This window comes from Lepidothrix coronata, unplaced genomic scaffold (genome assembly GCF_001604755.1).
Source record: "Lepidothrix coronata isolate B3197 unplaced genomic scaffold, Lepidothrix_coronata-1.0 Scaffold45, whole genome shotgun sequence".
In the NCBI taxonomy this organism is placed as follows: Eukaryota; Metazoa; Chordata; class Aves; order Passeriformes; family Pipridae; genus Lepidothrix; species Lepidothrix coronata.
Window position 1 is genome coordinate 4,919,190 of NW_016690225.1, and position 72,089 is coordinate 4,991,278.

Here is a 72,089-nt window from a genome sequence, read left to right on the forward strand (position 1 = left end):
TAATGACGCTGCCCTTGTTGCCCACACAGAAGCAGCTCTGCAGCGTTTAACATCCTGCTTTGCAGACGCTGCTGAGCTCTTTGGGCTGGAAGTCAGCTTAAAGAAGACAGAAGTTCTCCATCAACCAGCACCTCAAGAAGTCTTCCTTCATCCCCAAATCACCATTGGCCAATCAGATCTCAAATCAGTCCAGCAGTTTAATTACCTACGTAGCCTCATCTCCTCGGATGGTAAGATTGACGGGGAGATAGACAACAGGTTAGCAAAGGCATATAGTGCCTTCTGAAAGCTTCATAAAAGAGTTTGGCGAAATAAACACTTGAAGAAAAGTACAAAGATCAGTGTTTACAGAGCCATTGTGCTGCCTACTCTCTTATACGGATCTGAATCATGGGTCATCTACCGCCACCACCTGCGTCTCCTAGAACGTTTCCATCAACGCTGTCTCTGCACAATCCTAAACATCCACTGGTCAGATTATATGACTAATACATCTGTTCTAGAACAAGCAGCAGTCACAAGCATTGAGGTCGTGTTGCTGAGAACACAGTTGCGTTGGGCAGGACATGTCTCAAGGATGGAGGACCACCACCTCCCCAAGATCTTCCTTTATGGTGAACTTGCCACCAGCTGCCGCAAGAGAGGAGCCCCGAAGAGAAGATACAAGGACTCCCTGAAACAACATCTCAGCCTTGGCCATATTGATCAACATAACTGGTCTACTCTGGCCTGGAGACACACCATCTATAACGCTGCTGATGCTTTTGAGAAAAGACAACGCAGAAAGAATCGTGTCTTGCAGAATAAACGATCTAAGGAGTCTTTCTGCTGTGCCTTTTGCAACCGGACGTGCCTGTCTCGTATCGGCCTTTTTAGCCACCAACGCGCTTGTAACAAATGTGGGTAGAGCCCTTCCCAAATCTTCGTTCGGAAAGCCTAGCCATGATGACTATACTAAGACATTAATGCTTAATTCTGAAGACAGTTTGATAAATGTAAATTATGTTTGTTTCAGTAATTTTACTTGTAAATTAACAACTTCACACTGATTATAAAGCAACAAATTAATGAGAAAGCATTTGCTGAGCTCATGTGTGAATTCCAGCATTTGCTTTGTATCATTCAGCCAATAAACATTCCCGAATGATAGGGCATTTGTGTTTTCTGGACAGGTATGTGAACATTTAAGAAAACCTTGTATTTGAGGGTGAAATATTTCTGACACTTGTTTACTACTTATACCACTGATAATAAGTTTCCTTGGCTGTAACTTCATTGGCATTTTGTGAATCCACCCAGGAAAGAATAAACCTATGATTTCTAGTAGCTGGATTCTTAAGATGCTGATACTTTGGAACATTAACATAACTTCCTTTGTTGTTCAGACCTCAATGTGATTTTATTATTTGATATAGGCTGCTATTGCCTGGTTTACTTTTCCCTTCTACTAGAATTACTATTGAGGGTCAGAGACATCCCAAAGGCGCTGTGAAACCTTGAATCCTCCTCAAATTTTAGCATTAGAGGAAGGTTACAAGAAAGATGAGCTTGGGTTTATAAAGTTCATGAGGACCATGAGCACACAAGCAAACACTAGGATAACATTAAAGGCTCCAAGTTACCAGCACTAGGAAGAAAACTAGCTTCTGGGATTGGAAGGAGACAAAGACCTTTCATCCTTTTGATAAGCTCACCTTGAAGAAGAAAGGTGAATACTAAGGCAAAAGCAGGTCCTTGTAAGTGCCAACATAGGCCTGTCAAAGTGGTTACAGCTTTGAAAATAAATCACGTGCAAATCGAGCAAGAATTTGTTCCCCATAACCCTATTTTATTTTCATCTTTCTATAAATTTATTTACAGGACTAACCTTTTTTCTCAGTCAGAAGCAACCTAGGAGCTGTGAATTCTTTTGATTAGAAGATCCTTATGGCTGTGTAGCAAGAGTCTACATGAAACTAGAATACTGGTTTTGGTGATGGCCTAATGGAGGAGTTCAATCTGCAGTTCATTAAAACATTCAGATCAAATGACAGCAGGCAGCTTGCCATTGGAATTATTCTCCCTTCCTATGTAAAGCCGAACATTCATGGAATCTATACTAAAGAGAAACAGCTTGAACAAGAAAAGGTATTTTCTAATGTGTCAACAGCAAACTAGATTTTAATGTACTTAAAATCTTGGACCAACTGGTGTAAGGCTAGGTTTAATAATTTGATTCTTATACACAATGTGAATTTGTATATAACAGTTTCTATACTATTAAAAATGTATAGTTTAAAATTATTTCTGTAGGTTTACCTTTTACTAAATTAGTATAAATTTTTCATAATTGATCTCTGCATTACCCCAAAGTATGTCTGGCTTAAAGACACAAGTATATTCATCCCTAATCTCTAAACCTTTAAGCTCTGACTCTGGATCACAAAATACATGGTTAAGATTTTGTCATTCAAACTCCAGCAGTACACCAGCCCTTGAGAAAATGTAATGAGGAGAACAGGCTAAGCCCAGTAAGGAAGACACCCCAGAAAGTTTAGTTTCTTGGAGAACAAGAAATAAGAGAATGTTCCAACCAACTGAAAAAATAGATGCATTTAATTTTTGTGCAATTTTTGTGGTCAATTTTGTATTATTGCCTCCTTGTAGTAGTAGTACAATGAGTGCTATTTCCAAAGTCAAAGGTGGATGTTAAAGTAAGGGTAAGTGAGCAAAATAAAAATAATTACAAGAGTCACCCTCTATGTGTCTTGGAAGTTACAACAACAAAATGCATACCACCTGTGAAGAAAAATTTCTAGGAGTCTGAATCACAAGGACATAACATTTCAGAAGAACTCTGAGGGTTTTGGGTAAGCTTGAAGAAGATACCTAATTGTGTAACTATAAAACTTGACAAGCCATGAAGAAAACAGTGAAACCTTTTAGTAGTTGTGCAGGCATCCTTCCCAAAGGCAGGGGTGGAAACGTTTAAGGGCACACACAGACAAACACACACACTTCTACAGTTGCCTGTAAGAAGACCAAGAGGAGCTACCTCTCTGATTCACAGAGAGGAAGTAAGAAAACCATGCTCCTACTTTTTTATACATTGGCCTTAGCATGCTCTGAAGGAATACAAGAACAGCTGTGTGAAGTCAGAACAAAGGTCTGTGTAGCCCTGTATCTGCCCTTCAATGATTAGCAGCACACACAGACATGTGGCAAAGAGGAAAGGGAGAGGAACGGAGCATAGGGATGGAGAATACTTTATCAACCTCCATCAGTTTGGAACTTCTTGTCTCAGAACGTCCTGAGAGAGAGGTATTACTCAAGGGTTGGACTTGATGATCTCAGAAGGCTTTTCCAACCTGGCTGATTCTATGATTCTATATTAAAGTGGACCCCAGAGGATTTTCCTTCTCTGTCTTCAGCCTTGTTGTACATCGGAGTTACACATCATGTGATGAACCACACCAGGAAGCCTCAGTCACCAACTCCATGCCACTCTGGAGGGTCTAAGCCTGCATGATTCTTCCTCAGATGGTAACTGTTCACCATTGATTATCCCTCTAACCCTGCTGTTTTACCCTATCTCTCAGCAATTTATATTGAGGGCAGAAAATAAAGATTAGGGGATTTTTATTAACTTGTGTCTCAAAAATAAGATGCTTTGCATAATTTCATTCATTTCTTACTATAAGTTCCTTACAGGAAACACTCAGATTCTCTCCACAATTGAACTTCCTGAAGTAATTTCAGTAGGCTTCCACAAGCTTTTCACACAAGACCTGACCCAGGACAAAATTCTACCACAAATATATATATATATATATACATATACACACACACACCCCACATACCTGGGTATATAGCCCAGGCCGACATATTTGGGTTAGGAACACCCTCTTCAAGTAAAAGATCTTAACTTTAATCCTTTGTATTTCAACTGCTGACCATTTCTTGATAGAAGCTGTGAAGGTAATTGGTAAACTAAGTGGTGTTTGGACATTACCAAGTATTTCCTTTATATCACTAGGACCAAATTAATTGATTTAATGATGATACCAAAAAAGTAGGTTGTGATTATTTAATTTGGAAAAGCAAGTACTCAGAGTAGGACATCTGTTTTTCCATACTAATTTGCACTTTTCTGTCTCATTTTTCTCTCTGCTATGTTTTGAAAGGTGTTGGGTTTGTATCAGTACTCATCAAGCTTTGTGTAAATCACAGAATCACAGAATCTGCTGAGTTGGAAGGGATCCACAAGGATCATTGAGTCCAACCCCTGGCCCTGCACAGGACCACCCCCAAGAGTCACACCATGTGCCTGAGAGTATACTCCAAACACTTCTTGAACTCTGTCAGCCTTGGTGCTGTGACCACTTTGCCAGGGAGCCTGTTCAGTGCCCAACCACTCTCTGGGTGAAGAACCTTTTTCTAATATCCAACCTAAACCTCCCCTGACACAACCTCAGGCCATTCCCTCAGGTCCTGTTGTTGGTCACCACAGAGAAGAGATCAGTGCCTGCAATCAGATCTGATCAGACTGCAATGAGGTCTCCCCTCAGTCTCCTCTTCTCCAGGCTGAACAGACCAAGTGACCTCAGCTGCTCCTCATACAACTTCCCCTCAAGGCCCTTCACCATCTTTGTTGCTCTCCTTTGGACACTCTCAAACAGCTTAATATCTTTCTTATATTGTGGTGCACACAATATTCAAGGTGAGGCTGCTCCAGAGCAGAGCAGAGCTGGACAATCCCCTTCCTCGATCAGCTGGCGATGCGTTGCCTGATGCTCCCCGGGACATGGTCTGGCCCTCCTGGTTACCAGGGCACTGCTGACTCATATTCAACCTGCCATCGACCAGGTCCCTTTTCACATCACTGCTTTCCAGCATCTTATTCCCCAGTCTGTACAAACACTGAGGATTGCCCTGTCCCAGGTACAGAATCCAGCACTTGCCTTTGTTAAACTTCATATGCAGTGCAGCTCCTTCTATATTCATATCTGTAACAGCACATTTCCTCTAATTTTAAGATTAGTGTGTAAAGTCTCTGTGCTTATGCTTTAGATTAGATGGCCACTGATTTGTAAATAGTATGAGTCTTCAGAACTGTACTCTTTCTTCTGTTTAAAATCTAATAAAAGTTCAATTCATAGATGTCACGAATTGTATAAATATCCACTGCTTCCAAATCAATGTTCCTTTAGTAAATCTAAATGAAATCTTAGTAAGCATGCAGTAGGAATATAAATAGTAATTCACATAAATATTTATCCTTAATAATAAGTCATATCATAAACTTTCAGACTGGTGTCATTGTATATGTGATAATAATCTTTTATCTTCTGCTTGCATTCAGCTAGACCATACACAGTAAGATGATCTGTCAATACAAAAAGAAGTCTCAGAACTGGAAACTGATGTAAGTCACAGAGACAATCATCCATCAGCACCATCATCTGAGTACCCAGGTCACTTAAGACAATCATTCTCAAGATGGTGGTATCAAACATATTGAGTTGATTCTTTTATCCCATGAACAAGCTATGTCTACAGCAAGAACTTTTTCTGTAGTTTTGACGCTTCATGAATCAGATGGATTACAGTAAAATGATTCCAACCAATAGGATGCTTGAACTGGTCCTACCCAATGTTACATTTCCAATGGCAACAGGAAAGGCTGTTTAGGCAAATGACAGCCTGGCCAGTTTCTGCAGTCTATTCCCCTCAAACTGCTGCAGTTCCACGACTCTAGGAATAAAGATGTTGAAGCACATATCCCTGCCTTATCCTTCTACAATCCAGTTTTGTACCTATTATTTAAGTATTTGTCTTACCACTTATTGAGCTTGCTCATACTAACTGCCTTGACCGACTCCTGTGGCTGCAAGACCCAGAAGTTTACTACTTGCCAGGTAAAAATGTTCTTTACTTTGACAGTTAACTGTGGATAGCTGGTTTCCAAAACACATTATCCAAGCTAGGTTTGGTCTAGTCTGGTATAGCTACTGGTGGGCTTCAGCTGATAAACTCAGGCAGCTCTCAACTGTGTAGAAAAATCTCCAACAGCATTTGTCATCCTATTTTTCTATTGTCAGTGTAAAGGTTTTCTCCGTATTTACAAAGATCTGTTTAAGTTTTCTTTTGTATCTTCTCATCACTGTGTTTATGTGTTAATTTTAAAGTTGGCATGATAAATAGCCATGTGCTGGCTATTTAAGGAGCACTTTGTTCTCTTTAGCAATAATCAGCAATAATAAAGCCCTATTATTACTGATACCAGTGTTCCTGGTTTATACTGTATTGGTCATTTGTATTAGATGTGTGTGTGCATGTTGCTTAAGATCTCAGTAACAGATTGGTTTCCACTGAGCTGGGCACTGTAAAGGAACAGAAGAAAACCCTTTTCTTGTAGGCATACTAATGTAGCAAAAATACCTAGGTCCTTTTTTTTTTATGAAGATCTCCTTATTTAGAAAGTTATTACTGTTCTTATTACAGATTTTTGGTTATGCTAAGCCAGTACTCAACCACTGACTTCTCTAGAAGAAAGACACAGTAATACTTGTATATTTTATGGAATAAAAGTCCAATCAATTCAGTCCAGGTCAAAAGTGGTTTTGTGATCATTCATCTACCTTCTTACCCTTTCAAAAACAATTTTAGAGAATAGATCTGCTCTTTTAAAAATTTACATAGCCCCACCTCTTTGGACAAGTTTCCACAGAAACAGATTCTTCTTCCTGACCACATATTTTCATGGGATAAAAAGTCCTGTGTACTAACTAACTATTAATTTCTATGTACATTTTAAAAGGGAAACCAGGGAAATTCTTTTTTGAGTACAAGAAGAGTCTAACCATTTAATCCAGATGCTCCTATGTCTATAAAGGGTAGTCCCTGAGTATACCAACACCAGCTATTTCCTCTTGTGCATTCCATTACCTGAATTAACTGCACAGAAAAAGTCTCTCCCTGATGGTCATCAGACTTATACATTTATATACATATATTGTAATGATACTGCATATTTTTACTTTTTTTTTTCTCTCTTCTAAAGGAGCATCATCCAAAAGCCACAGTAGAACCATACTTACCTTTACAAACAGGATTTATCTCACACTTACTGTTAGGCAGAAAGGTTAGGAAAATAGTTTATGCTTAAAGCCGGACTGGATTAGTTATTGCTGATAAAAGGATAACTGTCAGGGTTACACTGCATTGTCTTAAACGGCTCAAGAAAAAGCCAGCTGCAGTTATGCACCACAGAGTATGACATGGACAAAGCCTATAAAAAGTTTTTTATCTACTGCCATTAATTTAAAATGACAAAAACCCCTCAGTGTGCTTCTTACGCACATGTGATGTGCTGATCTGTTTGTGGTTTCAAGATCCTAGTAAAGAGATGATCGTGTTCTGGAAAAGCCCTCCAGAGAGGGCTGTCAAACGTTTCAAAACGTGGGACTGCCACGATGGCATGCCGAGCACGGGGTGCCGAGGAGATCGACACCGGCTGCAGGACGGCCTCAGCAGCACCGCAGCCAGGATGGGGGGCTCTACCTTCAGGTCTATTTTTCTAACCTGAGACATCAAGCGCAAAAGAAGAGCCTTTAAAGCAATTAAGCTATGGAAAAGAGGCTCGTCCACATAGCCTAATTGGAAGGTCTCAAATGGGTATTGCTCCCTTGCCATGTCTTGCTCCACCGGAGTTAACCTGGAAATCGTGACTCGAGGCTGACGGGTTTATTTTTTCTTGAAGCCAACGTTTGCTTTGGGTTCAATCTCCCACGCACACGCACACCCCGCTCCCGGGGCCCCCGCGGGGCTGCCGATGCCGCGGCTGCCGGCCGGCCCAGCGGGCAGGGCAGGGCTGGGCAGGGCAGGGCTGGGCTGGGGCGGGGGGTCCGCCAAGGCCCTGGGAAGGCGCTGCCCTTCGCTCCCGTGCGGGAGGGCCGGGCTTCCCCAGTTCAGACAAGTCCTTGCCCCGCTCCCGCGGCGGCGGGTTTGGTGCGACACCGTTCTGACATGTTGTAACTGGTTTCCACACCCACCGCGCCCGAGAGCGACGGGAAGTACCTGCGATGAGCCCTGCGCCGCCGTGACTCGCCGCCGCCGCGATCGCAGCAGCCGGGTCGAGTCGCTCCGGAGGCGAGACCCCATCGCGGGGCACCGGCGCAGTAGGTGGGTGTGTCTCCCTTCAGTCTCCCCGGGACGGGACGGGTGGTGGCAGCGGCGGCGGCAGGGCAGCCCCCGCCCCGCCAATATCCCGCTGGGCGCCGAGGGACGCTTGGAACGGGGGCGCGAGGGTCGCGAAGCGGAGGCGGCGGCGCGGCCGGAGCGCGGGGGGAGCCGGAGGCGGCGGCGGGCGGGGTGGGCGGCCCGCGGGCGCGGCTCCCGCGGCTCCCACGCCGCGCTCCCTCCCGGCGCCGCGTTGCGCAAGCGGCCCCCTGAGCGGCCGGGCTGGGGGCGGCACACGTGCGGTGTCTCCCAGCGGAGGGCCGGCTGTTTTGCCCGGAAAGTTAACTTTCTGGTTGAACAAAAAATAAAAAAAAAAAAAAAAAAAAAAAAAGAAGAGGAAAGAAGAAAGCATTAGGAACGCTTGCGGTGTTGTTTTTCACTTGGATTTGATGTCCTTTGCATCCACAGAAAATACTGTAATGTCATTCATAATGAAATAATTGACTGTCACTGCTTAATGTAGGTAATTATTATTTATTCTTGATACAATTCTTTAATAGAAAGGGTGGTGGAAGGCAGCTGTCGTAAAACGCCTGTTTGTTCTATTAAAGGCTGGTCATGCCAGGCCCTTAAGCTGTGGGGAGAGAGGCTCCTTGGCTGAGCCATGGGCCAGAGGTAGTTAGGTGGATGCCCCAGAAACCATACGTGATAGAGGGGCTTGCAGCAGGCTGTTCCCGAGCTTTAAATTTCCTTTAACAGGGGTGCCAAGGTTGAAACTTGATTCAGAACTTGTCAAAGGAATCACATTTCCATTGAAAAAGAGATACGGTCGTCCTGAGGAGAGCACTATGGCCAGGACCTTGCCAAGGACCGGCTGTAGGAGCCTGAGGTTACAGCTGCTCCACAAAGTTGTTGAATAGGATTTTTTCAAATCTTGTGAATATTAGTAAGGCAGGGAAGTTTCTTGTCTTTAGCACTAGCCTGGAGGACTGTGATCCTGGAACCCATGTAGAATGTTGTGTCATTACTGGACATTTGTAATCTGCTGCTTTTGTAAAGTCCAGGATACTCTCTATATCTTTCTACAAAAAGGCATGTTTTCTTCTTTGTCGAAGGAAAAGGGCTTTTCTTGCTGGGTTCCTCATAATGGCATTAGAAAGGTCTGAGCATATTGTTAATAGAAGGACAAGATGATTACCTCAGTGCAGGATTCAGAATTTGTGTTCTTCAGCAAAAGTTTCAGTTTTAGCAGCTGCATTGAAGTTCAAATTCAGTTTAAGCCCTTTAATGGCACTTATTAAAAAAGTGATTGATCCCTGTGTCCAAACAGAGAAGATGGCTGATATGCTGGGCTGGGATTAACAGTCAAGTCTATTTCTCAGAGGATGAACAACTTTGCTGGTAAAATTTGTAATCATGTACGTGAAATCTGATAAAGATCTGCAAGCCTCCAGAGGTGGGCCACATTCTGCACAATCTTGCTAATATAATTGTTGACCTGAGGAGGACCTTTGAAGACACAAGCTTATTATACAGAAATCATAATACAGACTAGAAGAGAACACCAAAAAATTTATTTAAGAATTTTATCTAAACCTCTGTCTCTCTATCCAAAATTATATTGTTTCATAGGTACAATTTCTACAACGTAGCTCTTACCTTATAAGGAGGAAAATACCTCTGTCAAGACATTGAGAACTTTTGTTAAATAGACTTGAAGCCATTGTTTTTATTTGGGAGTTTTCTTTTGTTTCACACAAATATATCTCATGCTGATTTCCTTAATTTCAAAAACCAGCATTAAAATTTTTTCATTTGTCTCAAGTGTTCTGCGATTTGTTTCCATGCTGACAAATTTTACATCTACTTTCTTAAATAAATCTGCACTGCTTTAAGCTTCTTTTGTAAACAGCACTTGTTAATCAAACATCAACTTCAAAGATGTTCACTTTAAAATGATTATTCTTGTTAGGAAGATGCCGCACTAGAAGTCTCACCTTTCCAAGATTACATATGTTTATACTCTGCTTTCAGCATAAGTCTGAGCATAAGTTGCTGTATTTGACGTATGCCACAATTAATTAATTAATTGATTATATTCGATGAAAAGTCAAGCAATTACAACTGGTATACTATTACGAAAACAAATCAAAGAACCAAACCAAATAAAAGAAATGTAGGTGAGCCAGAACACACATGCAATCTTTTTTGCCTTTTATTTGTTCATAGCTTTCAATATTTGGTATTGCACAATGTTATATAGTAAGTATAGTCCAGTTCCCTTATATTGTTTTCAAAGGAAAGAGTGAGAAGAAGAAACAATGTATTTAGACAAGCTTTTGAAATAAACACATAAGTCTTTCTCAAGTGTATACATTCAATCAGTAACAAAATTTCTATTTGAAAAGTATATCCATTCTAAAGTAGTAAGAGTTTTAGAAATATCTTTAATTTCCTTTTATAAAAAGCATGTCATAATAAAACTGACTGTTTTACTAAACTGGTTAGAAAGTTACTTGTCCTGGAAGGCCCTAAAAGAGAGTTGTATTGGGTTCTCAGTACAGTCACCTGTAAGTGTTCAGACTCTTCAGAATAACTCAGCTAACTGCATTTCATATCTTGGTTGTTCTTCATTCTTCATTTAAAATGTCTTGAAAACCTGTTCCAGATGATTGGCTTCCCTGGGACACTGAAGTGACTGTTTTAATTTTACAATATTCTAAGAGTTTAACTTCTGAATTGGATATCTGTCACAGGAATACATGTAGTTCTCAGTTGGAGGGAGAGCAGTCAGATCCCTTTGACTTGCTGCTTTCCAGTTCACCACAAAGAGCTACTCTGGAAGCAGCCAGGAACACTCCTTTCCCTCAGGCTCGAAAGCAATCCTATCTGGGAAGATCTACCTTGCTGCTTGGCTGAGAGACAGGATTCAAATGGAATTATTTCATATGACATGCTGATGCCAGCCTCAGATCTGGATTTTTCTTTCTTGGTCTTTTTTTAACCTCAGTCTTCCCAAGTTCCTTATAAATCTTGATTTAATTGAACATTTAATTGATTTTTGAAGTATCAGTAATTATGGAGATCTCTATTTTCATTCCTTTAGGTTAATATAGCTAATTTACGTTTCCTTTCAAAAAGATTTAAACTGTTCCCAGCAAACAGTGGAAAACAAATGCACTTTTTTGCAAAAATATCTGAAAGGTCTTGATGGGGAGAGAGAATTGTGTTAAATTTATATGACAGTAAATGAAACCAGAATGCTGTATGACTGTTTTTTGCTATTACACTGCTATACTATTTAATTAGGTTTGTAGGGAAACCCAGCATTAATTTTCAAGCTATCCTATTTCTGCAGGGTTTCGCTTAAGCTTCATGCCCTGGAAGATGAAACAGTGCTACCATGTATCATGTTTCTATTTTACATGGCCATGCTGATGCCACTGTCCTGAAATACTTCCCCCCCCTCTTACTTGCCCAATGCAGAAATCCAGTGCAGTTTAGGTTTTAGGTGAATGGTGGAGTTGCTGTTTATTCTCTCTCTGTCTTAAATCCCACATTAAATCCCACTGAAAACAAATCTGTCAGCCCTTGCTAAATGAAATTAAAAAAAAAAAAAGAATGAATTTATAAAACATCAGCAGTAAACAACTTATTATTAATGTTTTGGAAAAAAAAAAAAAAAGTTAGATTAAAGCAGCCGCTCCTTTTGGCAGAAGGAATGAACAGGGTGGAAACTAGACATCGGATTGCTGATTCAGAGTTTGATCCCAGATGTGGGAGGATAAATCTTTCTCGAGTTCCTCATAACTGACTGAAATGAGGTAGGCTGGTCCTGCTTGGGAGCAACAAGTGGGTTAGATCAGCATGGGAGAAGAGATACATAAGGAGAAGTACCTGAATGACTGTGGTTTCGAAGAAGCCAGAGAAAAGGGATGCATTGCAGAGAAAGAAATGCATCAAAAAGTAGGAAATTTAATTGGTTTCTGAAGCGTTTCTTTCAACACTACTCTGTCACTTGTTACAAAGAGGGTTTTGAAACACAACTTATGGTAGCGTATTGGAACATGCATCAGGTATGTGTTGGTGTTACTGGTACAGATGTTCAGTGTATTATGAGCTCTGATGTAGGACTTCACCAAGTCACTTAATTATGTGTTTAGTTTTGTCGTACGTAAAAGCTCTTTATCTACCTCTTTAATATTCATTTGGCAATATTAGTCTCTGAGCCTTTTCAAAACATTTTTAAATTCTTGGAAGATGCTAGAAAAACTTAGAGCAACATTACCAGAAAAGTATTTTAGTTAATATCTGTGTGCATCATAGATCTCTAGAAATATTCTGGTTGTTTTCTTACTTTTTTCTCTTTGCAGATACATTTCATCAGCTCATGAATGGGAGCTTAAGAGACTTTATACAAAATATATATGAAAATGGAAACTTCATCTTTGCTATCCTCCTTACATGATGAATGCAGATCAGACAACTATATTGAACCACATTACAAGGAATGGTACCGAATAGCTATCGATGCTCTGATTGAAGGAGGTTTAGAAGCCTACAAAGAATTTCTTTCCAAAGAGAGATGCTCAGAGTTCCTAGCGGATGAGGAAATTGATTATATTTTGAACAATGTTCACAAACTTCCCCAAAACACAATTTATTCCTCTAACCATGCCATTGATGACACCTCTTCCTCGGGAACTTACTGGCCCATTGAATCAGATGTGGAAGCTCCAAATCTTGACTTAGGTTGGCCCTACCTGATGCCTGGAATTTCTGGTGGCACAAATATTGATCTGCTTTTTCATCCACCACGAGCACAGCCTTACACTATAAAGGAAACTATTCGGAAGATGATACGAGATGCAAGAAAGGTAAACGTAAAAAATATTATTGAAAAAAAGTGGCAATAATAATCTAGTTGTTGTTTAATTACAAGCTTTTATTATTATTATTTTTTTCCTAGCAAGAAAATATTATCTGTCTGCTCTCAATTCAAACAGAAAGATTTTCCCAAACTGATATCAGTCCTTTGGTGTCACATGCACCAGTGTTACGAACCTTAGTTCAAAGGGAGCAGGGGTTAATTGGAGGGATTAATGAATATTACCATTATAATGAATAATTACTATTTTACTGTAATGCTGACCAGTGCATGAGAAATTTGTAGATAATCAGCACACTTTTTCTTTGACCTCAGTTGAATATATATATTATATATACCTCAAGTGATACAATTTTGTATAACTGCAGGATATATACTAAAGTTTCTGTCTTGCATCAGGGGAACATGCGTTGGTTTGGTATGGCAGACAGTTATTATGAGAAAACAACACTTTGATGTACATCAGACTCATGTACCTCGAGAGTCTCGGGTTTTGTGATTTGCACATGTCCTTGCAGAAGTTAAAGACAGCTCAGAAGAAAAAAAAAAAACAAACTAGGCTTAGGCAACAAGGAAATAGTTTTCCTTGGGTATCTTACCTTCATTTCTGACTAACCACTAGAAATGTGGACACTTCTCCAAATGTACTTGTCTCCACTTAGGGGCACTTGGATCTTCAATTTCCTATGGCACACCCAGCTTACAATTCAGTGACAGGGTACTGTATGTACAAACCACCTTTTGCTTTCAGTGTGTCAGTTTGCAACTTTTCAAGTTTTAAACTTTTCAGTTTAAAACAGTGTCAATTAGAAAAAAGAAACACCAAAAAATGTATTATCACGCAGATCTGTTTAACACTGTGTCACTTTACTTCTAACAGATAGGACAAGGTTTCAGAAGTATTCCTAGTAAGTACGTCACACTCTGATTTCTTCCCCATGAAATAAAATTGTATTCTGCATGACTATGAGCTTTAAAGCAGTAGGATGGGCTCTAGCTTGCATGCATCTGTAAACACGTCAGTGGCTGAAATATGTGTGCATATGTGTGCAGTAGAAACAGGCTGAAAAGGGCGGGGAAGGGAAGGACAGCATCTTTTTACACTGTCTCTCCTATATTGAAATAAAGCATATAATTTGTTGCGGTAATAGAGTTATCACTAGGCCTTTTACCCTGCAGTTTATAGTTTAGAATGACTGTATGCTCAAGGAAGAGTTAATTACTTCTCTCCTTCTTTGTCCATTTCAGAGTGAGAGTCGGTGTTTTCTGTTTTAGTATGTAGTGAGACTTGACCGTGCCTTGCCCAAAATACTCTTTTTCAACTGCAGCTCCTGACCTATCAATGGATCCACTGTAAGGGAAACCACAAAACCACAGTTGATTCTATTCCAAAGACTAGTTCAGTTTTGCTACAAGATCTTGAAATACCGTGAAGAAAGACCATTTCCCATTAGTTGCCATGCTTTTTGTGACAATCTGCATGCAATCCAGTCCCTCCCAAATGTCTCTCTGGAAAGAAAGGTGGTGCTGATTAATACCACTTTAAGGAGTATGCCTCCTTTGAATGCAGCTATAGAAAAAAAATTAGGTGTGATTCTTGCTTCACTTTGCAAAAGGGTTGGAAATGTAGTATATTGGCTCCATGGTGTGTTTGTAGTGCTTCAGCTTTATAAAGAGGATATTTTGTGTGTGTCACTGTAAATCTGACAGATGAAAGGTTTGTTTAGTTGATCAGCACAACCTCAATGTCAACAACTGTAACACTTGATACACTGATATAGGTTGGTTGCTTCAGGGAGCAACAATTAAATCTAAAGACATAATGTTGTTAAGCCTCATCTGTCAGCAGATCCATAGAAAAGTTTAAAGGATTTCTAAGTAAGGTAAAATAAGGTATTTAAAACATGCTTACAGTAGGTAAACACTTTGTAAACAGGCCAGCATACTTCTCTCAAGCCACTTATAAAAAAGCGGTTATATTAAACAGGATTCTTTGTTATGTAGTCGTGGAGATGTGTAGTCTTATGAACATATTCAAAGGCAATAGGAAAATATTACACATGAAACACAGAAACCTGGAAAGAATAAATCGGCAAATCATGTTCAGCCAACGTGGCTCTAAGCAAAATTTATGGGAATTTCAGCAAGCTTATTTGTGAAAGTAAGCAGGCTAGCATACTTCTTGGAGGTGGGCATATTCATACCACCTAAACTTTAAGCACCAAACCTAAGTGCCTGAGTTCAGGCACTGATTTCCCTGGGCTACTTGAACTCTCAGTGCAGTAGGAAACCAGTTCCTACAAGAGCAAAGCAGAGAATGTTTCTGCAGTGATTGACCCCATGAAGGAACGCATTCGATATGTATTTATATGTACAAACTATCCCAAAAATTCATGAAGGAGACTGAGCCAATATATAAGGATATATATATATAGATAGATAGATATATCCTTATATAAAGATATATAAGGATAAGATGACACTATTAGTGGACTTACCCTTGACCTCTTTAGTGCTCGATGCATCACAGTGTCACTCCTTAAAATGATTATTACATATGTTAATTTTGACCTTAAGAAGACATGTTGTAAACAACATTAAGCAACTTGCTTGCTGACAGTGATTTTTTCCTGACTAAAGAGGAAAATCATTTGTAAAGCCATGCTACACTAGATTAAAACCAGCAACTATGAAAAAGTGGTGTAAGAAAAATCTTCTCACATGATTCTTAAATACATAATCAGCATAACAATTATGCATATCACCTTCATCGTAAAGCACAAGAGATATAATCATGGAATTTTTCTTACAGAAAAGGATCAATACTGTTAAGTTCTAGAAAAATGAGCTAACCATTTTAAGGAAATTATTCCATTCTTATGATACATGTTTCTGAACTTCTGTTAGAGCAGGGAAACTGCATCGTACATAGCATGGCATTCCATTGCCATCTGTACTGCAGCACTTCTGTGGGATAGGTGTGATGTTAGCGGAGTGCCTTAGGTCAAACCAAGATGTCAACAAAATGGGTTTACAATTGGTGTAACTAGACCTCATCTCCAAATGATACAGCTTGCCAATCACCTGCCTCTGTCAACATAACCTGTGTTCATGCAAGGAGGCTGTTTGGCGTGACTGTGTCAACTGGGGAGACACTAGTCTTTTTCCCATGTTGATACAACCATGTGAGGAAAAAGGACTTCAAGGTCTGTCTGACCTTAATGATGGACAAACTTTTGTAAACAAGCCAGTTGCCTTGTTTCTCTTATGTTTTGGAGTCTTCTACCTTTAATCATTGGCAGATTTCCGGCTTCTCTGAAGCTTGAGGTGCTCCTACAGCCTGACTCATCATGGCTGGGCTGTCTGAACAGCAACTGATAATGTTTAGCAGTTTTTACTGAGAAGATTATTCATCTGGGAAATGATATCAAGATGATTACTCACCTGTGTCAGGTTGATGTGAAACTTCCTTCTCTTACTATGAAGTAACACTGAGACTTCAAAAATGAAGTGTCCTCTCCCTGTATGGCTTTTCATAAGAGTTGCCTCAAAACTGTCAGTTATGAGAGTTGTACATGTGTGCAAGAAATATCTTGCACTGTTCTTCTCAGGTGTGATTGACAGGGTGAGGCAACAGGGGAAGACAGGACAGAGCACCAAAGGGTCCTTCTGGCAGTGTGTTTTTCTCTTACTTCATTAACTGGATTCCTCTGTCGACCACAGAGTACTTCCTACACAGTTTTAGAGAGAATGCTCAGCTGAGTCTTTCAGGCTAATATCAGAATAAGGATCTGCTCTTCCGAGAGAGAAGTAAAACCTGTTTCTTAAAGAACTATGTTGTTTAGACAACCCAAGGATTGCTGGTTTGCAGCTCAAGCTAGAAAATGTTGAAAGACTTTCCTGACATACTTTTGGGATTTCTGATGGATTGTATGAAGTTACATGCTATTCAGTAAATATGCAATACTTTTCACTGATTTTATTTTATTCAGATAGACGAGCAAGCTTAAGCCTGGATTCATACAGTCAGTGATAGTTTTAAGACTTTTTAAAAAACATAATTGCTTGGAAGCTTAAATAAAAATTTAAGTGGTTGTTTTATCATTTTGGAAAATTAAAAAAAGGCAATTGTTTTTGCTGAATTACTCATGCTTGGGTTTTTTAATATGAGAAAAGGTTGCAAAACTTGGACCCTTGGGGAAGAATTAAGTTACACACTATAAACAAGTGTAACTTGTTATTAGTCGTGCTGGACACTGTAGGTAGGCACTTAGTAAGTCAAAAAGGACTTCCTTTGAATTCTTGTGAGAGAGAGTTATGAACAAAATATAATGTCTGTGTTGTTTTCTAAAGCAGTGGACTGAGTGAAATAAACAAAAACAATTGACTCACTTTACAAATATATAAGAAGGAAAATATTTTCTTTAGTTTAGGGGTTTTTTAAATTTATTTTGTTTTCTGTTGTTTCAGGCAAGAGTGAGAGGTGTGTTACAGCAAAAAATATTCCCTATTAATTAACTATTAATCACTTGATACTTTATTAATAATCACTATTATTCACTGTTAATCTCATTTGGTCATGTGTATAATACAGTAATAGTCTAGTACTGGCTGCAATCTAGTATGAAAGAAAATCAAATTCTTTACATGCTTATATGAAGAGCAATGTTTCTGTACAGAAAGAAACTTGTAGAATATGGGTGTGTTGAACAATCTTTTATTACTCTATCAGCAATACTGTTTGCCAACTATTTTAAATGTAATTTGGACACAGACTGGAACAATGATAATGAATTCTGCTTATGGCAATGCTTGTCTTAGCTCATTAATTGCATCAGTACGAGCAGAAGAGAGAGAAGGGCTGCGCTTTTTTGTTCATAGAAGCCAGAGCAGTCTGCTGAATTCAGGGAGAGGGAAGAGATAAATGCAGTAGTTTTCCCACTCACATATTTTCTATATTATCTGTAGAGTGAGAATCAGTGGATATAATTTTTTTTACGCTGAGAATAACACAGAAATACTCAGTTTCCAGCCAAAGACATATAGGCAACATTTTCCGTGACAAAATATTCCATCTCACCAGGATTTCAGCAGGTGCCTTTTGGTTCAGGTGCTCTGCTGAAGGGTCAATTCATCATTCACTTCCACTCAACTTCCATTAAATGGCTTCCTGATAGTTGAAAACCAGCATGGCAGTCGTGTATGGTTCCCAGGTGAAACATAATTTTTAGGTTTTGATAGATTTATTTGAGAAAGTGAGGTCATGTCCCAACCTTTCTAATTGCACAGAGTATGTGCCATGTGTTGGAAGAGGACACACGCCTTTCTCTTGATGCTACTGTTGTGTGACCCAGTATCAATTTTTTGTCATCACAAAGTAATGCTGCTCACAGCAAGTAATTATTTTAGGTATTTATCTTCTTGGATTTGCCTTTGGAGTCTTCACAATATTTTACTTGCTTGTCCCTTTCTCTCCCTGCTGTCCTGCTCCCTCCATGTAAGGGTAGTCCCAGAGCAGTCACAACAGTACATTCACAATGCAGGCAGAGAGGACTGCCGTCAGTGGGACACATCTGCAAACACTTTTGTAATCTGGAAAGCCTGGGACTTCTGGAAGTGCAGTTCTTATACACAGTTGCTCTAAACGTGAAATCCACAATTTTTTGTGGTAGCCCTCCTGCTAGGTGGGAAGGATCCAATTCTGAAGAGCAGTCAGAGATTAGGGCTAGCCTGTGGAGTGGGAATTTTTGATAACATAATTTTTAATCAGTTGTGGTGATTTTTTACTCAGGTTTCTGTCTTTGCAAGACTTTTGACATTTTCAATACTCCTACATTAAAAGACGTAATTAAATAATTTATAGATATTACCCTTTTTATGTCACGAGTGTGTTAATGTGTTACCAAAATATCACACCTCCATCATGAATTTAAAAATGGAACAGGGAAAATTAAAGGCCAAATATTGCAGGCAGCTGTATTTCTTTATTAATGTCTGTCTCATTCACATATATATGAGAAGTAAGCATACACATATGCTTGGTAGCAATTCTTTTCATTAAAACATTTTCTCTCATAGACATAAATCTTTGTCAGTCAAAACAAAAGTGCTATTAAGAAGTCATTTACGCTTTTTGCACATTGAGTAGATTAAAGTGTTCTTTATCAAATTCAACAATAACTTTGTACTATAGTTAGCTGGAGCAATTACAGATCAAAATATGCTATAAATACAAAACTGTTGATGTAAAATAATTTTGCCCTGGCAGAATGCTCCTTTCAGTGCCCAGACTACTGTATTTGGGCTTTGTCCCTCTCCTTTTCTTGCTTGTAAAAAAACCCATGATAATGTTTAAATGTTATTTTTGTTTGTCTGAATTCCTATCCTGAAGAGATCTCTGTTTTTCTAATTTTTTTTTTCAGCCAGGAAACAATCTTGCCTGAAGAACTGTAGGCTTAATCACTTCACATTCATATTGCCATAAGCCTTTTTTCATGTCTTGCAGTTTTAGCATAGCTTTTGATCTCGTGTTAGCTTTCCAATATAGCCAGTGATGCTCTGTGGGATGGGGGACACACTGTGGGTGATTTTAACCTTTAAATTTGTTTGTTAGATATCAGAATTTGGAAACTAAAATATTATACTGTCTTTGGTAGAATTTTAAATGAACATAGCTCGATGTGCAGATACCTGTAATACTGCAACAGTATTTGTGTATCACAGTGTGGTAGAAATTACATGGAAAGTGGAGAAGTGCTGACATGGAACAAAACAAAAAAGTTCAAAATTTCCCATTCTTCTGTTTGGAAAGAGTGGGCTTGAATGTCAATGAGTTACATGTATGAAGCTTCCTCATATATCAGATCTGAGTACAAGTATCTACTTCACTTCAGAACAATCTGCTTAATGCTGCATTATTTTCCTCGGGGAACACTGCAAGTATTTCAGTACAGATGATAAAGAGGTCAAAGTACACTTTATTATTTACATCTCTAAGAGAAGTGCAGGTCTTGCCATAGACAGCAGTGCAGTCATGCCTTTCCTTTTAGTCTGTTGATAAAGTATGTCTATAACCATTTTCTAATAAAGATACAATAAAATTACAGTAGAAGTTAAAGTCCACTTTTTCAAAAATGCTAGCAGCATGCCTGAGACCTCAGAGGGCTTTTGCTCATTAAAATCCAACTGTAATTTACCTTTGGAAGGGAGGAAGCAGTGACCATTACTACTTTACAGTAGGATCTCCAGACATCCATAAAATGACTCACCTCAATAGAGCTGTTCAAAACAAATAACTGCAAGATCTGGCTGTGGCTTGCTTGATCAACAGTTCATAATTTTTCAGCGTACAGTCCACTGGTCAGTTAGCCAGAAGTTATAGTAGTGTTATTTGCATTAAAATACAGAAGTAGAAGCAACCAAATTAGCCATCTCTGCTTTCCTTGCCTTTGTTTGGCATCTCTTCCTATATCTTGGGTGTTTGTTTTCTGAAGCTGTAAATGTCATTATGTTTCGCTGTGTGTCTGTGTATCATATAGGTTACTGGTGTCTTAATCTTCCTGATTGGTACCAGCCAGTACAGACATACCACTACTATAATATAAAGAGTAGATTCAGAATTTATATACTCTCCTTTATCCTTAGCCAGCAAAAAACATGACCAAAGTGTGTGCAGTTTCATAGATGAGAATATTGAGCCACATTGAGTATTAAATGAATATAAATCACAATTCAAAAAAAAAAAAGTACAGTTATAAACAAAAAGCGTAAGAGTATTATACATTAGTAAACAGTATGCAGAGCAAGTAGAGGCTAGCTTTTATTTTCTTGCCTCTCTGGTTTTGGTTGATAATAAAAATCACAGTCATGCATTTAGAGTTATGAAAACTAGTTTCTGAGGAACATCAGTACTTCTCCAAAAAAGTTGCAGATCGTAGATTTGTAGTGCTTACTTTTAAAAAATATTTGTAAAAGCATAAAGTCGTTTCTTATCTTCAGATAAGGAGGGTGTATCTTTAAAACAGACACAGGGTGTTCTCATACCTTATCTAGGAGCAGATTATCTTAACCAGTTCTGTCTCTTGGTCTGGAGTGTTTGTACTGACTGCCCAGAAGATATAAAATGTGAGGGAACCAGAACAGATTCCTCCAAACCAGGATCTGTGGTGATCCCTGCTTTCCCCAGCAAGGTGTGTGGGCATAAAGCTGCCTTCAGAGAACTTTTATCCAGGGATTTTTGCTAGCTGCAGCACCAGATCTCCTCAGGCCTTTTCACTTCTGCCAGTGATCCCGCTGTCAGAGATGAAGCTGGGTGATAGGATAATATGAGAAGTTATGCACCGTATCTCTTAGAGATGAAAAGAAAAGCTTTGATACCTGCTTCATCCACTAGCAGTCAGGCTCGAAGAGTAGCACAGGATTGTGTGTTCAGGTAGCCAAATAGGTGTGCCTTCAGTTCAAACAGCAGATATAACAGCCTTATTTTCATGCTGTTTCCTGGGGCTGCAGGCACTCTTTGCCAAGCAGGGTGTACTTCAGCTCAATAAACTCCCTTTATGACTTAAGTACTAGGTAAAGCACTGGACATCGCCTTCAAATTCAGGTGAATCTGAATGGCATCAGCCCACAGAAAGTATTGTAGTTAGTGTTTTACTGCTAGGCTTTTGATGCTCAGTAAGCCAGAAATAATAAAGATGAGATGAAATAACCAGCACAGAAGAAAAGTATGATTCTCGGTGGGACCTTTCTCAAGAAATGCCCTCTAAGGAACTAAGCCCTTTAAGCTGTTCAGAATTCGCTGCTAGTGAGCTGTGCCTTCTGATCAGAGACATCAGAGGCAGCAAAGAGAAGTGACAGTGTCAAGCCAGCAAATCTGATTTGCCTCAAATGCCAGCGAGATACTGCTCGTCAAAATGACAAGCTCTCCATCTAGCATGACAAAGCACATTAATATCTGAAGCTATCTTCTGTTCTGATAGTTTTTTGGCACTGACTAATGATGGATTAGCATTCAGGCAAGCAATAATTGCCTGAAAAGTTGCTGTCAAGGGTGTGGGTTTCTTTTAAATAATAGACAGGTATATGTGGCAGCACAGTATATGTTTGATGGAGATCAGTAACCTGTCTTTGCTGAGCATGGGCCTAAAAATATAACCATCTACAGATCTACCTCTTACAATAGTATGTACTCTTACAAGTCTACAGAAAGTTGCTTTAGAATGTTAGCAAAATCTGTATTATTTTGCACAAAGGATATACTTTTGAAATGAGAAAACTAAGCATAGAGATGAAACTGGAAATTATGACTAATTCTTCTATATGTTTATTATTTGCTATCACCTTTTTCATGTTTTAGCATTACAAGAGAACCAGTAATATTATTATATTTTCATAATAGATTTTATGATGCACAATATGATTGCAGTAATATCATCATCTATTCTGTTAATAAATTCTAGACTTACTGAATATCAGTAAGCCACTTGTGCCAGAAATCTAATTAGTCAGGTGATTTGATTTCTTATGTGTAATTTTAATGATGAAAGTGGAGTCCAGATCTGAAGTGCTGTGATACAAGATTGCAGTCTACCATTACATGATTTCTGTCATGAGTAAAGGCTTAGTACTTTGTGTTGAAGTAAGAGCGGCTAAGCAGTGTCTTTGCAATGAGTTCTTGAGATGTCAGAAAGCTCTTCTGTGTAAGTGTCAGAGCCTTGCAAAGCCAGGGCTCCAAGTGCTTTTCGGAGAAATAAAAAGGAGGGAAAAGGTGTGCTGTTCTTGGGTGTTGGGAAAGAGGCATGTCAGAAGAGCAGGGATCTCTGCTAGTCCTTTCAGTTGATTCCTTTTGGAAACCAGTGTGTCAACTAAACCCTGTCTAGACCTTCTGAGGGGTTGTAGCACTCTGGAGCCTGCACCCAGGGTGAAAATGCTTGCAGTTTGAGATTACCGGACTGTTGCAGCATCATGTGGAAGGGGACAACTTTAAGATATATACAGGTGGATCAGTGTTCAAATCAGCTGAACTCTACTCTCTGGTGGTGTGCATCAATCAGAAGTAACTCCATGAGAATCCGTATCAAAGGGATGGAAGTAAGGCATGAAAGTTGTCCATATGGAGGTGACCATACTTACAGTATGATAGGAAACCTGTACATTTTTGGTTGTAGTTCCTTTTTCTTTCCTTCCCTCTTTACTCCCCCACTCCAGCTCTATTCCTTGGGCAGTCCTAGCTCCTCTGTCCTTTCTCCTTTCATTGTGCACCTCAAACAGGGGAGAGAGTTTTCTGCCTACTCCAGACACTTCTGGCATCTTCCTGGAATGCAGTTCCAGATGTGACATCTGGGAATGTGATGTCCCTCATAGGTCGATAAGGAAAAGTGGCTGCCTTGGAGGATGCTAGTACACCTGAAGCCAGTGCTTGCAGTACTATTTTTGTCTTTTCCCTATCCTCTGTCGCTCCCAGCAAGAACTTGTAAAAACCACCATGATGTTAGAAACACAGCAGTGCTTTTGAATTGCTAGTCAAATTGCTTAATTTTATTGCTAGGTTTCTGATTTTTATTATAAATTGTACATCTAACAGATTAAATATTAGAGGATATATATTTTCTGAATAGGACTGTCTTACTGATGTTGTTTGGCAACAATTATGAAGTTTAGAGATCTAGCACTTGTATATCAGAAATGACAGTACACTATTTAATTACAATGACTTGTATACAGAACTGATTTTCATCTCATTTTGACAAATAATACATCTTGAAACTTGAAAAGAATTTTTGAGGGGATATTTAGTAAAGGGCAGAAAGACAAAAATACAATACCTGCTCAAAGAAGACACTTTTTTTCTTCTTCAATCAAAATTAGATCCCTAATCCTGAGAGGATTTAAACACTCTAATTTGTATACATGAGAGGTTCCATTAACTTTACATGCATATGTGTTTGAAGGATTGATACCTAGGGATGTGCCCATATATCATTAAGAATATGATTTTAAATGTTTAATTAATCTCTTTCTCTTAAGTTATGCCACAGTACACTTGTAGTACAAAATGAGCTTCATCTTCAGTTGATTGTATCCACTGTGATGGATACAACTAAAAAAAGCAACTAAAAAAAGAATAATGTGTGTCCAAGCAGACTCCCGTATTTTTTTATTCTAAATAAAAACTGTTGTATAACCAAATATCAGAAACCCAAGCAAAGCATTGAAACTAGTGGAAGGCTTTACCTTCCCCAGATGCTATTCCATCCCTCAGTCCTCCTTTACTGATCCCTGCAGCCAGGCTCAGGTCCTGCAGAAGCCTAACCTAAAGGAATGGATGCACATGTGAATGTTATAGAAGATAGGCTGGTCCCTTCAAAAGAAGTACAAGAGTGAGACTAATTTATCATGTTGATACATAAAGAGCAAGAACAGATTTTGTCAATATAGAATATCTGTCAAAGAACATTTTTTTGAGTAATTTCCTATAAATGGCCTCAATCAAAACGATTGAGTCCTCTGCTAGCAAACCTTTACAATTTATACTGGGGATAAGGACTTTGTTGTGTCCTGCTACATTACACATGCTTAGTGAGTTTATATACACTGCAAGGAAAATTCCATGAAGTTTCTTAATTTGTATTGTTAAGACTTTTGAAATTATTGCAAAATATATATTGAAAGCACACATGCACTTTTTCATGCATGCTGGCATGCAAGTAAGAAAAATCAAAGAAAAAACTCTAAGTAATGAACATTTGGAATTTAGTTACTATGATAGAACTGTCCAAAATAGTTTATGGATTTTGTTTTTTAAATGCTCCATATTCTTAAATTAAAACAAAAAAACCAATTACCTTGAGAAATAGTTTCATGGACAGTTATGACATTATGTTGATACAAAGTGGTGTGTACACAGATAGACATACATATTTTTACTTTTCTTAGTAATTACTAATCACTAAAGTAATTTAGTGATGTTTCAAACAATTCTAGGGATCAGAATTTCGTAATCTGCTAAATTCTATGGAGAGACATTGGTCATACTATTGAGGAGGTTATTCGTTACATTTAGTAATAAAGAGTAGTCCTTTGAGATTCAAAGAAGAAAGCATTTCAGTTTAATGTGTTACTGTCTAGTTCATAACCCGTATGTCTATTTTTAAGGTAATAGACTGCACATAAAAAATACAGATAATTAGGAAAGGGAAAATACCTAATTTCTAAAGTATGTAGTAGTACTTTAATGCAGACATTGAAGCTACAAAGCTGACTATTGTATCTGAAAGCAGCATTAGAAGATGATATTTGACAGACTTTTTTCCATAGTATTTACTATGAAGATACCACAAAAAACTAGGTGTTTAAAGATTTTGGGGGATTTCCAGCAAAGTACATTGACATTCTAGTAGCACACCTATATGGGAATTACCTGTTGTGGAAATATGATCCTGAATGAGAAACAAAAAACTGTGGCATTTTAATTCTAAATACAGACATTTTTCTGACTTTTTTTAAAGAACTAACAGTAACATTATTGGCTGTATTTCAGTTCATCCTGATGTTCACACAGACTCTGTAGATTTAAAAACTCAAATGGAACTTACTCAAAGCTGATTGCTGTCATACAGTTTGTATAGAGATTTGTAATATGTGTAGTACGTGTAAAAGGAAACAGACATAGGTTTAAGCATAATTTTTCCTTGCTCAATAGATCCAAATTTGGGCAAATTCTGATCAGTCTTGGTTCAATGTGTGTCAAAAATTTTAGGACAAAAAATCCCTGATATGGCACAAAAGTACACAAAGCTTCTTGTCAATACCTCTTGTGTCCTAACAGTGGAGATGTTACTGATAGTTATGCTAAATATTCTCCTGTTTGAGATTATGAAAGAGATTACCTTAACCAGAGTTTAAGCTAATTCTCTAGTGAGGAGAAATTTGGAAGTATAGAAAACACTGTGTATAGAAAGCATATCATAATATACAACCTAAAAATAATCCAGTATTTTTTTTTCTGAATTAGTGACTTCCACTGACTGAGCTACAGTAAAAATTCACTGAATTTTATTTTTTGTTTTTCAACAGCTATAAATAAAGTCTGTAGCAATTTCAATGTAAGTAACATACATTGAGCTGTTCTGGTTTTGTTTTTAAATTGCTTACCTGTGGCTCTGAGTTGGATTTGAGCTTCAAACACTAAAAATATAAAGTATCCCATTTGGTCAATTTTATGACTATAAAATATATAAACCAAATAGGGGAAATCTCTTTACCTATTAAAAAAAAGAAAAAAGTGACATTAAATATTTTTAAATAATCTGTATTAACACGTTACAAAATATTTATATAAATAAATAAGCACACACACGCTGAAATTTCATTTAAAAGCTTGCTGTCAGCAGCTGCCACAGTAAATATTGCACCACAAGGTTGAAATGCAGAACACCTATGAATATGATGTGTACCAAAAATCTTTCATGGTAATTTTGAACATACTTGACTAAATTAATGCATTATGAAAATTGAGAATGGTATTTCACTTAGGACATTTTAATTAATGTCAAAGTCGTGGTTGGCTCTTGAAGGTCAGCAGGTTGTCCAGAAAGGATTTTGATGTTAGTCAGCTATACACTCTTTTTCTTTCCGTTCTCAAATTTGCTCAAAACCACAAAACCAAGACAATCTCATATTAAATGTTTCATTTGTTTTCAAGTTGTAAAATATTCCTCAGTGTTTCAGAGAACGATTCATCTGCAGTTTTTGCTTCCTTGGTTGTTTTTGGGTGCTTTATGCCTGGGAATTTGAAGTGAATGACCCTTTGCGCTGTATCCAGTGAGAGTTCCTATGCTCCGGGTTCATTCCCCTCTAAATCCCAGTGGCAGGGCTTTAATTTTGAACTCAGTCATAAGAGACGTGATTTCTCCCCATCACTATCAGTAACTGGGATATTTTAATGAATGCTTGTTTTTTTTAGAAATCAGTCTCTTTACTTCTTGATTATATGCTGTTTCTTGTGCTATGTTTATGTGTCCTCTTCATGAGCCCTGTCATTGCTTTCCTTTTCAGATATGATTTTCTAATTGATTTTACTGAAAGTTGTTTTGAAAGAGAGCTGAGTAAACACGTGCCTGTAATCAATGTTCGTATCCTTTAGAAACTCACTTCATAGGGCTTTCCCTATTGCAGCTGTTTCCAGACTGCAAAATCAGCAGAGGTTGATAAAACTGAGAGATTCACAGGTTTTGATGTCAGAAGGGACCATTATGATAATGACATCTGACTCCCTGCACAGCACAAGCCTGACAATGTTGCATCTTCAAAGAGCTGATACTAAGAATCAATCTGACCTTAAAACACTTGAGTGCTAGTCTTACAGTCAACTGTTCTGGGTAACCAATTAATAATTGCTCAGAAGATCAGATTTTTTTTCAACAATCACTTTTCTCTAAATGATGGAATTTGCTTGAGGAAACCCATGTTACAAGCTCAGACGAAGCCTGCTTGAGCTTTCTGCTTGTGTATCTCATCACTCAACATGACAGTCAGACAAAAGAGAAGGCACAGAGAATTTTAAATGCAGGACTGGATGCTGAGGTGAGGCTTTGGCTGCTTTGTAGCCACAGGGATTGCTTTCATAGGGACTTTGGGCTGCTCAGCCTCTCTATAAATACAGGCCCTTAGCCTCTGAGGATCTGTTCACATAGCAGGATTCAGTGCAGTGAGGAGATTCACGAGGAGCAAGGCATCTTCACCTCCTCAGAGCAGCACCTTTGCGTGACTAGACTGTTTCCAGTAGCAAAGTTAATTAGTAATGGGCTGACTCAGATGCCCTGCACAGGACAGCAATGTGACACTCACATACACACCCTGTATATTTTGTGTTTCCCAGATAAAAATAGATGCAATATGTTATTCCTGCATTAATTAAATGGTTTGCGCTTTACAGATGAGAAGCTTTCTGTGTGCACTAAAGTGTTGTTGTAAGTAATTTAAAAGGAATTTTAAAAGCTGCTTATTTTTTCTGGTAATTTTTCCAGAGTCTTTTATGACAGAGAAGTAGCAGAAGCAGACTTCAGTAAGTTTCTGTTCTTTTAGTTACACCGTGGATGATTTGGGAGGCCATAAATGACATTAGTCTATTAAAAATATATTTCTATGCTAGTATCTTCTAGAACTAGGTAAAATGGGAGTGATTCACATGCTTTTCTAGTTTCATTTTTCTAGTTTCATGCATTTGTATCCATTCAAAGATCTTTTACATCTTTTATGTTATTATTTGTATGCTTTTATTTTTGCTGAATATAAAAGTTTTGCTATTAAATTGGTATAGTTAAGACTTGGAAGACAAATTCCATGTAGAACACAGACTCCTCATCTCTAAACATGAATACTAGCTCAAAGTGATCTGTGAAGACATATACATAGTTTGGGGTACTCATGTACTAGAGGTTACTGAACACAGTTCAAGAGCTTAAGTTGAAATCTGCCTTCTCAGGTGCTTTCAATGGTTTAAAACTTAATATTTTGCATCAGCTTTTTGTATATTTGTTTCGTCCATGAGATTGTTTGTTTGCTTTAGAAGATTCAAGCAAAAATATTTCAGTAATATCCAAATACAAAAGAGAGTTATTTGCTTCCCCATTATCTGCCCGTGTTCTGATGTTATGTTTTTCTCACAGTGTTCCTCTATGCAGCTGTGAGAAACAAGAAAATACCTTTTTTTGTTGTTCCCTTGTGATACAGGTTGCATTTCAGCAAATGCTCAGTCACCCACATAAATGTCATGAAAGTCTTACCTGTTCCATACTTGACTCTTGTTTCATAGCAAAATTGTTCCTGTGTCAATTAAAATGATATATGCTGCATTTTTTATGATTGAAAAGAAACTGGAGTACCTTTTAATTACCAACTACTGATCACAGTTGACCAAAAATTATAAAGTCTCTGAAAAATTCCTTCCTGACAGCTATAACTCGTATCTCTAGTGAGTGCGCACTGCACCAACATCTGAAAGCAGATTCAGAATTACAAGGAAAGACTCTGACGAACAGGAAAAGATATACACCTTTTTAAGTGAGCAGGAAAAAAAGGAAAAAGCTGTCCTGTTATTACATCTGAAACAAGTGTTCTTTTTTCCCACTCATTTGTCAGTACAGTGCTGGTTTGAATCTTTTTGTCTAAAGGAAAGAGGCAAATGTAAAAATATGGTTTTTGCAGTCAGCGTGCGTGCGCGTGTGCAATCCTGTACATGCACATGTACACACTGTGCTACAGAAAGTGTGGATTCTAGGCATGAACACGTGCACAGGATGCATAGCAGTCTGGTACAGAGAGCCTTATTGTCATGAATTTGGAGTGGGCAGGTTAGTCAAGCGAAGATCTTTCCTGAGATCAGAGAGGTGCTTCATAAGAACAAATATTTATTTGAAGGGCACTAGTTTGCATCAAAAAGCAACACTTTCCAAAGTGTTCTTGGAATAAAATGTTTACCTTTCCTCCAGAGAGGTGTATTGCAGGTTCTCATCTCCATCCTTATTTCAAGCAACTAAAGTTACCTAGTATATTAAGCTGTTAGCATGTTTGGCACATTTTTGAAGAGCCTGTTTTCCAACAGAGCATGGCTTGATGTAAATCCATGGCTGGTCTGGTCAGTTGTGTTTCTGCCTTTTAAACCTTTGATACCTCTTAGAAAGTTCTGAGCTTTTTGATGGCAAAACACGTGAATTTTCCTCTCTACCCATCACGTTTGCTAGCATACATACCCTTAAATTACATAGCTATTCAACGCAGAAATGTTTTATGGCTGCAGGGGACTTACTGGCACAAATATGCAGCAAATCTCACAAAGGAAGCCACTGAAGAGCTGCAGTAGGTGCCCCTGACACTGATTTTCTTCTTTCTCCATTCTTAAATCCAGGTATCTGCTTTGATGTTTTGGAGGAAACTCCCTTGCCCTAGCAGGAACTTTGTATTTCTTGCTAATGTTCAGCATGCTTCCTGATTAGATCTCTGATTATCAATACCCAAATGGAGATTAGGTGTGTGTGTGTGGGCTGGCATGCAATGCACATCAGGAGGAATATTTTGTAGAAAGGGGAATGCTCTCACATACATGAAGCTGTTGTACAATCGAAGACTTGTGATAACGTTTCTCTTCTATCCATTAATAAAACCCTGTTAACTTGCCGCGTTGGTCACTAGCTCAGTTCAGTATAAAGGATTCAGCTACTGGCACACTGATAACTCATTTATTTGAATAACTGTTCATTTTATTCATTCATGAATGATTGCTTCATTAGGAGTCCTAGAATGAGAAAAATGAGAGGAGCAAACCATGAGCGCAGGATGATAGGTGGAGGCTCCTCCCCAGATGTATCCTAGAAGTGGCCTAGGACTCTGATTTAAGAAAATACACTGAATAAACTTTTAACCATTAAAAATAAACTTTTACATTTAAATAGAAAGACTAGTAGATATCAAAGATAGAGTATTATAACTATCTGATCAGACTTCATCGCAAAGATCAAATAATCTTTCCTGTGATTTTGCATAATTGCAGTATCAAATTGCAAGTGATGAATTAATACTTCTGTGGCCTTGTGGAGGAGCTGCGTGCCAATCAGTGAAAGCTGACGCTAACTGCATTTACAAAAAAATAAAGTGTCACCAAGATAATTCTTACACCCTATGGCTTGTTGTCTGACAAAGATGATTATTCAAGAATCAGCTCACATAGAGACAAAATATCAGTTGAGCAAAAACCTGGCAGAAAGAAATGTTTCTTTAAATTTTTTTAAACTCGTTTCTGTGAATTCCCTTTCTTTTCCATTGACTTGCAACTCCCTCAGATGCCTCACTGTCTATGGAAGATTCACCCTTCAACAAGAACTGTCAGGTTTCTCTTAAAAACCTTTTGGAGGGTTTAAAAATTGAAATAATTTTTATAAACGATACTTTTAAAGCATAGCATTAGTACTAAAATTATAACTCTTTCAACTAGTAATAATTTTACTTGTAATTCCTTTCTTGTTTTATTTTTTAAAATGCTTAATTTGATTCAGGAATTAAATTTTGTTTAATACCTTGTTTAGTTCCAATTCACTATTTGCTCCGCTGGGCCTACAAGAATTGTAACATTTCTTCATTTCTGTTTGCTTCACAGGAGATTTAAGCAGGGTTTTTATAATTGCTTCCCTACTGTTTCAGACATCTTGCTCCATATGTTAGTGTGCATACAAATTTGAATTTGTTTTCTTCCTGAAAAGCTGCACATAATTACTTATTAAGTAGATTAATCTTTTCTTATCTTTAAGACATTCTGCCGATGCTTTCAGACTAGTCTGCAATTATTTTTTCATTTTTCATTTAATCTATAATAAATAATATAGTATGCCAGGGTAATGGATTTCACCTGAGGACCTCAACATGATTTGCAGACAGCAATTAATTAATTAGTTTCAAAACCTGTCTTTAAAATAGGTGAAATTGAAATGCAGCCTGCCAGCACACAGTCATTACCAATATGTTGCACAAGTAGCTGTGGCTGCTCTATGAGCAGGTGGTATAATCTGCTTCTCAAGAGTATCAGAGTAGGTTCCTGCTCAATTGGCAGCATTTTAAAAAATAAATAAATAGTTTAAATCATCTGGTTGGGTTGTTTACCTGGCATTCAGATGTAATTAAGTGCCATATGGATATATGGAGGCATGTATAATGTCTGTAATATGTTTTTCAGAATACTGATCTGACGTCTTTGCTGTTGCTTTTTTTAGCAGCATAAGTGTAACTATGGGTGTTTGTCCAGGCATGATATTTTTACTTATAAATACTAAACTGGAAAAATTTTAAAGATTATATATAAGGTGAACAGAGAATCTGGCAGACCTAAGCCCTGCAGAAACTTCTCATTTTTCATCTTCTTCTATTTATACTGGAGGATTGCTGGCTTTCTTCATACTGACCCATCATTGACCTGTGACCAGGAAATTTAGACAGCCTGGATTCTGTATTTTTCTGGTTTACCCTAACCATATTACTGCTTGACCTCCTTAAACAGGTTTAGCTACATCTATAGGGTTTGAAATCAGTGGCAGTGAAGTAAATAGCATCTGTAGCAGGAAGCAAAAGCCTTATTGTGAGTATCATAATGGTATGGTCATAAAATGTGCAATACAAAGTGAAATATTTTGAAGTCTGTATAAAATTGATAGGAACCATTTTTAAGCCCACATTCAGTATCCAATATCAGGTTTTTTTCCAATCTCAAATTTAAATGAGTTTCAGGTTTCTCTCTTGAAAGAGGGAGGGAGGGACAGGAAGGGAGAAAGAAAGAATTAAGGGATTGAAGGGGGAGAGGGAAAGGAGAGCATGAAGAGAGAAGTAAGGGGAAGATAGTAAGAAAAGGAAGAGAAGAAGGTAACAGAAATAGGCCTTAATAATAGTGGTTTTGCTTGCACTTTTGTGACAGCAGTATGAAAATCTTTAATATTATTGAGCTCTACAAGCTGCTAGAAATACTTGCAATCAAAATGTTTTCACTGGACAACTGCTTTAAACATCTGGCCATTAATCAGTCCTTAAGTGTGCATACTTTGTGTCTGTTGCTGACTCTTAATCACATGTATGAAGCTGAATATAAAACCTATAATTTTGAAAAGAATGAAATAAGCACTGTTTTGAAAGGTGTTTTCTCACTTACCTTTCCCTAAATATATGATTAGCCCTTATTTCTGTATTCATTGACTCTTGTGTCGATTTTCCTTTCAGAAGTCAGGCTGAACAACCAACTTGGTCATCAAGCAGTTTTTTGAATATTGGGCAAAAGTGTTATTTCCCTGACACTCAAAAGTTTAATTAAAAATGACCAACAGCAAAATTATTTTTCTGTCTTAGGTGTAAACTATCCAGGTCTGCTATGTGCAAATATTACCCTATTGCAGTAGACTGTAATGTTCCTTCTTAACCTAAAGACAAGGAAATTATGCCACTTCTTTCCAAAGACTAATTGGAGGCTCTGTTGAGGACTGCTTTCTTCACTTTGGTATTGCCTTCTCTATACGATGAACTAGAGGAGGTTTTTAACCAGAATTGGTTCTAATCTCAGTTGGTATTCTGTGGACATCCATCAATGTCTTCTGCAAGGACTTTTTTATTCCTCTTTTTTTTTTATTCCTCTTTTTCTTCTAAATTATACACTTTCACTAGCAGAGTTTCATAGGGTTGTGAAATTACCTTTTGGAAGGGGGAAGTTTTGGGTGTCTATAGAGGACTAACCTTCAACAATTAATGATATAATTAGGACTTGTTTCTCAGTATTAAGGTGATTAAGTCAGGTGTATAATCAGGTCATGCTCATTGGTCTGTAGGCTTCCACTGATTTGAAATCTGAGGTTTGTTTTTTTTTTTAATTGGGCACTGCCTACCAAAATAGATTTGTTTTCTCTTCTTCATGTTAGAAAATATTAGTCTTGTTATGATTTTGTGTTTACTTGATGCAAGGTCACCCTGGAATAAGACTCATGGACTTCACAATGCATGGCTTACAAGTCATCCACAACTGTATGTTTTTATTTTTCCACATACTAAAAATGTTTGATAGGCCTTCCTTTTGGACTGTGGTTACTATACTGCATATAGGCATTCCAAAATCCATCTTTCTGAATCCTAAGCCACTCTGAAACACATCAAGTTTGTGTGCTGACTTGGAGCCACCAAAACTTTAATGTGCTTAGGAACTAAAAATAAGTGCTTCCTGCTTTAGAGACATTTAGATTTTGAGATTTTAGCTTATTTATAAAATACCAATATTAGATATTCAGCTTTTCCCATTTCATTTAGTTTCAAAAATGTGTTTATTATTAAGGTCTCAAAGATGACAAAGAGTGTGCAGCTCTTGCATAAGCAAACTTAAAAGCAAAATTATCCTCCCCAGTCTAGAAAAGTCAGTCTGAATCATCTCTTCTTCCTATGGATCCACCTTTGACTAAGAGAATCTTTCGTTGTTTCCAAGTGTCTAATTAACAAACGCCAGCAAAGGTATGTACTTGAAGAAATGTTGCTTTTTATATAGTTTAAAGTCTACAGCCTGTAAGTGTTCATTAACATTGTGATTTTCTATACATTTTCTAGTGTTTTTCAATATGTAAACTCCCAGGAAATGGGGTTCAGTGTTGAAAATGTGTTTATACAGGATTCTTGAGGAAATCAAGTGGAGGAGCGAGAAGGCAGACTGACTCAAACCTTCAGTCCATTCCTGATCTGAGAAACCCCACAAAATGTACTCTTAAAGGTGGCAAAACCCCAAAATATTCTCAAGAACTGTTGCCTAGATTAGCTGAAAGCTCAGACTTTTATTTTGACTCTTTGATAAGCAGCCAATTATTTTAAGATTTCTTGAAGGAAATCACAGAAAGAGCCTGCATGGCATATCAAAAAGTAAAAAAATAATTTAGTTCTAATTACTGTTAGAACTTTTAAATAAAATAGTTAAGTCTTGTCACATTTTTGGGCATTGTTTGTTTTTGGGCAGTCACTAAATACTGCATACATGAATAAATGAGTGCTTCTACTTAAAAACAAATTTAAACTTAAAAGTATAGCATTACAATATTAATTCAAGTAGCCTAAACATTCCCTAAATATTAAGAGATCCCATGAGAACGCACATATTAAAGTTGTTAATACTCTTTTAAATAAAAAAAAAATATTTCTGCAGCAACAAGTCTTTGAAATTCATCATAGAGAAGGCTGGAGGCTAGAGAAATACTTTTTATTTTCGTCATGAATTGCCAGTGTGGTGTAGCTGAATATTAGGCTGTCAGAAATCCTAGCATTTCCTTTCTGTTTGCTTTCCTCAGGAACAGCTTGGCAGCTTCTCAAAATAACAGCTGAATATGAACATTCTGAAGAGCTAAATACAAATATTAAAATCTTTCTACCCAACCAGCTGCAGCCCACATGGCACTAGGAATACAGCAATGATATCAATGGCAAGAGAAAAAAAAGGGCAGAGTAATATCCCTAATGCATTCTCTCCGTCATCTGTGCTGCCTTATGTTCTTCTCTATAGGAACTCTGCCCACTTCTGTTCTCAGAACACAGCTTGCTTCTTAAATACCAAAAGCAGTTTAGTTATCGATGGGAGCATTGCAAGCAGGAAGGAAAGTGTTAAGATTGAGCATTGTGAATTCTTGTTGTTTTAATCATGCATGATAGTTCTTTGCAGATTTAGGTAAATATTTTCTTGTCTATGGTGTGTCAGTTGCTGGGCAGCAGCTGTTTCTTCGCAGATCCTTTCTTTCAAGGATTAGGTTTTTTAATGCTTCTTGGAAAGTCCCCATGAAGACTTCCTGGAATGTCCCCTACCATCTTCTCTTGGCATGACTTGCTGAAACTCAGTTCTGCATGTGTGGAAGTAAAGCTTCAGAGGAATTATCGCCTCTGCTGCTGGCTGAAGGGAGATGGTGTCTCCTGTAATTTGGTTAGCTCAAACTGAGTTCTTGCTAGTCCTTCAGCCAGAATAGCAACTACCAAACCCATAGATAAGACCACATTTACTGAATTAATGTAGCTCATTCCCATATGTTTTGCAAGATAAAATTTCCAGTTGCATGAATTTGAAGAGGTAACACAGAAGGCATCATTTAAGATGGTATATGTATGACTTGGTGGCTTGGCCTGCAACAGCTTTCTGCAAGGTAATGCAGAAGGGTACTGTACATTCACTTTTCAGAGGAAACGGTCTTATCTGCATTTCAGAGAACTTTTGTTTTGGTTTTAGCTTCACTTTTCAAAGAGCTAATCCTGATCTTTTGATCTGCTTTTTAAAACATGGCAAGCTACACAAAAATTGCCAAATTGAACAAATGGCAGAATTCTCGTGTAGTTGTTTAGAAGACTGTTCATTGTAAAAAATTTATCTTTGCAGTGTATTTTAAGGTAAAATTTTGTCCTTCTTCAGAGCTCCTGTTTTTACTATTGTATTATTTGCTGCCAGAATCAGAACATTTTCCCTCATTACTGATAGCTACAAAGTTCCTCTACCACACATCTTTTGTATGTGTTTCTTGAACAGAACAGATAAGCTTCACCATGTGAACCACACAGTTAGACACAGTTAAACTATATAGTGCCTTATGTGGTTATCTGCATTCGTAATTTTCTAAGAATAGATTGCATTGGTTTTCCTTGTTGTATTGCAGGAGATTTCTAGAATTTTAGTTTACCTTTTGTTTTCTGGACAGTGAACTTTTTCATATGAATTTTTGTTGGTTTTCAATGTGTCTGACATTCTGTTGCAGAGAGAAGCTGTTGAGGTTATTGAAGGCTGCTGATGTTGAAGTTTTTATACCATTTAAACTTAGTTTTCACTTTAGAATTCTTAGGTTGTGCTGGTGGTATGTGACATAAAATGAGGCTTGGTGATCAGAACAGAAGGTGTACCCAGTTTGAGGGACTCTGTTTTTCTATCCTCTGAATTAATGATGGAAATGTTTTGGAGCAGAATGAGGAAAAGAGGATAGTGAGGGTTAGCAGAGCTGATTCTCAGGTAATGTAGCTGCCTGTAATAGTGCCAGACTTCACCCTGTAGTTAACTAAATTGCTTTTAAAGAATGCAATAATGAAAGAACATTTCAAAGTACACTGCATGGTTATTCTCTATTGCTCTGTGACTGTAGAGCCAAATTAAATAAATTAAATAAGATCGCAGGGAGTCAATTATGATGATAGTACGAGTAGTGACAATACAACAAGTAGTGACATTAATTTCATGAAGTTGCATAGGTATAAATGGTCTCAGTATTTGTTCCCTTACATTTCCATGGAAATTGTAGGAGAATGGATCATACTCAGATGTTTGATGACTATGTCTATTATTGTATTAGGCTGTATTTACAGAGGAGGGCTCCCCTCAACATACTGCTCTTTGGCACTTTATTGCAAGACTTCTCATCTGTTACATTTGCTTTGTGAGACCTCAGCGATTCATCCAGCACAAAGGTGACCCAAGATGTTCAGGTGCAACTCACAATGGTTTCAAAGTATGTATTGCACTGGAAGAATGTGTTGTGCAAAACATTTCAGGGCTGTCTTCAATTTTGAAAATTAATATGAAATTAATGAACATTCCTCTGAGAAGTACTCTGCATGCTAGAAAGTAAGGATAACAGGAGATTTATTAGGATGCTGCTAATACGCATTGCAGCAAGTGTAAACTGGATCTAAATCTTCAGCCTTAAAAACCAGCATAACGTAATTAAAAAACACACAGTAACTTGTGGGACGTATTGTATAGCTTACTAGTGGGAAGGTTGTCTGCACTGATCACAAAATTTGTCTCTCCTTCTTTTATGGTGCCTGAAACCCACCTAGTCAATTTGCTGCCTGCCTTCTGTTTCTAATAGCAAGATAGGCAGTACCCTGTCTTCTTTCTGCACGGTTGCAAGCACCAGCAATTGCCAGCTCTCTGAGAAAGGCTAGATTCGGATAGCACTGAGCCTGTGCCACAAGGAGATTCTCCCCAAAACAGAGATTTGCGAAAAGGGATTTGCCTTGAGTACCAGAGGAAAGGTCAATGAAAAAAGAATTAAATTTCTGTCTGAGATGCAGTTCTTTGGCCTTGGGGTGAGAAAGGGTGGTGGCATTCAAAAGCACTGCACAGCAATATGGATTTTTGTCATATCATGCCCAAAGTAAGCCTTGTGTAGGCTAAAAGAAAACAATATTCTTGCAGTGTAGGGTAGGTTTTTAGCATTATTCCTTACTAGGTTATTGGTATTGGTTTCTCTAGTAAAGCCTGACCTAAGGAAGCAGTTTCATTAGAGGATTCCTGTATTTTTACTGTTTATAGCAAAGGAGTTGTTAAATGGCACACGCTGCAATGTATATTTTAAAGAATTATAATCAGTGCTCATGAAAGGAGTGGTAACACTGAGATAATGAAACTGTCAGTAGTTCACAAACTAGACTTACTGAGCCCTAGCAGTAAAGGCCTTTCATTACATCTGTGCCTGAATTTCAGTACACACCCATTAAAAGGTTGATTTTGATGTCCTAAAACTGCTATAAAGGTTAAAATCCATTGATTTTTTTTCTTGCCAAAAATGGGAGAAGTAAAGCAGAAAAATTCTTTTATTTCTCAATGTTCCTTATTTATGGTCTTTTTGTTTTCTTTAAGCCTCATAGCATAGTTTGTAATTACTACCAAACATGGCAAAATTTGCTTGCATTGTGACAATGATGGGAGTGAAGATCTCTGAATCGTTGATTTGCAGACTTGGTCAGTTGGAAGGGACCTCAGGAGTTATCCAGTCCAACCTTCTACTTAAAACGTGGCTAGTGGTAGTATCTGACCGGTTTGCTCAGGGCTTTATCCAGCTGAGTCTTGAAAACCACCAAGGATGGAAACTGTACAACTGATCTGGGCAACCTGCTCTACTGCTGGGCTACCTTTGTGGGAATAAGGGGTTTTCCCTATATCCAGTCAGAACTGTTCTTGTTTTGGTTTGACCATTGTCTTTTGTCCTGCCATCACTGTGAAGAACCTGACTTTGTCTCCTCAAGAACCTCCCTAAGGTAAAAGCACCAGCGTGGTGGTTTGAGACCCTCAGAAATCCAGTTTCCAAGTTCAAGCACCCCTCCCACAATTTGCCCCACTGTGAGAGGGTTTTCAGACAAAACACAACTACTCAGCATTGGGGGAAGGGAAAAAAAATACTTACAAGGTTTATTTACATACATATATATATATAGGTAACAACTTAACTATCTTTTTACGATAAAATAATATATTTACGTTAGATCTAATTTCTCTTTTTCTTCAACAAGAGTCCAAGAAGAAAAGAGAAAAGTCCTTTTGCCACTTTTCAGGTCACAGTTCCTTCATTTCAGCTTCTGTGGTATTAGTTAGTGTCTTTCATTTTTTAAGGCAGCAGATTTAAGTATTGCATTCAGAATTTTTCTGTTCTTACTTTGTGAAAATTCCAATCCCTCGAGCCCGAGCCTTTGGGGGATTTCCTTGGAGACTTTCACTCCTCCTGAGTTAGAACATTTAGGGCAGCTCTCAGTTCAGTCTTTGCCCCAAGCATCCTACCAGAGCTCCTTTGCTCTGTCTCAGCTTGCCAGTGTGGCAGCAGCAGCAGGGGGAGGGGGCAAGGCCACCTCCTCCGCATTCCGTCCTGGTCCAGCTCTCAGGATGTCTCCAAGCTCTCAGCTCTTCTCTCTCTCTCTCTAACTGCTGCTGCATTTCTGGACTCCCTAAGAGTTTGGAAGTCCACTCCTCCTCTCTTGGAGGTTTCAGGGTTTTGGGAAAGTAATTCAGTCTTACCCCCAAAACAGCTTTTGCTGAGTTTTCTCTGTTTTGTTGCCAGCTCTCCCTCCTGCAGGAACATCTCTGTGTCTCTCAGCTGGCTGCGTGCCATCTCGCTGCTGCTGGCTATCTTTTTGGCTTTCAGCCACCGTTCTCTGTTCAGTGCTGCTCCACCACTGCTTTCAGTGTCTTCTGCTGCTGCTGATAGTGAAGAAACTCCCCCAGCCCTTGGCCACGGGACCTGGTCCAGTTTTAACACTCCACCGGGTCTCCCGTAGTCTCAGCTGGGGGCTGGAACCCTTGGCCCCCAGCGGGACTTGCTGGCCCCTCTCTCCTCGTGGCTCAGACCATGGCTACCTCTCTTCCAACAACGTCATCCTCCTTCTTTTCCGGCCTGTTGCAATATGTTGATTTCTACAGTAGCGAAATGTAACTTCTGATTGGCCCTGGCACATCAGGAACACCACCCCCCCGGGGTTAACCACTTTCTAACTCCAAGGGGAAAACACTTCTTATCCTAGGACAACCAGGAACTGCTGCAGGATTCCCTGAAGCTGCCTTTGCTCCAGACTGAACAAACCCAGCTTCTACATTTACTCTTCATAGGACAAGTGCTCCAGCCCTGAACATCTTGGTGGCCCTCCCCTGGACATGCTCAGGAGATGTTTAGTTATAGGTGTAACTTTTGGGATTGGCAACTTCTTTCTACATAAGCTTTTGATTAGAGTTAGTTTCTAAAGATGAGAAACATTTAAGCAAATGTAATGCAAACAAATGGGCCCAAACTAGCAAAAGCTGACCCTGTAACATGATAGATGCAACAAAACTCAGCATCAGCCTCCATTTTACAGTGTTTTGCCATGTTTTCAGGTACTTATTCTCCTGATTTGAAAGAATAAGCAAGATTTTGCAGGATATTTGAGCTATAACTGTTTGTTTTAACCTTCAAAACAAGTGTGTTTGTGTCTTTCGTGAACCTTTTCAGTAGTGTTTTGTGTAGTCATTTAGCGAGTCATTTCCCGAACCTGAAGATTATTAAAAACTTTTAAAGAATGAAATGAGCTTTGTGTTAGAATGACCTGATATGTGAGAGATAATGAGTTTTAAAATAGTATTTTCCTCTCTAAGGTAAAAATTAAGTAAATCAGATTACTGAAAAATATGTTTTAGAATATTTGCATAAAAATTGTACTATTCAACAAAATTATACTTTCCTACCTATACTTAAATGTTTTTAAAATGGTAAAGTAGTGTGTGAAGCTTTACTTTTCTATTGCAAATCATAGTCTTAAGTGTCAGGATAGTAGTATGAATAAGAGCATAAGGATGTACTGCCACCTTCATTTAAGCTGAACAAATTGTCAGCTTCATTAGAAGTAATTTTATGATTATTGACTTCAACAGATTTTCTTCTTCTTTAAGGATGTCAATGAAACCAAATTTTAATCTTAAAAAACATCACTAAAAAAAAAGAGTTGGTGGACAAGATGAAAGTAGTGACAAAGATTATTTAAATTTCATTTTGGGGGAAGAAAACTAGCATAAAAACCTGTTTTCTGCCCTGTCTTCATTTTTAGTTCGTCACTGAAATGTGCTCTTCTGTCTAATGCCGATCCAGGTGATGGTAGTTCCCTCTTGCTGTGAATAGTTTCAGTGTTATGTGATATTATGCATAGCAGGTATCCTCTCCAACAATTGTTTTCTCCTCTCTGAAAGTGTAAAATGCTTAGTTATTCCCAAATGAGGGTCACTTCTGATCAAGGTGATAATCAGTTTGTCAAGGTTTGGAAAGTTCTCCCAGAATTCTGTTGCTTTCACCAGAAAACTGCTGTACCCAGACATTGTTACTGGAATGGTTGGATGGCCAATTTATTTGCTACAAAAGCACCAGTGGTTGCTTTTGAAAAGACCTCTGCGTTTTGGAAAACAAATATGCTTTGGATACAAAATGGCAGTTTATAAGGAAGACTACTCTATGATCCTGGAGCATTCTGTCCTGGGGAGATTTTCTTGACACAGGATAGTGTTGATATGCCCAAAAGAAACAGAATTTTTATTTTGTGAAATAGACAATTTGCTGATGTGTTTTATGCAATTTGAATTGTATCCATTTTTCTTCCTTGCTGGAATTCATTGTTAGGTGGCTTCTTCTTAAAAGTACCGGGGTGGAAAGTAGCTCTAAAATTGCAAAAAGAAATGTAAAAACAAAGTAGCAAAATCTTTCTTCTAAAGTGATGCAGCAAGTAAATAATCCTGCAGCTGTTAGAGCTTTAATTAAGTAGGTACACATTGTAGAATAGTTCTTTTGAAGTAACTTCCTAATCTTGGTTTCCTTAATTAATCAGAATTTGGGACCCTGAATATTATATTGGCTTTTTCTTTTCCCAAGTGCAGTACTCCCTTCTGCTGCAAACGTACAGGGAAATGTGCACCCACAGCCCCAATTAAAAGGAGAAAAATAAAATATACAAAAAAAAGAAGTTTAATACATTTAAAGGTCAGAATATTTTGTGACATGTATGGAATACACTCTTTCTGAATCAAATTCTCTAGTTTATGGTCAAGCAGCTCATTTGGTTTATAGAAATCAGTGTACAGAAATGACCTTATCACTGTAAATTACTTTTTGCGTATTATAAGTATCATATGTTTATCATATGCATTGTTCAAATTTGGCACTCTCCTCCAACAATTGAGCCTAATTATGTTTGTGTTGGATAGATTAATTCAGTAATTTACTAAGAGTAAGTGGGCAGGCAAATGAGGACATTCAACGAGAGTCATCTCTGGATTGCAGGGAATGCACAAATGGATGGCCAGCTGATTGTCAGATCATGACTGTGGCTTTGCATGTATGTACTTAAATTCTGCTAAGGACTTTACAGCCAGCACAAGCTTCAGGATTCAGAATGTTCCAACTCGAATAGTGAAATCTACATTTTCTTGCATGACTACTTGGTGCTTTGCAGAATAACTTCAAATTTAATAAGCTAAATGGTTTAAGAACAATTTTACTAGTGAAGATAAAAAGGGTTCCCCTATTCATTCTCAAGTTATGAAATATCTGCACAGTAGTGCACATGTCACCAACTTACTGGCCTGCTTGCTTATGTATTTATTTCTCTCCTTCCCTTTTCATAAAGCTAGATATGGCCATTCTAGTCAGTGTTGGATTTCAGTTTTTATTACTAATTCTTGCGGGGATTTTTTCTGCATATCCAGTTTATCAGTCTTTGCACATCCGCAGATGCTGCAAACATTTGAGTATCTTAGATATCTGCCACAGGAAAGTGAGGCTGTACTGTGGATGTTGAATATTTCATGTATTCATATAAGTGTACGCTAATGAATCCACTCAGGATTTTTCTCTTACATTTAAGTTGATCCAGAATGTAATGAGCACCCATTTCTTGAAGATCTGAAGAAAAGGAAAGGTTAGGAAGAAATTAGGGAGTTCAGAGGAAGGGCGACACAGGTGATGAGACAGAGACTATTTGAGAACAGACTTTATTTTTTGTTCTTTTTACCTACCACACTGATCTGTGTTGGCAGTTTTCTTCTCAGACACAAGTGAAACAAGACAGGTGAATAAATAGGGTTGCCGTGTTCAGTTAACATTGTGTATCTCAGAAACAAGACCAAGCAGAAGGTGCAGTCTGAAAGTGATGGGGTCCTTAGAGTCAAGATAAACTTTTGTGCTTTTCAGTGTTTAGATAAAGAAATATATTCTGTACTGTTAAAAAACACATTTGGGTTTTATTTTCAAAATGTTGGTAAAACAAATGAGGTAGAACATAGTCATATTACCTAAGATTTTTGAAAGAATTGAATTCTTTCATGCTGTTCATTTCCTCTCTGACTGATGGATTTGTGGTCTGTTTATTGCCAGGTGACATGTTACGATAAGGCCAAGTTCTTTCCTTTTTACTACTTCAGGAGCTGTCTTTTTACCTTTTCTAATGACATTGTTATTTTCCTTTTATTTTATGTTAAGTCATTAATATTTGTAGTGTTTTAAATACGTTTGGCATAAGTGAAACTTTCAGTTCTGGGCAGATAGGATTCAAAAAGGTAATTCATACAACTGACCAGAGACATGACTTTTACCTGGGCGGGTGCAACAGCATTTACCAAATTTTGTGAATGAGGTAAATGTTTCAGTTCCCGAATAAAATGAGTGATTGCAGCATTAAAGTTGAGGTACAGGTAGTTTAAAGGTTAATGTAAATGGTAAAAACCTGCTTTGATACCTGTGAAAGGCATTACTTGGTTTGAATTTGCACCTAAGACATCTCACTTGAACTTTTCATGAAGACTCTAGTAGATAAAAGTACTATCTTTAAAAGCTACACAGACACTTGTTCTTCCTCTGTTATTTCCTTTAACGTTTCAACACTAGTTCTTTCCGAATTGCTAATATATGTCAACAGTACAACATCTCCATATGTATCTCCAAAATACCATTAGAGGGACATTGCTTCTCCCAATCAGACATTATCCCTATGGATTGAAGGGCGTCAGTAGCTGGCGTTCAGCGCTCTGATCTTCTTGAACCAGGCTCTTCACCAGCTGAGGAAGTTTACTCCCAGTAAGAGTGCAGAATCAGTTCCAACCCTGAAGTCCTCAACTCCTCCAGCTCTTCAATGTCTGCTTACTGGATACTTTAGGCTCTCGAGCCATTAGCTTTAGAGAAAATTATGAAAGATTAAGAAGCCCCTTATACAAAAACTTTATCTGAATTTTTTTTAATCCACACTGCAGTTATATTTTGATGGTTTAGTTTTTTTCCACTGTACTAGTATTGCTGGTTTTCCATTCCTTTCTCTTTCACTGAATTTCCTTTTCCTCACATAACCAGTCACTATATACACCCATGTCATGGTTTAACCCCAGCTGGCAGCTGAGGTCTTCACACCCACTTGCTCACTCACCCCCTCAGTGGGATGGAGGAGAGAATTGAAAAGAAGTAAAACCTTGTGTGTGGAGATAAGAACAGTTTATTAATTGAAGCTAAGTAAAATATAATAGTAATGTAAGGATACTATTGATGATTATAACAATAATTGTAATTAAAAGGAGAGAGAGAGAGAAATAAAACCCAAGAAAACAAGTGATGCACATTACAACTACTCACCACTCGCTGACCAATGCCCAGTCAGTTCCTGAGCAGCAATTCTCCCCTCACAACCAACTCCCTCCTGTTTATATGCTGACCATGACACTGTGGTATGGAATATGCCTTTGTCCAGTTTGGGTCAGTTGTGCTGGCTGTGTGCCCTCCTGGCTTCTTGTGCACCCATTTCTTGGCAGAGCATGGGAAACCGAGAAGTCCTTCACTTGGGTAAACACTACTTAGCAACAACCAAAGCATCAGTTTGTTACTAGCATTATTCTCATACTAAATCCAAAACACAACACTCTACCAGCTGTACCAAAACAAAATTAACTCAATTCCAACCAAAACCAAGACAACAAGACAACCCACAACACAATGTTTTGCCAGACTTTAGTACTTGTGATGAATGTCACACAAGCAATCACTTGACTTCTCAAAAAAATCCTGTGGTTTTGAAAAGCTTTCCATGTTAAGTGGTACCACATGGAAAATAGAACTTTTTAATGTGTAAAAAAGATTAGAGTGTTAGCTTCTCAGTGCAACCTTCAGTGAAGAGTTCTATATATGTGTTTATGCAATACAATAATTTGTGTATTTTCTGTTTTATTCAGGTCATTGCCATTGTTATGGATATGTTTACAGACGTGGATATTTTTAGAGAAATCGTGGAGGCATCTGCTAGAGGGATAGCAGTGTATCTTCTGCTTGATGAGTCAAACTTCAGTCACTTTCTGAAGATGACAGAGAAACAAGGCTGTCAAGTTCAGAGGCTCAGGGTAAGGCTTCCTGTTGCATGAACATTCACTTTATTCCTCCGCAGCCTACTGAAAAGTGACTGTTTTGAAAAAGTGATTATCACATACTGATTTTTCAAATCACAATCAGATATAAATAGGTAAGCTCGCAGCAGAACTTTCTCTATGGATATTTTTTCTTTAGAAAGCATATTTTTCATATTATTTATAAAATAATTTTCCATTATTGTGTATTTAGAAATACTGCATGTTTGAAAAACTAAGCCTTTTTTTCTTTCTCTTAAAGTTACCTGCAAATAAAGTCATAAAACTTATATAAATTATTAAATTGTGTAGTTCATTTTATGATCTTTTTCTTTAAGGTATGCATTAAAATATTTTAAGAGGCCCAAGATTCTATTTTATTAGTGTTTTCCTGAAAATCCGTATTATCATATCTGTGAACTATGTCTTAGAGAGTATTACTTTTAGACATTAAATATGTAATTTTGTCCTTTGAGAGATAACAACGTGACTAACATTTACCTTTTCACAAGATGTCCTACACTGCCCTAATATTTAACAGGGATTAGAATACAAACCATGAGCTGCACTGAACTGACATAAATGCTTCATAAATACTTCTAGATTTACTCTACTGCTAATAGTACTGAAAAAGTTCCAAAGATGTTGTCAGTCCCTTTGCAAAGCTCTGAGCACTGCCTTGGCTGAACTTCTGTATAGTTCCATTTGCATTTCCTTGCTTCTGTAACTAATCAAGCCATGTTCATGCCAGGCAAAAATATTATAAAAACTCCTCTTAGCAGCACTTATTTTAAGAACCCAGTCCAAAAATCAGATAGAGTTGTGGTGTATTTGTAAGGATAAAGAGGACTTTTTAGTAGGGAGTAAACCTGTATTTTATACTAATTTTTACTCTGAAGTGTTGACTTTAGTCCTTAAAAGTATCTCCACTCAGAAAAACAGTGCTTGTTTCTTGTGTATGAGTGTGTGGGATTGCTCTATGGTGGCATAATGTACAGAGCTGTGGGAACTTCTGGAAAGAAATACCAAAACCATGTTGTCGTTCTATAAACACTAGTCGTGATTGCCTTATGAAATCAGTATTTGTAACTTGAGATACCACCATTTACTGATTACTTGGGTTAATTATGCTGTAGAGGTTGCAAAGTATGGTCTATGTCTATATATGGAATGGGTTTCATCCTTCCAAAACAAAAGAAATTACAACCATGCATTTCAAGTGTTATCTCAAAAATGTCATAGTATGCATTTTCAAATTAATTCCATGAATTTGTATGTACAGCTTTTTCAAAAATTTAACTGGTTTTGAGTGGATTCGAGATTGTCTTTTTACTACAACTTTGTAGACCTATAGGTATTTATGCTGTTGTTGAAAGAATTAATATGCATACATTAGAGTGTATTTTATATGGATTAGTCTGGAATCGAGAGGTTTGGACTTGGCCTCTTCAGTGACATTGTATTTTATATGTTCCTTTTTTGTAATAGTGGGAGAAATAAAATACATCTTCACTCTGCAAGGTTTACTTAGAATGCTTTGAGTTTTATCAGAAAATAAAACATATATGCCAAAGAGCTAAGCAGTAATCCTGTTGTGTGCTGCGTTTCCAGTTTAGCTTGTAATAAAGCTGTTCAAATTAATGGTCTTCCCATCCAAGTGCTACTCCCAGTGACTGTTGCTCTGAGAATAGCAGCTTACTACTCCTGCAATAATTGCTACACCTTTCTAGAGGATAAAGAAAAACTGGAGATGACTATAAAGAACAGTCAGTACTTCAGAGATGTTTTCTCCCTTTCCCTTTTTCCCATCACCTTAAGGTTGAGTAAAAAAAGGTTCAGAAAAAAAAATAACATCTTCAACTTTTTGTACTCTTTGCTTTTGGTCTTCCCCTTCTGTTTAGTGAAGGCAAGAGGATAGAGTTGTATGGATCTATTTGTTTTCCTGAAGATGGAGCACCAGCAGCATCAGTCTTATTATTCTCTAGCATGATTTGGTTCAGTCTTAAGAGTATGGCTGATGCTTCTTAGGCTATGCACTCATGATGAGTTTTTGTAAAGCTTTTCAGACCCTACACCTTCTCTCTCTCTTTTTCTCTCCCTCTGAATCAGTAAAAAATGAGATGCAATGATGAGCGAAACTGTATTTTTTAATTCATATTTGCAATTAAGTAGTCTTTTATATGGAAAAAAAGAGGATTTTATTCATAAATCTGCATTAAATGTCTGCACAGCCGGTTTTTCTCATCTGTAGTCTGACTTCGTATCAGGGCATGTTTCCCTCTTTATTGAAAGATGTAATTGAAGAAATGAATAGACTATATTTTCTGTAATTATTTTGTGAATTCCATATAGGAGAATGTGAAATCAGAGATTAACTAGGAGCTTTTTTAGTCTTTCCTATTGCATGTTTTCTTGTGGGTTGTTTACTTAATGTTTGCCTTAACATCACCAGTGGAACTCAGATAAATAATCATCTTCCTGTACTTTCCCATTTCTCTTTCCCTGGTTTCATTTGTTTCCTGACTGTGTTATATTTATCCTTAGTAATTACTGCATTTCTTTTTTTTTTTTTTTCTCTACCTAATATTCTTTTGATTAACTTTGTCACTGCTCTGACTTGTTCGGTCAGCAATTCCTTTGCATTGAAGATGAAGAGTTGTTACAGATTCAGACTTTTTTTCAGGTGATTTTTCAGAAACTAATAACTAAATTTTTTGCGGGTTTTTTTTTTTTCTGCTACTGACAGGTGCTACAGCAAACTGTGAAACAGATTTGAACTGCAAGACAACAATCCCCAGAGCCATCAGAATGCTCAGTGTATTTTGGTTTAGAAATGAAAAACCAATGTTGTAGGCAGTGGTGTTGCCTACAACAAGAAGTCAACCTAGCTCCTGACAAAGATCTGACACAGATCTTTGTGTTGTATTTGATATGAAGTGAGATGTGGCGGAGGTTCTATGCTCTTCAGAAACCTATTTTTACTCCTCTGTCAATATTGAAAAATCATTTTGCTACAGAAGAGTGTTGAAAGCAATTCAGCAGGAACCATTTATCTCCTGATACTCCTCTCAGTATTTTTAATGAATTGCAGGAAAGAGAAAATACAACCACTGAAGAATTGATTTTACTTTCCTTTTGTGAAGTCTACTTCCAGATATGTATGTTTAAATGCATAGTGGGAGCTACTCTCGAGACCTACTTGCAGCCTGTTTTTTCTCACCAGTGTTATCAAAATTATCAAAAATTTTCCAGTACTTCCACATCTGAGTCAAATTTGGTTACTGAATAGTCATGCACAGCATGATGTTGTATCTGTGAGCAAGCTTCTGTGGCAAGGGCCAGACTCCAGTCAAGTCTTGAGTGGTTATTGAATCAGATTCAGACAGAAGCAAACTTGAAAACTACTTAGCATTTGTACAGCACATATATATTTTTTTATATATATATGGTTAATAGCTCCTTTTTAAACTGGCAGCTTTCACAAGTGGAGTCCCCTGGGGATCAATACGGGGTCCAATGCTGTTTAATATCCTCATAAGTGATCTGGAAGATGGGATTTAGTATACAGTGACAAAGTTTACTAGTGATACCAAACTGAGTGGATACGTGGACACTTCAGAAGGGAGATCCACCCTGCAGGAGGACCTGGATTAGCTTTAAGGGTGGGCTAACAAGAACCTTATGAAGTTCGACAAGGACAAGGGTGAGGTCTTGCACCTGGGAGAACATAATCCAGGAGTGCTGCACAGGCTGGGATAGACCCAGCTGGGGAGTGGCTCTGTGGAAAGGCACCTGGGGCTCCATGGACAACAAGCTTAATGTGAGCGAGCAGTGTGCTGCTCCAGCAAAGAAAGCGAGCAGGATGCAGGGCTGCATCAATGAGGGCATCACCAGCAGAGATAAAAAACTCAGTATCCCACTCTACCCAACAACTGTCAGGCCACACTTGGAATACTGTGTTCAGTTTTGGTCCCCACTACTTAAAAAAGATGTGGACAGGGTGGAGAGGGTCTAGAGAAGGGCTACAGAGATTATCCAAAGTCTGGGAAGCTGCCAGATGAGGAAAGGCTGAGAGAATTTAGTTATTTCAGCCTTAAGAAGAGAAGGGGAGACCTTATCACCATTTTCCAGTATGGAAAGGCTAGCTGCAAAGAGGATGGAGGCTCCCTTTTTACAAGGAGTCACATGGAAAAGACGAGGGGTGTTGGGAACAAGTTACTCCTGGAGAGATTCTGGTTGAACACAAGAAAATTTTGTCACAATGAGAATAGTCAACCATTGAAATAATCTCCTTAGGGTAGTGGTGGATTTCTCAGCTGGACACTTCTAAGATTCAACTGGACAGATGTTGGGCCGTCTTGTCCAAACTGTGCTTTTGCCAAGAAAGGTTGGATCAGATGATCCTTGAGATATTCTGTGATTCTGTGACCTATTATATCTTAGAGGAGAGAGGCCCAGGATAATAAATAATATTAGCAATGAGGAACAATATGAGAAATTTGACTATTTTTCCTTTAAAACAGTTAGCTAAATATTAGGTAGACATGCATTTTCTTCTTTGTGCATATTCTTGACAGCAAGTACAGGGTCAGTAATTGAACACTGACAAAAACAGTGTCTACAAATAAAAAGTGCTGAAATGAAATAAGTACTCACTGTACTTATTTGTCATATTGGAGAGCTTTTACTGATGAAAATAAATGTATAATGGGGGTTATGTGGCTCTCTCTGAGATTATAGTGCACAGTTGTACATAAAAGGAGATTAGAGCTTGTTTCCCATTCATTGTTTAGGTTCCTTTTAACTGGATAGACCTGATGGCTATCCTGAAACTGCAGCCACTGGATGTTTTAAATATTCCTGAGTGTCCTACAACCTCCTTTTGGATGAGAGAGAACTTTTTGTTTGGCTTCAAAAACATCCATTAATAAATAAATTACTGCTTTACCCACAATTATGCAGTGGTGAGTGACACACTAGAGTAAGCAGGAGAGTCCTATAGCCTGAAGATGAAACCAGATAGGAAGGTGAAGCCCAGCATTTCATACAAAATGGGGCTTGTAATTCAGTATGTGTATATTTACTGCTTCTGATCCTAAGTGGAATGCATTGTAACAATATATCCTCAAAGATGGTCTGTATTTTATGTGATTATTCAAAGTATGCATTCCTGGCACATAATTAGAGGGTTTGAAGCTGGTGAAGAATGCCAGATGAACTGTGGAGGAAAAGGAAGTGTTATGTGAGGAAGGTGAGCATGATCTCTGCCACGTGTCATGTTCTCATCTGGTACCTACCAAGGGAGGAAAAGAGTGCAGGATAGAGGCATCAGGATAGAAAAGCTGCAGGAGGAAAAATACTGAAGAGGAGGAAAGCAAAAAGGAGAACAGAGAAAGCGTTGACTACAATTTTAAAAAAAAAAACAACAACAAGAATTTAATGTAAATTTTACTCCTTTTTTAGATATGCCTACTTAAAATTATATTTCAATTTATGAGTACCTAAGGCAAAACTTTATTTTTTTTTTATATAGTATGGTAATTTGCAATCCATTAGCCTTGGTTGTGCCTCCAGCATTCCAGATTCCCAAGTGATATCCTGTCCAATACCTATCAGACCTTGTCTCAGTAAGATTTGATGTGTTCAATGGACATGTCTTTAGGCCGATGTTGTTATGGTTATTTGAAAACATATAAGTTGACTCTCAAGTTACCTTTTCAAACTATAATGTCATAAATATGATTCAATATAATTAAATATAAATCTGACATACACATACAATTATGTGGTATATAGAATTGGGTAAACCAAAGTAAATGCAAATTTCATTACTAACTAATGGAATTATTTTATAGTAAATAAGGCTTTACTATTATGGTTATCTTTAGAATGGGTAAATTTCAATATTTTTTTATCTTCTTTTTCAGGAATTACTTTTTCCACAGTATTTATCTTTAGAATAAAAGTTTTTTATTTAATTAGTTAAAGATTGAATAGCTGCTGGAGAAAAAACTTATTTTCTTCAATGGGCTTGTCTTGTTCAAAGTTAACAAAAACACTTTGGTAAAGCAGGAAACTGATTTTCGTTGGTAAGAAAACTTCTAATTGGAATGCAGAAAACTTGAAAGACACAATGCTAGATTGTCAGAAGTGATTAGCAGGTAGAGATGCAAACTTACATTCACCTCCCATTCAGTAGTGCAAATTGAGTTGTTACTTATTTGTTGTAGCTGTTTCTGAAAATAGACCTGAGCATTCACCACCTGTATTTTCACTTCTAAAATTTTTACCTTTTAAAATTTTACAGCACTTCTACATCCTACTTCTTTTATTTATCTAATTAAGAGATAAGCTTTGTTTTTAGCACATTTGCAAGACATTTAGTTCACAAACAAAAGTAATTCTTAAATGCTGTCTTTGTACATTTTAACTGAGTTGCATTTGTGTTGAAACACAGCTTGACAAAAATGCTAAGTGAAAGGTCACCAAATGGTGAATAAAATTTAAAGAACTTGAATAGCTTGAGTTAAACCATAAGATAGCAACACTGAAATATATACTGATTTAGAAAGTGTTATCTGGAAATGTGCTTTCATTTCATGGATATTGTCTCCTAATTTTTTGAATTTTCTGTTTGGAAAGATAAAATTCATTGGATTGTAGTAGACATTATTCTTAAAACTCCTACAACCTTTATCTACTAGAACTTCTTATGTTTTAGGTAAATGTACAAGTGCTCCCATAGACAATGAAGTCTTACGTAACTGTATTGCAAACTCAGTCATACTTTGTAGACTGGAATCTTAAATGCTCTTTTAAGTCTAAACATCTCTACAGCTTCCTGAGGATGGGAAGTGGAGAAGGAGATGCTGATCTCTTCCTCCTGGTATCCAGTGACAAGACATGTGGGAATGGTTCAAAGTTGCACCACAGGAAGTTTAGGAAGTTGGACATCAGGAAGCATTTCTTTAAGGAGAGAGTTGTCTAACACTGGAACACGCTTCTTAGAGGGGTGGTCAATGCCCCAAGCCTGTCAGTGTTTAAGAGACGTTTGGACAATGTCCTTAATAATTTGCTTTAACCTTTGGTCAGCCCTGAATTCGTCAGGCAGTTGGACTAGATGATCGTTGCAGGCCCTTTCCATCTGAAATAGTCCTATCCTATTTATTTCATCCTCCTGATTTTGCTGAATTTACTGTGTACATGATGTTTTCCATTTGCTTCATTAACAGCCCTAATTCACCTATACCTGACCTTTACAGAGCATGTCTGCTGTGATTTGCAGCCTATCCTTGTAGCAGTCCTGCGAAGCAAGACATTCCTCTGTATTCACAAGTCTTACGTTGCACCATTTCCATATATACAGACTATGTAATAATCATATAGATTCTGTTTTCTTACTGCCAATGCTAAACTATGGATTTCACTCCCACTGGAGTACTTGTAAATTACCACAAATTAGTGTTGCTAGAAAAAAATATGGCAAGGCTAGAAACTAAAGTAAATATTGTTATCATTCACAGCTATATTCCAAGATGTTTTCATGTCTTGTGAAGCGTTTTGTGTCTCACAGCCACATGAGGTAGATGCTGTAGGTTGGTTTGCATTGAATATAAATTTTAATTTTTCTATAAGCACCTCTGTGTACTAATTTCTTTTTTTTCTACATCTCCATGAGAATTTTTTGAAAATTCTTATTAGTACAGTTCATAAGGTGTAGTAGCACTTCTTTAAATTTTTTTTTATTTCTATGGACTTAAAGAAACAAGTGACAGGAGAGAGAGAAAAAAAGAATACACTGACTTAGCTGAATCAGTTTCATCAGTAGCCTGGGATAAAAATGAACCTCATTTTTGAGATAAAGTGGAAAATTTCCCAAGTACCATTTACTGAGTTCACATGAGTAAAACATAAAGCTTAATAGAATTAAAAATTAACTGCTGCATAGAGTTTGTGCTACCTATGCATGTTGTGTTAGCATCTCTGAATTTAGATAGGGAACCTTACTGCTGGTGAAACTTTGAGGGATTCTGGCACCACGTGACACCCTTCTCAGAGTGGGGTATATGTGTTCGTAGACACAGCAGCCTTGTTCAATTAAACTAAAAGTAATCCTGGCTCTTTAGGTGTTGTCTATGATTAGCTGAGATACTTGGAAATCTTATAAATATGTACAGCAGATGATGGAAAGAATTTTTTTTACAGCTCAAAACCTCTTCCCCTTGTTGAAGACTTCTTGTGCCAGAACCTCATTTCTGGAAGTGGTGGATATGGAAAAGTGGAATTTCCTTTTCTGTGGCGTATGGAATCTCATCAGTCTTGAAGACAAAGCAGTGACTTGCCATTTTGAGTCCCTAGGCAGGAAGTTGGATCAGAGTTTACTTCCCTGCAGAGTTTATTAATATGTAATAATGTAGCTTTTCTCCTACTGTTCCTCTGAATTTCAACCCCCTACGTGCTAATATGGACTACAGTAGACCAAGTAAAGTATTTTGATTGTCTTTTTCAGAACATGAGGGTGCGGACAGTGAAAGGACAAGATTATTATTCTAAAACAGGAGCAAAATTCCATGGAAAAATGGAACAAAAATTTATTCTTGTTGACTGTAAGAAAGTTGTATATGGTTCCTACAGGTAAGATCAGTCACTGAAGTGTCCATAGCAAACCTGTCATCTCAGCACTACTGCTATAGCAAATTTGGTCTTTTTCCTATTTGTAAGAATTCTTGCAGGGAAGCACATGCGTTCATTTGATTATCTTTTCTGTAATTTAACAGGTTACCAAAGATACTTCTTGCTAACTAGCCTAACAGGTCCTCTCTTTGTTTTTCACAAATAAGAAATAAGGCACGTAGGTTTTGCCAAACCTGAAGACTTACTAAAAAGGGAGGAAAATCCTGATTTGTCTTATATTGCCTGAATTGTTCTTGTTTAACATTTGCTTCAGAAAAGGCTACCAGAATTATTTTATAAGCTAGCTTGGATAGTTCCTCCACATAATAATCTTCTAAAGATAACATTACAGACTGACTGTGTGGCACTTAATGGTGGTCAAATTCAGAATTGCCCAAGTCTCTCTTTATGTTTGACTTTATTCTGCAGTCCATTTTATTTCCAGTGTATGTGTGCAAAGCGTAGGCTAGAAGAATTTACAGCTTTGCAGAGCTGGAAAAAAACTATGTTTTAACTCACACATTATTAAATATTTTCCTTCTTTTCATGCTACACTTTTCTCCTTTGGCCTGTGGAATTAGTTTCTGTCAGCATAGTGTCTGGGTACCAGATCCACAGCCACTGCCTTTCACAGATTTCCACCACTGTAAGCTTTTGAAAATATGACTTTTTATTTCCTTTGAGATTCAGCCCCAAATTCAGACTGACGTGTATAAATGATAGTGGGGTAGATGACAAGTTCATAAATTAATCAGTGTAAGACAGTGCAGGGAGTAGTCTTGACATCTACACACAGTGTTAAGGTCTGTGAGAATGCAATAGTTTTTCTCATTTCATTTTGAAAAACAACACTGCTTTAAGGCCTTGTACCACAGGCAGTGGAATCATCAATTTCTGTAGAAATTAAGCTTGTTTTGTAAAATAATATAGTTATTTATAACAGGAAATATGAGTCTTTCTGAACTGTCACTTTGAAGTCAATTTAAAGTTTGGGGTTTTGTCTCAAAGATTATGTGTTATTCTTAATTGTGAAAATCAATAGAAAAAAATTTATGTGGCATGATTTCATTTAATCTCAACACACTATTACTTCCTGAAAAATACAAAAATAGCAAGAAAAAATTACAGCAGCAAGCTATTTTTGTCAATACAACAAACCTATTTTCTAATATCCAGAAAAAAAGTGCAAATAAAATAAGTCTGTTGATTTAATTTTTTTTCTAGCTTTTTTAATGAAATTAGGATTTCAAAACAGGTTTTTTCTTTGTTGTAATCTACAAATTGCATGCTTTACACACCATGATATTAGTTTTGTTGCAACATCCTTAATGTACATATTAATTTATTTTATTTCATTTTGTAGCTGTAAAATACTTACAGATACTTAGCTTTGAGCATGTGTTCCATCTTTTACAACAGAGGAAAATTTGCTTCATCAAAGCATCATTATTGCAATAAAAGAAATGTTCATATCCAATTCAATGTGCATAGTAGAAAATGTAAAATTTTTAATGATTCTGAGCTACATCTTTTTGAAAATATGTTTAGAATTAAGTACATTAAAAACTGCTGAAGCAGTCCTGTATATTTTTTCAGATGTATTTTTTTTTCACAACATAACCACACAGTAACATTCTCTGACTGAAGACTAAATATAGTGGGTATAGTTAATCCTGCCTTAGTCTTTTTAGAGGTGATTTTTTCCATTAGCTATTTGTACTTCCCTGTTCTACATTTGTGAATACTTTCTTAGAATACTTTTTATAAGGGCAGTTATAAGGGTAGTTATAGACTCATTCCTGCTCCCACTGAAAGCAGTGGAAAGTTTCCAACTGAGTTTTATTGGTATTAGATTAGACCTTCTGAGTCTAAATTACATTAATCATTACCAACATTTATTTGTTTATGTATTTAGAAAGTATTTTTACAATCCCCAGGTTTGTGCAAAAGCTTCCATAGCAAGAAGCACTAGTGTAATACTTAAACTCAAAAGAACTGCATCTAATGGTCGTTTGTTCTTCTTTCAGCTTTATGTGGTCATTTGAAAAAACCAACCTCAGTATGGTTCAAGTTATCACAGGACAGCTTGTGGAATCTTTTGATGAAGAGTTCAGGACACTGTATGCCCGTTCTTCTGTTCCTAGCTCATTTGCTCCAGAACTAGTGCGGGTAAACAGTCGCAGGACACTCTGGGATAATGATACATACCAGCACTCAGTGTCTTCTTTGGCTTCAGTTTCTAGCCAAAGAAACCTTTTTGGTCGGCAAGACAAGGTTCACAAGATAGATCCTGTTTGTTGGAAAACTCGTGGAAGATATGCAGTAAATGAAATAGATAAATATGGCTTGAGAAATCAAGCCTATAATAAGCAACCATTTCATCCAGGTTTTAATGTGCAAAATCCAATCCAGCAGTATCAACCTAGTGAAAAAAATGAGCACTGGAAGAGACATAGTTATGCTGGGGAAAAGCCAGAAAGGACACCTTACCTGTTGCTCAACAGAGCTATTAACAGAGCCAACAATCCATCAAATACTTGGAAAATGCCATCTGATAGCCTTAGTATTGTTTCCTCATTACGAGGAGGATATGCAAATAACTACAATATTCCGCAGCAAAGTTTTGCTGATCAGTTTTCACGACCGAAAGTAAATCTTGCAGAAAGAAATTCAATTGTGCGGAGGTCTTTTAACGGGACAGATAATCATATCCGCCATCTGCAGCAAAGGATGCCAACTCTTGAACACACAACAAAGTCATTCCTACGTAACTGGCGAATAAAGTCATATTTGAATGATCAAACAGATTATCCGGTAGAGTCTAATGGGTCAGCTGTGGGTGACAGATATGATAGCTATGACACAGCTGAAAATATGAAAGCTCATGCACTGTATTCTCATTCTCGCTTGCGATCGTCGTTGGTGTTTCAGCCAACTTTACCTGAACAGCAGGAAGTAAGCAGCTGTGCAAGTTCTTCAAATTCAACTATAATTGGGTCAGAGGGAAGTGCAACACCTAAAGGGACATCTAATCATGCTCCAAGTGTGGAAAATGGAACAGATAATATTTCAGAAGACCTTAGCACAAACTTCCCTCTTAAATCAGATGCACCAAAAAACCACAGAATTCATATTGCAGACAGCACAAAACCTCCCATAAATTCAAATGCAACTGGTGACACATCACTTTATTTGTACACAACACTGTGTACAGACAAACATTCAGAAAATCTGAAGAACCTTCAGAATGAAAATGTGCTCAAAAGGAGAAGTTTTCCCATGTTTAATTCAAAGTCCATATTGGACCCTGGTGCCAACAAGCATGCATCCAATTATGTTTACAGCACATTGACTAGGCATAGACTTAAGCAACCAGTTGGTCCAAAACTTCCAGAAGACATGCTGAAGAGTGCTAAAAGTTTGCACAGTGTGACCAATCACTTGCCACAGGAGGAAAAGAACCTGAAAGGAGAGCTAAAGAGCCCAACTGCTAGCAAGGCAATCTCTATGGCGGTTCTCACTGAAGTGAGCAAGGAGGAGTCTAGTAAGGATTGCACATCAAAGAAAGAAAGTAAGAGTTCCCCAAGTTTTCTAAAGAAAGGATCCCAGAAATTGCGGTCATTTCTTAATCTCACACCAGACAAGAAGGAGAACTTGTCAAAAAACAAAGGTCCTGCCTTCTACAGGATGTGTAGTAGTTCTGACACATTGGTTTCTGAAGATGAGAATCAAAAACCAAAGATTTCTGAAAATAAGACAGATTCTTCCCCAAGGAGAAAAAGAAACACATCAACAAATTCTCAAGGGAGCTTGAACAGAAGTAAAGAAGATGTCACTGGTAGCCCAACAAAGTCTCCAAAGTCTCCAAAGTCTCCAAAGTCACCAAAATCTCAAAAACCTCCATCTGATGAAAGCAATAAAATGTGTCCTCTCTTGTGCCCCCTGGAAAGTAAGTTCATCGAAACTGCAGGAGATGCATCTACCCCAAGATTTAACACAGAACAGATTCAGTATCAAGATATGAAGGAAATCTCCACAAATACTGCTTCTGAAAGTGCTCCTGTTTCTGCACTTCAAAGAGCAAGTTCGGTGACACCACAGCTGGCAAATTCAAAACCCCAACAGGAGCTGAGATCTCGTTTGAGTGAAAGGCGTGTTTATAGTCGCTTTGAGCCATTTTGTAAGATAGAAAATGCTAGCCAACCTGCAGGAAATGCAGCCAACAGCAGTTCACATCTATCAGATATCAAAAGCAAGACCTTAGGGAATAATTATGGCAGGAGTAATCACATGGCCAGCTACAACTCAACTGCTTACCATCCGTTGCAGCCTAATGAAAATAAGCTGAGAGGATTTATGCAAAAGTTTGGGAATTTCCTACACAAAAGCAAGTAAAACTTTTGCTGATTATGTTGAAATACCGCAAGACTAGCAAAGCTGGACATAATCTTAACTGGACAAAGACTAGTGGCCAACTTTTGTACAGCTTGCTTGGGTTTCCTCTTGGGTTTAGGACATTGGAATTAATGTACATATTTTTAAAAATAATTATCCTAGAATTGTTATACTTTAATCTTTACAGAAATTCTTTGTCCAGAAGTTGCCTCAAGGAAGTTGTTTATAGTGTTTTTAATGTAAGATTAATTTTATATGTTTTCATATGAAGAAAATACATTCCAGCATATTGTAAGATTAAGCATGGGGCAAAAAAGATTCAGTATGTTTTTAAACTTCAGATAATACTGTTTCCAAAGATTTGCTCTATAAAATAGGATAGCACTAGGAATAGCGAATTGTATTTTTTCAGCATTTATGTACACTTTCAAATGATAAACACAATGTTAATGCATTGTATGTTACTTATCTTTAAACTAATTTTTGAAAACCTCTTTTAGTTTTCATCTTGTTAATAATTTACCCCATAGCATCTACTGAACTGTTTGAGCAGCAGATGGATCTATCTTACTTTATTGAATTTTCCTTGTAATATGATATTTTTCTGAAGTATTTGGCATACAGATCTGAAAGTGACCTTAATCTGAGCTTTCACAGACTTGTTTACGTGGTTAAACTAGTGTGAATGTAGAATGAACGTTTAAAAACCTATTTATAAAAAAGGTGCCTTGAACATAACTTACAACTAGTTTAAATTTCAATGGGTTAATTGCATTTGTATAACATGCCAGTATTCTGTAGAGTATTCTAAAAAAAAGCTTTTTTGTTATGTTTTTCTATTTGGTGTTAAAAAAAATTGTCTATGGACTTCCATTTCTCAGGTAAGTTTTTGAGTTTCACATGCAACCACCTGTTTTAAATGTTGCCAGATATATTTGCAACTATGGCTTTAATACCTTATTTTTTAAATAAGATGAGAATTCTTAGATTAGGTGTACAAGGGAGATTACAAGCTCAATCCTGCAATGCAGCCTTATGTCAGGATGAGTATTACGGGCCATGAGCAATTAGGCAGCTTAAACTGAGATTCATAAAAGTAACTACAGCAAACAATAAGGCACCTTTGCTAAGCCAAAGAAAGTATCAGTGAAGGGGATAGTAGCAAATGTTTAACTTCAGTGAAGGTATTTAGACTCCTAACTGCAGTCTGAGGGGCACATTTTGTTTATCCGAGCCTCTGTATCATAACAAATTTCCCAATAATAGGTGACTACAGGGTAGTGCTTACAAAAAACACAGGCATGGGGTTATGTTTGGGCAGCAGCATGGAATCCACTTCTTGTCTGCAGTGTGCATCCAGGGCTTATGCCCTCGTGGATGTGGAGTTTGTTTAGAAGGACTCCATAACCATTTACCTGACAAATATTCTGTGACAGTTTTGTTCCAAATTCAGATTTTTGGGAAATTTCACTACTGAAGGCTCAGAATTCTTATACAGGGTCTTTGTGTTCCAGGAGCATGTTTTAGGAGACAATTTCACTCTTAGATCTGAAAGGTCCCACAGTGTTCTATGGAAGAGGTCTTAGCTTCGTTCTTTAGAACGAAATACCAAAAGGGCATTTCATGCATCAGCTGGGTGAAGTTCATTTGTCTTATTTGCCTGTGGCCCTAGGAAAAGATTCTGTATGTAAATCTACTTCTCACTGAGAAACTGCTCTGGTTCTTATGAAGTCACTGTAGTTATTGATTTCAGTAAAGCAGTGTCAGCTTTTTATTCAAACTGTTTCTCGGACAACTTTATTAGGCTGATGCATCATAGCAGTAACTGTTTCACTGTGGGGATAGTATTTATTTTTGAGGCTGACAGTCCCGTGTCTCGATCTTCTGCTGGAAGTTTAGGTCTCCCCTTTACCTGTGATCACAGAAGATTTTATGAATTTCTTGATGAACACTGGCAACTTTGTTCACTCCTTGATGAAACGCTGTAGTTAATATTTTTCCCAAATGAACATTTGTACTTATATATGCTATCCCAAGCAAGGTAACATTTTCAGCCCCAAGACAAGGAGTGTCTTGGTACTCCAGGCATGTTTCCAACATAGGCACAACATACTTCCACACCTATGCAACCAACAGCAATGCCCTACTGTACTTTTTAAAACTCTTAATATTTTCTAACTGGGCAGACAATTACCCAGGATAGTACCTGAAGTGACAGTGCAGGTGGTACTAAAAATGGTGAGGGTAGGTTTTAGGAGGATCTTTAGTTTTCCCTCATACTCTTACAATCTCTGACATGCGCCTGGAGGCAGAACTATATTTGAGGAGGAAATGAGGGAGGGAGAACAAGGGTCTTGGGGCAAGTTTTGAAGTGACAGTGCTTTCTATTTTGTAATAAACTTTGGGAAATCTATACTGATGCAATTTGGAAATATTTTACTGTATTTTTCAAAATAGATTGCTAATTAGAGAATGCTGAGATGGCAGGTATTTTAATTTACCAAGTCATCTATGTTTATTTATATTGCTATTTTGTACCTGCACAGAAGATTTAAGAGCCTTCAGTGAAGAGCCTGCTCATAGACTTGATAATGTAAAAAAAAAATCTCAGTGGAACTAGCTTTTTTTTTTCATTTTCAGATCTCTTTTCAAAGATCCCACATAGGAATGTTGCTACATTAAGGCTTGATCCATGGTTAATTGAAATTAATTCCACAGACCTCAGAGGAAGTAGGATCAGACACTTAATTGCTGACATCACTATTTTTAGAAATGTTACAAGACCCAGTGGTGCTTAGGGAGCACAGGGGAGCACAAGGCTTTGTCTGACACAATGGGAGGAGAGGTCTAATGCCCTGCCAGCCATTACAGCTTTGAAGACTGGGAAGGACACTGGGGAGGTCCACAGGTGCTGCGAGGACCTATTCCTTCCAGAATGTGTGTTAAAGGTGGGAAAGTGCTCACCCAGTACTGTCTGATTTGCCTCCTGTCTCTGTGGAAACCCAGTTGTCCACAAAATAAAAGCAAAAAATAAGGGAAAAAAAGGATACTTGCATCAGCAAAGAAGAAGGATGTGTGGATTTCTAGAGGGAAAAGTAGGGTTTATATTTTTGAATGTCTTTTTCCCAAAGCTTGTCTTGATGTTTCTGCTTTTCCAAGGAGATGCATTTTATTCAGTGTGCCCTAAATGTGCTTTGCACATTGCAAGTTTTACACCCTGCACACAGCCAATGCACTCCCAGTTTTGTAAAGCTGTGAAGTAATGGCTGTTGCGGTGCGTGATGGGCATTTGGCCATATGGCTTGGGAGTTGTGAAACCCATAAAAAATGTTGCATCATTTCCACATTAAATAAAACTCCATTAGCACCGTGATAGATCTCTGAGGGTGGCTGTGCAAAAGCTGATCAGAGTTATACAATGCTGAGAGTGGCCCTCGGGAGCACCATTGGTAGTAGAGGGCAGTGCAGTTAGGAGATCCGGGCTCTTCATACAGTGCCCCTTCAGTTTGCGTCATAAATAAACCCCCCCTACGTGCAGTCATAATACCCAGTGGATAAATTGCTTTGTTTCTTCAGCCTCATAATAAATAGCTTTTCCTGCCTCTCAGATTGCAAAATCATTGATTGTTCTCTTATTAATTACCTTGCACTACACTCTTTATTCATGCTAACAAACATGAATTAGATGTGAAGAAAGATTATAAATTAAGAAAAAGTAAGTTTCCAGCTGTCTAATAAATGAGGGTAGTAGTATTTGTTACAAACCTTGAGAGAAACAAAAAGCTTGTCAGGCAATAGGTGTTCATGCATAGCTGAAAAATTATTATTCAGAGAAAACAACAGTTTGATCATTTTTCAGCTTTCTGAAGAGTATTTGAAAATGTGATTTATAAGACATAAGAAAAATAATACTAAAGTCTGTTGCAAGACAATGTAAAAATAAAATTTAAATTGGCTCTACTAAGGTGTATGATAAATACATTTTTTTTCATTTGTGGGTAAGCTGTAAAACCAACAAGTAGCTTTGCAACTGTGTGAGAGATCAGTAAGGTTACTGTGGTACTTACTGTAATTCATTCTTCATATCAATCTTGTACAGCACAGTGCAGTATTTGGGGTTTTTTTAGTTTGTTTTCATTTAAGTCAGAAGAGTTAGAGCAACATAAAGGAGCAGTAGTTCACGGGTAATTGAAGCATGTTCCTCCAATTTCTTCACTTGCAATGTCTTCACTTGCATAAGTACATATTCCATTAGCACCCCAGTGACAAGAGAGGAGATTGGAATGCTCAAAAGACTGTCTTGCCATTTCACTCCTTATCTCAGAGAGGTGCTTACAGATAGATGTCTGGGTACTTTTCTTTAGGGTCTGGAATTTTTCATAATTTTCAACTCTAAGAGTTACAGTTAGGTCTACATTTTTCACATTTTGACATGATGCCAAAGATGTTGCATGTTCTGAGAATGCTTTTCTGTATTGAGAAACAGGATGGAAGAAAACATTTGTTCTTGGAGAGCTCAGAACAGAGCTGCTTTGCTGTTAAGCAAAGCGAGTAGTTCTGAGTTTTGTTTTAGTGATGCTGACGAGTTAAGTGATTAAACTTGTGCTCCAGACCTTTCACCAGTTCTGTTGCCCTTCTCTGGACACACTCCAGCACCTCAATGTCTTTCTTGTAGTCAGAAGCCCAAAACTGAACACAGTGTTTGAAGTGTGGCCTCACCAGTGCCAAGTTCAGGAGGATGATCACTCCCCTGGTTCTGCAGGCCACAATATTGCTGATCCAGCCTGTCCAGATCCTTCTGCAGAGCCTTCCTACCTTCTAGCAGATTAGCACTCCCAGCCAACTTGGTGTCATCTGCAAACTGACTGAGGGTGCACTTGATCCCCTCATCCACATCATCAGTGAAGATATTAAACAGGACTGGCCCCAACACTGAACCTTGGGGAACACAGTTGTGACTGACAACCAGTGGGAATTCCATTTGCCATCCAGACATTTTTTTACCCAGCAAACAGTGCACCCATCCAAGCCATGACCAGCCAGTTTCTTCAGGAGAATGCTATGGGAAATGGTGTCAAAGGCTTTCTAAAGTCCAGGCAGACAACATGCATAGCCTTTCTCTCATCCACTAAGCACACCACCTTGTCAGAAGGAAACCAGATTCAAGCAGGACCTGCCTTTCCTAAAGCCATGCTGACTGGACCTCATCCCATCTGTCCTGTGCATGCTGTGTGATGGCACTCAAGACGATCTGTTCTATAACCTTCCCTATCACCAAGGTCAGATTGACAGGTCTGTACTTTCATGGATCCTTCTCCTGCTCTTTCTTGTAGATGGAAATCATATTTACCAACTTCCAGTGACCTGCAACCTCCCCAGTTAGCTGGTAAATGATTGAAAGGGACTTGGTAAACTACCTGCTCCACCCCTTGGAAACACACAAGTCCATGGGGCTGGATGCGATCTACCCAAGCATACTGAGGGAGCTGGTAGGAGTGCTCACCATTTCCCCTCGGATAATGAAGACTTCATTCTGCTTCCTGTCTTTCAGATCAGGGGGCTGGGTACCTGGAGAGCAATTGGTCTTACTAGTAAAGACTGAGGCAAAGAAGGCATTAAGTACCTCATCCTTTTCCTCATCCTCTGTAACTGTTTCCACCCACATCAAAGAAAGGATGGAGATTCTCCTCAGAATGCTGGTGTATTATAGAAAGCTTTTTTATTGTCTGTTATGGCAGTGGCAAGATCAATTTTCAGATGGGCTTTGGCCTTTCTAATTTTCTCTCTGCATAGCCTCACATCCTTGTACTCCTCCTGAGTAGCCTGCACCTTCTTTAAAAAGACATAAAATCTTTTTTTATATATATATTTTTGCAGACTTTTATAAAATATCTTTGTGTATTTCTGGATGAGGATCTGGTTTACTAAAAATGACTTGACATCCCTTCAGAAGAAGCTTCTGTGAAGGCTATGCATCTTTCTAGCACCATATATATTAACATTATCTAAAAATTAGATGGGTAAGTCCAAAAGATAGTTGAAGGGAAAATTAATAATTTCTGATGAAAGGGCCACAATACATGCTTATTTTGATAGTGTTGCTTCCATATGTAGATGCAGCTGGGAAAAAATTGCTTCTTTTCTCTCCAGAATACATAACATTTATGACAATTAAAGTAGAAATACTTGTAAGACTAAACACCAGTGGCAATATTTTATTGTGTTTGAGAAATGACTGCAGCTAATTAATTAGTATTCAAACACAGGACTCTTACATGTCTGTTGTACATTGTCTTCCTTGCCTCATTTAGCAATCAACATTGTCAAAATTCAGACTGATTGTCTACAGCTTCCTAAGCTCTTGAATATTGCTCTAAAAAACTGTTCCAATGAGGCATTAAAAACATGCTTAGCTTTATAAACTAGGCAGTCCCAGGATAAAGCATACCAGGCATACGTGTTTTGTTAGGTTTTGGTATAAAATAATGACAGTGTAGTCCTAGCTGGTGTATTTTGGGTAACTAGTGACTTATATAGTTTTGAGTCATGTTTGATTTTGACCCATTGCAACACCACATTTGGACATCATATCTGATAATGTTTCTTTCAAATGTCACATATACTGGTGTTAAAATATCATTATTCTGATTTCAGAGTTTAGATCAATCTTCTTTAGAGCAGGGTTTGTGGATCCCTGATGATCTGTAAGATTTCAAAAGGAAAATGAATGTGGTTCAAATTACTAATAAAACAACCAGACAAAACTAAAAAGCATTTGAAAATATTTCCACATACAGCAAAGGAAACAAGTAAAATTGGAGGACGAAGTCAGAAGTGAATATTCATAATGTACATTTTACCAGTTGAAAGTGAAAGCTGGTGCACCAACACTGCAGGAAAAATAATAATCAGGTGCTCTTTGAATAAAAGAATCCGAGAGACACTGGTCAAGATGATGCAAAAGAAGCATGAGAGATGCTACAAACACACAAGACCCAGAATGGATATTCCTGGGTAACTTTGTGGGATAGGGAGCATGGGAAAGGAATTCCATCAAGTTTTTCAGTACTGACAAACATAAAAAACTGTGCTGGTTTCATTTAAAACTACTTGATATGTAAATCCTTTTTTTCCTAAAATGGAATTCCTGGATTACATAGCAGCTATGTTACGGATATACTGTGTATGTACAGATACAACCCAAAAATTGTCTTAAATAATTTATTACATTTATTTTTTACCAAATAAAGTGTTTCTTTTAAAGCTCAGTTTACTTCTGTGTTTGTTTTTTCACTGGCTCATACTGTTATTACATTTCTCATTTCAAAATTTAGAATATCTTTTAAAAATGCTGACATCAGAAATGTTGAGTGAAATCTTGTAAACTGTGGTCTCAAAGCTGCTTTATGGCAGCACCACTGTTTGCAGAACTGCTGCACCTTCTGTGGGATCAATAGTCCACACAAACCACAGTGAAAGGACCGAAGCCAACATCACTAATTTAAAATTTCTGGAATAAAATATTGGTATAATATAATGAAGGTAAGTTGGAGTCAAAAATGAAGCAGGGTAGGGTGCACAGTGTTAGTGTACTATGTTTACTTTCAGAGCCTTGTATCACTTCCTTGCTCAGATATTTTGTGTTCGTTTGCCTTCTGATTAATTCTGCCTTGCTAGTGGTATCAGGTTTAATAGTCTTTTCTTTTTCCTCCTCTTCCCTATTAACATGGAACTTCCTTCAGAAATCAGTTTGCCTACCTCTTGCATTGTAATTGCTACTGAAAAAATAATTTCCATCACATGGATTGCAAGAATTATCTTCAGATAACTCCATATATGAGTACACGCTACTACAGAATAGTTCATGAGAATTAGATTTTGAGTCCTGAATATTTGCTCAGTGCCTTTGAAAACCCCGTATAAAATGTAGTAGACTTTCTGAACATGGTCTATATTTAGTCATAATGGAGGAAGAAAATGAAGAGGAAGAGAGGAAGTTTGTACTTTTAAGTGCAAAAGGTAAAGGTTGTAAAACATTGAGGTGGTTACTCATTTACCACATATGAGAACTTCAGTGGTTGATGTTATGGTGTGGTGTCTGCAGGCACCTATGTGCGTACCTGTACACATAATACTGAGGCTCCTACTTGTACAGGAACTTCTACTTACATAGTAATTTAAGTAAAATTCATCTTGGTTAATTGAGCTCAAGTCTTTTCTCAGTTCCCACACACAGAAGTCATTATAATAATTACTACCTCATCTCCTTTCCTTCATATTTTCCTCACTAGGACAAACCTAAATTTGCCCTGCCAGCAATTCTGCAACATTTCATCATTGCTAGGTAAATATTAAAACAAACAAACAAACAAACAAAAATAATAATAATAAAAAAAATCACCAAACTTTTAATTTTTGGGACATATCATTTGGATTGAGAAGGAAGCTATGCCTGTGGCCTAAAGACAAGACTAATGAATATATGAGTAGGGGATTTCTGGCAAGAAAGTATTTGCATGCCATTCATTAGTGAAAGTTAGAATGTACCACTTTTGACAAAACTTTGTTGAAAACTCTAATAGAGTTATGGCAGAATTACTTGATTCCCCAAGAGTTCCTCATAGCTGAGTTAGAGCTGTCATCCCCTTTTGGCAGACAGGAAGCTGAAGGCTTTGCTGCTCTTGCACATGGGTAGTCTTTGCGAGCGAAGATTTGGGAAAGGTCATTAACCCTTCGAGCCTGCGCAGTGGATTTTTTAGGTGAGACACAGCGTGCGCTGAACTGAGCCCACCCTTTAATCCTGAGGTTCATCTGCCGGGGCCGAGCAAGCTTGGACAGTGGCAGTGAGGTCCTCAGAACGTAGGTTTGTTTAGAGTGACCTTCTCTTAGATGGATTGCCTCACAGGGCTGACGAGCTCCATCTGCCTGGGGGGCTGGGAATTGAACCCGGGTCGCAGCGGTGAGAGTCCTGCACCCTAACCACTAGACCACCAGAGGGGCACGCTGTGTCTCACCTAAAAAATCCACTGCGCAGGCTCGAAGGGTTAATGACCTTTCCCAAATCTTCGCTCTCGAAGACTGGCCGTTATTATTATTATATTATTACATGGGTAGTAGCTGTGGGTAGAGGTATGGGTGTCTCCTCATTTTACCTCTGTTCAGTTCCACTGCTTTAAGTTTACCAATAATATGGTGACTTGGAGAGTCCATTTCCAAGTATGGAAATTGCGTCTTGTTCAGTACAAGCACATTCCAAACTAAAATCTTGCTGAAATCTGCATCCGTAGGTTGGGCTCGATGATCTCAGAGGTCTTTTCCAACCTAACTTATTGTGTGATTCTGTGATTCTATTCAGTGACTGTAAAATTGCAGGTCTTTGTATGGCTTTTCCCTTTGTATCTCAAAAATTACAAACTTCCACACTGTATTTATGACACCCAGCTATTTTTTATCTTGAAGTTATGGCTAGTGGTATTTGGAGCACTATATTCTGCTAAATATCAGTAAGTAGTCAACACCTAAAAAAAAAAAATTATTAACCATTACTTTGTGTGTGTGCAATGGCCAGTTTCAAACCTCTTAGCCACAGTCTTCACAGTTGTTCTGTTCAACTTGTTCATCAAAATAAAAATATCTCCATGCTTTCTGAATGGTACAGTCAATTGGCTCTTAAGTCTGTTTAAGTGCAGGTATGCCTACGTCAAAGTGATGCAGAGGACTCAGCCTGTAAGTGGATAAGTCTATGAGGCAGCCAGGCCTTGGAGTCAGGATGCTCTCAGAAACTCCTCATGATTGTTCCCCTAATTAAAAGCATTACAGCAATCAGTTCAGGCCATAGGGAAGCGGGTGGTTGCCATATACTTACTCTCACACTAAGCCTGTTAGCCACAGAAGTGCTGTCAAGGTGTTGTGCACACAATCTCTGTGAACAGAGATTCATATCCTCTATTCTCTGATCAGGGCAAGGGTTTGGGGGAAAAATGCACAAGAACTGGAGGAGAATAGATCTGAGAAGATCAGAAGCCTGACAGCAGATTTTGTTCTCATGCTCCACATAAAAAGCCTTTAGGAGGACATCTGTCACTGGTTACTTGACACTTAAGTAAATAACCTGCTGGGTTATAGTTATTTGGTTGACACCCATCTCAGGCTCAGATAGTCCCTGCACTACAAATTCTTAGTGGTAGAGGAGTATTCTGGAAAAATGTCACTGTACACAACCTCTTTTCAGCCAAGTAACTCACAGTGGAGTCTCTCTGCTGTTGTCCGAGGGATCATGCTGTCGTCCTTTGATGCTTCAAATGATTGGGCAGAGACAGGACCACAAATCATGGTTCTAGAATAGTGTCCTCACTTGCCAGGAAGACATCAGCTGCGAAAGGAAATGTGTCTCGCCTTGCAGATTTCAAGGATGGATGTTCCGCGAATCAACTGTTTTTGAACTAAATTCCCTTATGTTTTCTTCATACACAATTTTGCCTGAAGCATTTTTGTCCTTTTTTATCCCCATCCACAACACAGATGTGGCCATAGAGAAAAAAAGCAATGAAAGTGAGAGTAAACCAGAAGGCACCTTTGTGTCTCATCCTTGCTCAAACTTTTTTTCTAACAGGACTTCTGCACTACCTATGGGTTTTATCTCCACTGAAATCCTGTGGGCTCAGGTTGCACCTCTTACCCCTCTGTGAAAAGCATAATCTATATATTTTTCCTGAGAAGTATTATTTTTTACAGAACTAATATTTTGAGGGTTATATATATATATATATATATATATATACATACACACACACACACACTTATTTTCCAGCATAATCAGATCTAAGGAGAACAAGTTTATTCAACAATTATCTATAATTCAGAAGATATTACTTTCTCAGTACGTAAAAATTTACAGTCTATAATCTTTAGGTTAACAGGCAATATTTTATTCAGTCAACAAGCCAGTAATTTGTTTGGATTATTTTTCAGATCAATTATTTATAACAATGTTAATCTCATGACATTAAGAGATTAATAATAAATGAAGTTGAGAGCTGACAGTTTGAATTCAAACAATTAGTTCACCTGCATTTCCTTAAGCAAGCACTACTGTACATTTCTTTTCTTTTGTAAAAAAAAAAAATTAATTTTTTTACTTTTAATTCTTCATTTCCCAAGATCAAAAATGTTTTATTAATTAATATATCCTCTTCCTTTGAATTTTAAATAACTCCCTCCATGGGAGTTATTTAAACTCAAACTATGACTGCCTAGGATTCCAAAATTATAGAAACACAAGAGACATGACTTTCCAAATTCTATCTACCTCAAGTTTCAAGAAGTATACCATGAAGCATATTTTAGCATATTCCTTCATAAGTAATGGAATACCTTTTTCCTTATGCTGAGAAACAAGAGCCACTATGCCCTTGAGCTCTTTGGAAAAATTTTGAATGTGAGAGGAATTGTGGGTCAAAGCATTCACATCATAATACTTGTGTGCACATCTATAAATCTCTAAATGGAAAAAAGAATCATAGACAAGAAAGAAATATTAGTCACTCCATTTGCTTGAGGCAGCCAAAATGTACATTGGTAGACTTTAATTCCCTGCCAGCAGCAAGCCAAAGGGGCAGTGCTTTATAAGTGGCAAACAAAACAAAGTGACAACTAAAAATCTTGTAAAGCCCAGGCTAGCATTTCACACAGAGCGACACGCTTACCTGAGCCTTTAGTCTTTAAACATGAATCTCAGAAAATCACAAAAGCTACGTGGGCAGAGACACAAGTTTACCCATGCTGAGCAGCACTGAGGTGAGGTAGAGGCTGTCCTGGCTCAGCGCACACTGCAAGGGGAATCTCACCTGGCATTTTTAGTATTTTCCAGCAACTGTGTGGTCTCCTGTCTAAATGCTTTGTGGGTATCCCCTATCCTACCCATGATTGGTTTTGGTTTTATATTTTGAGTGTGGAGCTAAAATCTAGAGGTAGAAGACTTGTATCCTGGTCTGGCTCACAAACCGTCAGGTTAAATAGTAAGAAAATCCAGTACCAAAACCTTTTCTCTTGATGCTGACGAGTGATCACGCCAGGCTTTGGAGAGATTGCTGTTACTGTCGGGGAGGCTGTTTGAGAAACTGAAATATCTTCCTGAATATCACAAAAAGGGAAAAAGCAAAACAGTCTTGCCCATCAATATTTTTCATGTCCCTTTTCATGTGGGAGAAGACTGTTGTGTCAGGGAGAAGCACTGAGGAGGCCAGAGCAGGAACCAGTGGTGTGATTTGTCACTTCTCCATTGAAAAGCACACAAAGTGACACAAAACCATAAGAAGCAGGAATCTGACCTCGTCAGTACAATGAGTTAATAGCTCTATTCCTGCAAGCATTTCTGAGAAGTCTCAAGGAGGTCTGGTCTGTGGTGTTCTTTGTCTGATGAAAATTTCACACACACGATCACGATAAAAGACCTTGTCTTCAGTTTTCCCTCATTTCCCAAAAGAAGTGTCTTCTCTCTCCACTCTTCCAGCCATTTATGGGTACAGCGTAGCAGCAGCATCAACACATCATTTCCAGAGAAATATGCAAGCCAGTTTTGCAGGTATAATGAGGTAACTAAAGTATCTGAAGTGCCACAGTTCTCAGCCTACTCAGATATCAGTATCAATGATATGTGATATCAGTCTTTGTATGATAACTGGCTATATCTCTTGATATTTTTATACATATAGTATAGTATTAAACAAATAATCAATACTTAATACTGATTTGTTTGATCTGACAAGGTAGTAAAATGCCTCAGAATAAAGGGCGTATTAATAAACAGCTCTGGTTTTGCAGATGGTTTCTTACTGACCTCCAAGTTAGAATAGAGTGTTCTTTGAGGTTTCCTTTTACAAGTAATCAATTATAGAAAATGATACTTAGTAAACATGTAATTAATTTGCTTTCATTATGGTGATGCTGCAGGCATAAAAGGATGATCACCAGAAAAAAGAATACAGAAAACAGCAACCTGATGACAGAGTTTTTCAAACATATTTTGGTTTTGGTTTTAGTTTGGTTTGTTGGGGTTTTTTTATGCACATGATGCATATTCCCTGTATGGATGAAAAACTACAAACCAATCATAAAGTAAAAGTAGTGTAAATGAATGGATTCTCCTTGCTGTAAAACACAGTCAGTAATGTATTCATTACTTCCAGCTAATACTAGAGCCCAGGGCTGCTACATCTAAATAACACTGAGGCAATTTCCATACTGATTTACACCTACGAGAGGGCAGTCCCAAGACCTGATTTTCAGGATTAGCAATGTTTTTAAATTAAGTACTGGACTAGCACTTGGGAGATTAAGATTCAGCAGATCTTCCACAGGTTTCTTACATAGCCAGCTAAGACTTGATTTCTAAACATGCCATGCAAACCCATTTTTCTATCTTTAGTTTGTGCTCTAAGCTAAAATAAGGAAGCAGAGCTGAATGCAAAGACCAAAAGGCAGGATTCCTCCTTCCACTGACTTAATTTGTCAATCAACAGATGCCTTTTTTTTGTCCTTACCTGTTTCACTACCTGTTTGCTTGTCCTCAATGGTGATGCTCCTTTGGGGATAATCCAGAGGTCTCCCTCAGCTTCATGCAAACTTTCTGTATCAGCCAGGGACACAAACAGACCAACACAGGTGGACCAACCAGGTACCCTGAATGTAATAAATGGAGGAAAGTTTAACAGAATCTTTAAAGGCAGAGATATGAGAAAGGTCGTGATTGTCTCTGCCAGCAAGATCTAGGCCCCTTACGCG

General features: G+C 37.8%; 1 protein-coding gene across 1 annotated transcript; it reads left to right on the plus strand.

Annotated features, from left to right (window-relative positions):
• Positions 1-8,103: 8,103 nt before the first annotated feature.
• Positions 8,104-58,307, plus strand: FAM83B (family with sequence similarity 83 member B). Its single transcript, XM_017814499.1, has 6 exons — positions 8,104-8,167; positions 12,534-13,037; positions 45,072-45,236; positions 53,749-53,873; positions 55,940-58,001; positions 58,038-58,307. The coding sequence occupies exons 2-6, from the start codon at positions 12,588-12,590 to the stop codon at positions 58,305-58,307; spliced, it is 3,072 nt and encodes a 1,023-aa protein (XP_017669988.1). The 5' UTR covers positions 8,104-8,167; positions 12,534-12,587.
• Positions 58,308-72,089: the final 13,782 nt, after the last annotated feature.

Bases quoted from the DNA above. Each gene is read 5' to 3' on its own strand.
- FAM83B (XM_017814499.1), top strand. From the start codon at position 12,588: ATGAAAATGGAAACTTCATCTTTGCTATCCTCCTTACATGATGAATGC. The intron at 13,038-45,071 runs GTAAACGTAAAA...TGTTTTATTCAG, and splicing joins TGATACGAGATGCAAGAAAG to GTCATTGCCATTGTTATGGA. The intron at 58,002-58,037 runs GTGACACCACAG...AAACCCCAACAG, and splicing joins CACTTCAAAGAGCAAGTTCG to GAGCTGAGATCTCGTTTGAG.